Source organism: Pezoporus flaviventris, unplaced genomic scaffold (assembly GCF_033815535.1).
Source record: "Pezoporus flaviventris isolate CSIRO_AGI_PZ_B2104156 unplaced genomic scaffold, CSIRO_AGI_Pfla_v1 ptg000031l, whole genome shotgun sequence".
Lineage (NCBI taxonomy): Eukaryota > Metazoa > Chordata > Aves > Psittaciformes > Psittacidae > Pezoporus > Pezoporus flaviventris.
The window spans coordinates 10609472-10681560 of record NW_026892579.1 but is presented as its reverse complement, the minus strand read 5'-3'; positions in this window follow the sequence as shown (position 1 = coordinate 10681560).

The window sequence follows — 72089 nt, the reverse complement described above, 5'->3', positions numbered from 1 at the left end:
TTCAAGAGAGACCAATAGTTACATGAACACGTCCTGTAAAAATAAATCACAAAAAGTTAATTTTCCCAAGTGTCATATGTGGTTTGTGTTTTCCAGATTTCTTTTTGTAAGCTTTCTCTGTTTGAGTTTTGGGCTTATTTAAGTTGTTGCACTTGGTGAGCCATTAAATTAGTTTAGGAATGAAGATAACTGAATTTGAATGACTGCAGAGCTTTTATGAAACAAGAGCTCCCATGCATTTACCAAAAGGTATGAACAAATTACTGATGAGCAAAAGATGGGAGTTTTACCTCCTTTATCAGTGAAGGTCAGATTCAGAAATGAACTGGGGTTTTACTGTGCTCAGCTTTAGGCACCCCAACACCTGGGGAACTTCATAAGCTTGAACAGTGTACATGTTTTCTCTGTCCAAGCATGGGTAGAATTTTGGAACCCTGGAATGGAGTCCACCATAGTTAATTCATGGCCGTCAGGAGTGATGGAAAAATCCAAAGGAGAAATTTTTCTAACTTTTCTGGGTAGCGTACCTGATTGCACCTCTGAAATGGACACCATATGGACATCAGTTTTCCTGGCCTGAAAACTTCTTTTGGAGGTAGGATTGGGACCTACGTTAGACTACAGATTAAACAGCACAAGTGAATGTGTCCTTTTAAGTTAAAATGCCTGGAGTAATGACTATAAGATTCATAGGACCAGCAAGGGAATGAACATTTGGGAAGTCATGTCTGTGGCTCAGTGTGGTATGCCCCAGAAAAGGAGTTATCTAGTGTTTATTCACTGTTCCATAGATCAGGCTCTGCGTTAAAGCGTGTAAATATCATGCCAAAGTGTAATGAAAAACAAAGCAGTAATGTATAGAATTCAAAATTAAAGGATATGAAACAGAACTGTTTGACTACCAAACTGGAAGATACAGAATTGTAATCTATTTCTCCCCAACATCTATAAATTATCTGAAAAAGAAAAAAATTTAAATCAAGAGGTATTCAAAGCAATGTGGAGCCTAGCAGTTAGGATTAATAAATGTGAATATTTCAGGAAAAGAACTCTGATAGATAATAAAGACATATGAAATCTAGTAGAATTTGAATATAAAATTGAAGACATTGAAAAAAAAAAAAAAAGAAGCTGTGATTTTACCTATACAGTGATGGACTGCCGAGTGAAATGTTACCTTTTAAGAACAGGGAGAAAATAATATTGAGATTATAAAGATGTCTTCATTAAAATGTCAGTTCTCTGCTGAGTGGTAATCAGAAAAGCAAAAAGAACCTTATAAATTATTAGAAATGTAATAGGGGACAAAATTGCAAAGCAACAATATATTGCTTTACAATCTACAGTATTGACTACAGTGTGAATTACCACCATAGTACTGGAAAATATTCAGAAAATCATAGAAATCATGATCACATGGACAGAATAACTCCCATAAGACTGTTGACCTAAGGAGACTAGGGCTCATCAGTGTGGAAAAAAATGACCAAAATGGAATATGATAAAAGGTTATAAAATCATGAGTGTCAATGAGAAGATGAATAGTTATTGATTGTCACTGTCTTTTCTGGTGCAAAACCAAACAGACATTACCTGACACTGGAAAGTAACCTATTCAGGTGATTAAAACAAGATATTGTTTCACCCAGGTTATAACCAATGTGTTTTGTAGAAACTGCAAGATTATCCATGTCCAATGAAATGAAATACTAGAGGAGAAATTCTTTCAAACACTTAAGAGTAATTCTAGATTCCATGAAACCAGTACTTGGAAACTAGATGAATGTTTTGGGTAAACAGCACTGCATTGGTCATTGAGTTTTTCCTCATCACCCAGTATATATATCGCCCAGTATAAACATATCATTAGTCTGATTTGGTATAGTCATAACCATGTTAACATGAGTTAAAATCCAATTCTGCAGCAGAATGTTCCCATCAGTGAGCTCTAGAAATTTGTTTTCTCTGTTCTGTGCCATGAAGTCTTTCCCTTAGAAACGGAAGAGTGTAGTTTTGAATACTCATGGTATATCCTGGGAACTGAACCCAGTGTCTTGGAGCTGATGTGTAATCCTCAAGGACTGCTATTTTAAATGAAAGTACTCTGCTCCTGTTTTGTCAGGCACTGTCAGTATGTGAACTTTCAGAGCTCGTCTAGAAAATACAGCACTCACAGCTTCATGTGCAGGCACACTCCTTTGGATAATCCTGGGCATTTCTAGGTGTTTTCTACCAACTATTAACACCCCTGGTGAATATTTCAGGAAAATCATAGAATCAGCTATGTTGGAAAAGACCTTTAAGACCATCAACCCCAACCATTACCTCAGGATTGCAGACACCACCACTAAACCATGACAAAATACAAGGATCTGAATCACCAGACTGGTTGTCTTGTTGTAGACCCAGTAAAGGCAAAAAAAGAGTGTTCTGGATGAAGATGAGACTACAGTCCCAAATACATGGGCACATTCCCTGTGTTACAAGACTGCCTCAGACCATATTCTCATTTCTGGGCTCTGAAGAGCAACTATTAGTCACTGAGGTGCACATATTCTCAGGTTTCCAGCCAGAATTCAATGAGTTTGTAGTTCTTCATAGGTGTGACAAGACTATCCTTTAAGCAGAAGGAGTCTCCTCTTTCCTTGGTGTTTAGCCATTTGACGTATGTGATCTGAACAATCATAACCTCCCCTTGCCTTGAATTTTAATTATATTCAATCAAATCCCAGCTTCTGAGTGCTGGGTTGTATCATCCAACACAATAAGCTCTTCATGGGAATTCTGTAGACACATGGATTGCAAAGTTAGGGGTAATTATGTCATTATTAGGTTCTGTTCCTATGCACAGTATTGCATTAACAGCACTTCTGTAGAAATTTGAGAAGGGTGCATTTTTTTCTCTGTAGGCTGACTTTCAGGGGACAATTTCTATATCGTCTGTTTGTATTATTGCTGGGCTTTGTGTCATTTTGTGATTTTAGTCCTCCTAAGAGCCTAAAACAATAAATGCAAGAAAGAAATATTTGTGGATGTATGCAGTTCAAACTTTGTCCCTTGTCCTGTCATACGCATGTTTTATTTCTTTAGGGTCATGTAGTTATAGCTACTATTACCAGAGAAACAGATAAATATTGCAGTGTTGGCAATAGAGAAAGTTGAGGATATCTCATTTACTAAGTTGATATGCCTATTTAAAGGGTATTAATATTTTGATAGAAGATATCGCTAGTATTAATAAAAAAAAATTGCTCTTGTCTCTGCCTAGTGCACAGTGAAATGAAATAGCTATATAATAGACTCTCTATATCTCAATGGTAGGCTGCATGTTCATAGTTGTTTAAAGCCTCTTTTTTCCTGGGAGACTGTTGTTCAGGACAACCACATGTAATTGTTAAAAAAATACTGAAAGTTTATTGAGCATAAAAGAATAATAATAATAAAATCAATACTATAAAAATGTTCTGAGATGGTAAAGAGACATTAGTCCTAACAGCCACAGAAAATGTTGTTATAGAATCAGATAGAACACTCAAAGGTTATGGACTACTGTTCTATTTCCCTGCTTAATAAAGCTTTACTTCAGTGCCATATAAGTATGATTTAATTTTCAGATGCATCTTTATGCTGCGAGACAAAGTTCACTGTAGCACTGATCGATAAGCAGATGCAAAGTTCAAAAGACACCAGGGAACCAAGTTAACAATTTAAAATTAGAGGAATCAAGGGGCACAATTAATCACTTTTTCATGAGTTTTATGTCAGTGTCAGCCTCTGTGTACCAGAGTGAAGTGAGTCTAATGCATGCCTCTCATGACAAAAAAATAACCAAGGAGCCCCTTCATAAAATTAAACATTCATTCATGCATACAGCCTATATCTTTTAATCTGAAATAAGCATACTTTTTATGAATTCTCTTGATTTTTGTATATTATTTGGCAATCAGTTTCTTATGAAGATAGTGAACATAGCTCTCTCACATATTATGGGTAGCCACCAGCAATCCCTTTATTTTAGTTAGCATTCTCCTGTGAATTTCATATTTTTTAGCATAAATGCTCATTGGAGAAGAAAATGGTATCTCACTTCTTCTCTACAAAAAACCACCAGGTTGGTGACAGGTACATGCATCTTGTCAGCAAGAAAAGTAGAGTCAGGTTCTCAACACAGAGTCAAGAATTGAACCCAACTACTTTATGTGCCAAGTTACTGCTACTCATCTGGCACAGGGATAAAAACATCACATCCTTTTTTTTTTTAAAAAAAAGAAAAAAGGTATGCTTATATTTTCATGGCATTAGAAATCTACTAACTTATACTAGCAGATAATCCTTTGAAACATGAATCTTTCCATTGAAAAAAGCCTTCCACCAATGACAACCCACCAGTGTTACCTCTCCTCTTGACTCAAAATTAACTCAATCAGTACTGATCAGCCCCAGATTTGTTGCTGTTGTGTTAGTAGAGAGACCTCAACTAAAATGTCAAATCTGTTCCTGTTTAATTACTAGGGTCACTTGCAAGTTTTCTTGACTTCCATTACTTTCCGACTTCAAAATGTATTTTTGATAGATGTCAAACCAACAGACAAGCCAGTTGTAGAATGGGAAAGGTTATCCTCCACTGATGTCTCCTTTTACTGAAGCTATGTTGTAGATGGAGCAGATTCTTCAGATATGAATGTTGTATTAGTGGCTCACAGTACTAGTTAATTCAGTATGTACAGAGATGTTCATGGTCATTGAACTGTGATTATTTACAGAGAAGACCTGTAGCTACAATATGCAGGCCAAACATGTCCCACCTAAAACAATTCTGATATGTCGGTTTGTGGTTCAAAGACTCCAGGAATAGCCATATACTCATAATGTTATCAAAGCTATAGAAACTTGGAAAAATCAGACTACTTCCCTGTGCAAAGACTAGCTGTATACCAGAAAGTTGCATGGTCAATATTGAGACCTATGGCATCAATCAAAGCATCCATGATGGCTGAATAACTTGTCTTTATTCAATTGTCACTTTGTAGCGTTTGTTACCTGTAAGTTATTTGAGCAAAGAAAGGAGGAGGTAGTCAGGAGCACAAAAGAAATACTACCTTTCATTTTCTTGCCTGTTTTCAGCTTTCTACTCTTCTCATTTTACCTCCACTTCTTTCATGCTGGTAAATCAGTACAAGACCTTTCTTTCTGGATAAAGGGTTTGAGTATCAATAGCAAATGTTTAGTGTTTAGCGAGATAGCACCAAATGACCAACTTCTGCAAGTAGAAAGGAGGGGTACACAAGTGTGGAAGCAGCTGAACAGATGGTATCAAAGTTGTAAGGGAAAGAGCCATTTCACCTAAATTTAGATGTTTAAATTGTATATCTGAGATAGTCTTTCTAAGCTCTTTTTATATTCATTGAAAAAGATGGCTTAATCTGATAGTGACTGATAGTCACCCACTTTGTAATACCTCAGTTCAGAAGTGATAGTCCTCCGTGGACTAAGAAGGGAACTGTGGGGCCTATCTCAAACACAGATATCTCCCAACAGCTAGATGGATCCCAACATAATTGTGTTATCCTTGTGCTTTTTTCCAAACCCAAAACAAAAACTTATGACGCCTCTGAAATGCCATGGTGCTGCATGTACAGTGGCCAGAAAAAAATCCCCTGTAGCTCGGATAAGTCCATTTTCACAATGAGTACAGCTACTGTTACTATTCATGCATTAGAATAAAACTATCACTCTTCTTATTTTTCCAGGCCAGTACAACACCCCTTGAAGTTTTAGTTCATAAACTTTTTAAGAATCTGTCCCTTAAGAGAGTTTCATAGCTCCCTTAATTTTTTACCGGCAGTCCAAATCACAGCATCCATTTATGTTTAATTTTAAATTCTCTTGGTTTAAAATCTATTCCAAAGAAATAATCTTAGAGCAATAGTTCCTCTCCTAAAGGGTACACTGTGGTACTCTTCTGAATTTTGTTTTGCAATTAATTCTTTCTCTCCTTAGGTAAAATAAAAGAGTTAGTAATCATGCCAATCTGGCTGTTCACTCAAATTGACAGTGATGTTACTTCTAATTATCTTCTCTTTAATTTGCTAAGTGGGTATTTTTTTTTTTATTTCAGTGCACCATTCTCCCTCATCATTTCTGTACTGCCATTTGTTCAGCTACATTGGGGGGGGGGGGAACCTTTATTAAAACCTGACAAACAAATAAACACACTATGGGAGACATATCTATAAAGAATAATCCTTCCTTCACTGTGCAAGAGATTCCAAGATATGGTAGACTTCACCCTGTGTCACTTTATGTGTTTCTCTTTTCAGACTCACGTATAACTTTATTTAACAAAGATATTAGACTTGTGCATGTTTCTTGCAGTGCATGGGCAGAAAGAAATTTTGGCCTTTAACTTTACCAAGCCAATGTCAGAACTCCATTTGATCTGTATAAGGCTGTGATGATACTTTGGATATTTGCAATCTACATCTCATATTTGCTCATGCTGAGGGCAAACAATGAATTTAATTTTGCATACAACACTTTTTCCCTTTTAAAGAAGCTGCCCCTTCTGCTATTTCATGTAACCAAGGGAATTGCCCTAATCCTTGATAAAAGTGGTAGCTACTAGCTCCCATGTAGAACTGCTCTCACTGCAGCACAATTGCCACTGCTGTGACCAATGCAGTAACTTGGGTGGCAGGGAGCAGCATGTCCCAAGCAGCAGTACCTTCCTCAAGTATATATTGAAGGGATTCTTCCAAGAAATAGAAACAAGTACAAAGAAGGTATCCATATCATTCAGACACTAGTTTGGCACACCTTGTGCTCCTGGCTCTGTAGTTGTTAATGTGTTGCACAGTAATATAGAGGTGCAAACATGCTTTTCACACTTTTGTATTTGTCACCTGTACAATTTTTGACAAGCATGATCACATAAAATAATAGCTGATTTAAAATAACCCAGTACTTTTTGGAAACAAAGTGTTTGTGCCATTACAGTATTTGAGGTAGAAAGGTTGGCTTTTCTCCTTCATTTAGTTTTTCTCTTCTGTATTCTTAACACTGACTTCTTCATCAAGGTTTGCTGCTTCCATGTTAATGGGGTCTCTAAAATAAGTTGTTCTTCATCATCACAGGACAGTTTTAAATGTAAAGTTATGCAGGTAATCTTCAACTTCTGAGGCTCGTGCTGTGCTTACTTCCTTTTAATGCCTCTGCTCAAGCTCAGGATGTTTTTAATGTTTAAAACAAGTAATTTCAGGTCTGGAATTGAAGATGAAACTCTAATATTTTTCAAAATCTAAAATATAATTTCCTCTTGGACTGAAGACTAAATTAAGAAGAGTTTTAAATCTGTCTAATTTTGAGTAGAATATTTATAACAAACACATGGCCAGCAGACTAGAAATATAAGGGGAATACATAACCAGAATATCCAGAATGGACATCTTTTCATTTGGACTAGATTTCTTCATATAGCCACATTTTCATTTGCACAGGGCTCTGATCAAAATCTAAACATGCCATAGCAAAAAAAGAAAAAAAAAAAAAGGAAACTGCACATCGTATCTTGGATTGCAAGTGGCATCTCAAAACAGGCTCAATTAAACAGTAATTCTATGCAGACTCTGTCTTTAATTTTAAAGGAATCCAGTGCCTCCTTATACTGTGAAAATTTTCTACAGTAATACATATGATGTCTACTCTTTCATTTCCTTTTTCAAAGAGAACAGAGTTATAAACCAATGACAAGAAATTTTATTGAAGCATTCTGAACTTTTTCACTTCAACCCATGACTTCTTAACCACTAAGATTCATAAGAAAAAAAAACAAACAAACAGACAAACAAACCGAGAAGTGATTTTTACCTTATTTTAAGGTTTAAATTTAAGTGTGTAAAAAGTCCTGCTAAATTAAAAATTGTTGTGTGAAACTGTACATTTATCATGCCATATAACAGAAGTATTTAGGATACTGACATAAAATACTTAACAGCAATGGGCAAAAGTGCGTGGTTCCTTTTTTCTTTGGAAATGGTGCAAGCTGAACAGTACGACAAATGTGCTTAAACTTAGATACTATCCTGTTGAATAAATACTACAAATTTCCTGGGACCGTTACTACTCTTGAGATTTAGTTCAGTGTACACATTGGGTTTTCAAAATAATATCTGCGAACAGAAAGGCAGGTTGTGTTATTTAGTGCTTGTTCCCTCATTTCTAATAACTAGCCTGTTCAAAGAAAAGGACAAAGATGCTATGGCTGATACTCTGTGTAGGGGTAAACACTTTTAAAAATAAATAAAGTCTCCACTGATGTCAGATAGCACGTTTTCTGACTATGACAGATAGCCATTCAGTGAATTTTCTATACGTCCACTGCGCAAATTCTATTTTGTCAAACTGATACGGAAAAGTGATAGCAGACAGAATCTGTGCCAACACAAAGTAAATTAAAAATGAGGGTCTTTCATCTGATAGTATCTTTTTTTATAATTTTTTTTTTTAGCTAATGTTCCATCTTACTTCAAAAGGTTATAGAAAAATGGTGGCTGATGTATTATAAAGGAAATAAGTAAAGCTGCACAGGCGGACATAACACTAAGTGTAAAAAAAAGTAGTTGTTCTAGTATGCATTTTAAAACCCTATATGTTTCCCCTTTATAATAGCCATACATTCCCTACTGCTTTAGAAAAACCTAGATATTAAGGAGACAAAATACATTCAGACTTACTAGTATTGATCAGACTTACTAATATTGACATTGCTCATTTCCTGTCAAGAATGATGGCCAAATGACAATAATACTTGCATACTTCACACTCTTCAAACTTTCTTTTATGCTTATATTAGATGTAATTTAATTCAATCCATGTATTTTAATATTCAAGGAACTCAGGAAGCCAAAATAGAAAGTTTTAAACACTGAGTAGAAAATTCCGTGCAAAAGTCCTATCCTATAAACAGTAGTGGGATGTGTTTATCTAATTCTCCATGGTTTGTATTGAGAGTTCAGTCAAAAACTCTGCAATGTAATATTAGTAGAATTCTGATTTATTCCAAAAGATTTTCAGGGACACCTGATATTCACAAAAAAAAAGAACAAAACAAAAGTGACAATTGGTCTATTGCATATTTCAAAGGAAACTGAAACATATTGTCACAGATAGAAATGCCCATCAGTATTTATCACCAACTGCTTTAGAAAGACGTTTAAAGAGAGCAATATATTTAACATACATTCTATTTGTAAAATCAAGCGTTCTGTGGTAACACCATTGTCTTTAACCTTGAATTAACTCACAAAATACAATTAATATGAGGCAATATAAGTAAATAGAACACAAGAATACATTAAAATTCCTTTTAAAAATAGATTACATTATAATAATTTGATGATCAACAACTAGTTCAGCTGTCATATACATGCTATTATTTTTCACTGAACAAAAAACTGTTCACAAATAGCCAGTCTGCACACTTAACTTGCAAGGATAGCACCTATAATCTATAAAATAAGTATTAATGAAAGGAGGGGAATTGAACAATGCAGCTCACTCCATTGTGCTTTGATTTTTTTTCTTTTTTTTTTTTTCTTTTGCACAGCAGGATGTAACAAAGGCCATTAGTATGTCATCACTCTATTGTGCATTTAGTGGATTTGAAAAATAATAAGATTTATAATTCTGGAAAGGTCTTTCATTTACTTAGTATTAAGAATGATCCACAATACTTGGTTCATGTGATTTTCCAGTATTTCCTGATAGCTCTAACTGTGACATGATATTTCCTTTCGACTCTTGAGGCAGAAAATGTCCCTAAAACTTGAAAAATAAGGTAAGCTTTAAATTGCCAATTCAAGCAAGCACTCAAACACAGATAAGCATAATTATGTATTTGATTCCTACTGACTACTACAGTTAGCTGAATATGAGTAGTTTCCTGCACTACTAATGAATTTTTAGAAGCCAGATTTCTGACCCACAGTCAAAGGTTTTCAGAGAGAACCGCTGTGAAAAGCAGATTTGAACTGGTTCATGGGCAAATTTGTCAAAGTACCTTTGTAGAAATGTGCTATTGAATAAAAAAGGTACTGTAGATATTGGATCCACCAAAAGACTGACAAAAAATATAATAGAAGACCAGATCAATGCCAGTAAAGTTTCTACAAAAAAGTTATGATCCAGTATTAATTTATTTTGTGAGGTTTATAATGGTATTTTTTAGGAGACAAGCAAGATTTAGTCTTAAAAAGAAACAGGAAGATGTTACTAAAATATGAACAAGCATAATCTATTTGCAAAATGACAAAGACAAGGAATAAAACAAGTGAAAAACAGAGCAAAGGTTTATGAAAATAGGCAACAAAACAGAAGGGGTCGTTTTACTTTTTATTCAAAAAAAAAACAGAAACACAGGACAAAATCTAGCAATAAAGTTACATGCAGAGGAAGAAATAAGAATCTCCAGAGCCAAATTTTCAGCACTTTCAGACCTTCCTATTGTGTCTTAGAAATTCGAAATGTTTCTTTTATGTCATTTGTCGTGGTTTAAACCCAGTCAGGTAACTTGTTCACTCACTCCCAGTGAGTGGTGCCGAGCTGACAACAATCGAGGTCCCTGTCCGTCTCCCCCTCCCCCTGCACCGGGGCTCTCCCCTTCCCCGCTCCCGGAGGAACGGGGAGGAGGATCGAGAGAGTGCAACTCCTACGGGTTGAGACAAGAACAGTCCAGCAACAAATCACCACCGCTACTATCAGCTAAAACAATGATAAGGGAAAATAACAAGGGAAGAGAATACGATACCACCGGCCAAGAAAGCGAGTTCCACACCGGAAGCCCCTGTCCTTCCGGGTAACTCCCAGTTACCCCCCACCCCGGGCATGACGTGCTGTGGTATGGAATACCTCCCCGGCTAGCCCGGGTCAGGCGCCCCGTCTCTGCTTCCTCACAGCTTCTCCTCCTCCCTGGCAGAGCATGAGCCTCACAGAGTCCTTGGTCAGGGTAAACATCACTTAGCAACAACCGAAAACATCGGCTTCACCAACACTGTTCTCAAACTAGAAGTCAAAACACAGCACTGCACCAGTTAACACAAAGGAAAAAACATGACTGCTACTGCTGAACCCAGGACATTATCCACCCCTTATTCCATACCATTCACGTCGTGCTCAGATCCCACATTTTCAATACACCATCGCTCTCCCACATATATACATCCATATACAGACCAAGAGGAAAAAATCATTTTCTTAGTGCATGGACCAATCCCTATAATGCTGCCGAGTCCATTCGGTCCATGATGTTCCAAGTTCATTCTCTGTTGGGATGATGGCTGGAGGGAAGTCAGGGCCAGTCGCTGGTGACCTGGAGACATCTAGTTGATGGGCTATAAAAGCATTACACAGCAGGCAATGGCATACAATTGAGTTCACTGGCTGTTTTCCCCTAAAATCAAATCCCCTTGAGGTATACATCGGACTTCCCCATCTTCCCGCATTACCCACCAAGTATATCCAGGTCCCTGAGCAAAAGCAATCCCACGAGTGGGTTTGCCTTTACCTGAAGCAGGAATAACCCAGACTGTCTTCCCCAGCAAATTCTTCATATGAACCACGGGATCTTTGTCCCCCTCTACAATATGTAAAAGTTCTGACTGGGCTGGGCCGGCCCTGTTGGCAGATCCTCTGGTGTTGACCAACCAGGTGGCCTTTGGTAAATGTGTATCCCAATGCTTGAAAGTTCCCCCACCCATCGCTCTCAGTGTAGTTTTTAACAGCCCATTGTACCGTTCGATTTTCCCAGAGGCTGGTGCATGGTAGGGGATGTGATATACCCACTCAATGCCATGCTCTTTGGCCCAAATATCTATAAGGTTATTCCGGAAATGAGTCCCATTGTCTGACTCAGTTCTCTCTGGGGTGCCGTGTCACCACAAAATCTGTTTCTCAAGGCCCAGGATGGTGTTCCGGGCAGTGGCATGGGGCACAGCGTATGTTTCCAGCCAGCCGGTGGTTGCTTCCACCATGGTAAGCACATGGCGCTTGCCTTGGCGGGTTGGTGGCAGTGTGATATAGTCAATCTGCCAGGCCTCCCCATATTTATACTTCAACCATCGTCCTCCATACCAAAGAGGCTTTAACCGCTTGGCTTGTTTAATTGCAGCACATGTTTCACACTCATGAATAACCTGGGCAATAGTGTCCATTGTCAAGTCCACCCCTCAATCACGGGCCCACCTGTATGTTGCATCTCTGCCCTGATGGCCTGAAGTGTCATGGGCCCACTGGGCCAAAAATAATTCACCTTTATGTTGCCAATCTAAGTCCATCTGAGCCACTTCAATCTTAGCCGCTTTATTCACTTGTTGGTTGTTCTGGTGTTCCTCAGTGGCCCGACTTTTGGGTACATGGGCATCTACATGACGTACCTTCACCACCAGGTTCTGCACCCTGGCAGCAATATCTTTCCACAGTGCAGCAGCCCAGATGGGTTTACCTCTGCGTTGCCAGTTGCTCTGCTTCCATTGCTTCAACCACCCCCACAGGGCATTTGCCACCATCCATGAGTCAGTATAGAGATAAAGTACTGGCCACTTTTCTCGTTCAGCAATGTCCAGGGCCAGCTGGATGGCTTTCACCTCGGCAAACTGACTCGATTCACCCTCTCCTTCAGCAGTTTCTGCAACTTGTTGTCCAGGACTCTATACAGCTGCCTTCCATCTCCGATGCTTTCCTACAATACGGCAAGAGCCATCAGTAAACAAGGCATACTGCTTTTCACTTTCTGACAGTTTATTATATGGTGGGGCCTCTTCAGCACGCACCACCTCCTCCTCTGGTGACATTCCGAAATCTTTGCCCTCTGGCCAGTCCATGATGACTTCTAGAATGCCTGGACGACTGGGATTTCCTATTCGAGTTCGTTGTGTAATTAGTGCAGCCCATTTACTCCATGTAGCATCAGTTGCATGATGTGTAGAGGAGACCCTGCCTTTGAACATCCAGCCCCGCACGGGCAGCCGGGGTGCCAGGAGGAGCTGTGCTTCAGTGCCAATCACTTCCGAAGCAGCTCGAACCCCTTCATACGCTGCCAGTATCTCTTTCTCAGTTGGGGTATAGCTGGCCTCAGATCCTTTGTATCCCCGACTCCAAAAGCCGAGGGGTCGACCTCGAGTCTCCCCTGGAGCTTTCTGCCAGAGGCTCCAGGTAGGACCGTTCTCCCCAGCTGCAGTGTACAGTACAGTTTTTACATCTGGTCCGGTCCGGACTGGTCCAAGGCCTACTGCATGAACTATCTCGCGTTTAATTTGCTCAAAGGCTTGTTGCTGCTCAGGGCCCCATTTAAAATCATTCTTCTTCCGGGTCACATGATAGAGAGGGCTTACAATCGAACTGTAATTTGGGATGTGCATTCTCCAGAACCCCACTGCACCCAAGAAAGCTTGCGTTTCTTTCTTATTAGTTGGTGGAGACATTGCTGTTATCTTGTTGATCACATCTGTGGGGATCTGTCTACGTCCATCTTGCCATTTTATTCCCAAAAATTGAATCTCCTGTGCAGGTCCCTTGACCTTACTCCGTTTTATGGCAAAACCGGCTTTCAGCAGGATTTGGATTATTTTCCTCCCTTTCTCAAAGACTTCTTCCGCTGTATCGCCCCACACAATAATGTCATCAATGTATTGCAGGTGTTCTGGAGCTTGCCCCTGTTCCAGTGCAGTCTGGATCAGTCCATGGCAAATGGTAGGGCTGTGTTTCCACCCCTGGGGCAGTCGGTTCCAAGTGAACTGGACACCCCTCCAAGTAAAAGCAAACTGTGGCCTGCACTCTGCTGCCAAAGGAATGGAGAAAAATGCATTGGCAATATCAATCGTGGCATACCACTTGGCTGCCTTTGACTCTAGTTCATACTGAAGTTCTAGCATGTCCGGTACGGCAGCACTCAATGGTGGTGTGACTTCATTCAGGCCACGATAGTCTACTGTTAGTCTCCATTCTCCATTAGACTTTCGCACTGGCCATATGGGGCTATTGAAGGGTGAGCGGGTCCTGCTGATCACCCCCTGACTCTCCAGTCTACGGATCAGCCGATGGATGGGAATCAGGGAGTCTCGGTTGGTGCGATATTGCCGCCGGTGCACTGTTGTAGTCGCAATTGGCACTTGTTGTTCTTCAACTTTCAGCAACCCCACAGCAGAGGGATCTTCTGAGAGACCAGGCAAGGTGGACAGCTGCTCAATTTCCTCAGTCTCCAAAGCAGCAATACCAAAAGCCCACCGGTACCCTTTTGGGTCTTTGAAGTACCCTCTCTTGAGGTAGTCTATGCCGAGAATGCATGGAGCCTCTGGACCAGTCACAATAGGGTGCTTTTGCCATTCCCTCCCAGTCAAGCTGATTTCAGCCTCCAGCACAGTCAACTCTTGGAATCCTCCTGTTACTCCAGAAATATAGATGGGTTCCACCCCTTGACAGCTTGATGGCATCAGGGTACACTGTGCACCGGTATCTACTAGAGCCTTATACTTCTGTGGGACTGATGTGACAGGCCATCTGATCCACACAGTCCAGTAAATCCGATTGTCCCCTACCTCCACCTGGCTGGAGGCAGGGCCCCTCTAATGGTCGTCACAGCATTGGACATTTAAGTCGTGTTGAAAGGGATTATTCTTCATTATCACAGGAGCTGGAGTAAAATCAGCTCTTCCACTCCATCTGGGAAACTGCTCACCAGAGACTGAAGCCGTAGCTCTCATGGGACGATCAGTCTTGGCCCTTGCTCCCCTCTTCAGTTCACTCACCCGTTCCTCCAAAGGTGAAGTAGGTTTTCCATCCCACTTTGTCATGTCTTCTCCGTGATCCAGCAGGTAAAACCATAGGGTACCCCGTGGCGTATACCTTCTGTATCTCCTCTCTTGAACAATAGGACGTCTTTTGTTAATAGCTGAGACGTGTGTTGGTACACGTGAGGAGCTGGATAAATCAGATAGATCGTCCCTCAATTGTTTGAGGTCCTGGGACAGTTTTTTCACAGCTGAGATGATGGAAGGGGTGAGATTGTCTTCGAACTCTCGGAGTTTATGAACCATTTCATCCACTGTTAGTGGTACTATGTCATTCCAGGTCACTGTTGCCAATGAATGGGCATATGATGACGGTGCATTCCGTGTAAGTTTTCGCCACATGGGTCGTGTGCATTCAACTTCATCTGGATCTATAGATGTATCCCCGTTATTCGTCTTGATGTGATAGATCATCTCTACGATGGCCGATTCCCTCAGAGACTGGATGCCTTTGTCTATAGTAGTCCACTTGGCCGAACGACTCGTAACATCGTCCTTGTACGGAAACCTTTCTTTCACAGCTGCCAAGAGCCTCCTCCAAAGGCTGAGGGACTTTTTCTCTCTTGCAATTGCTTTGTCAATTCCCCCTTCTCTAGCAAGTGATCCCAGCTGCTTGGCTTCTGTACCTTCTAGTTCGTGACCATCGGCCCCATTGTCCCAGCATCGGAGTAACCAGGTGATGATGTGCTCCCCTGGTTGACGGGTAAAATCTTTTCGCATATTCCGCAGCTCGGTTGAGGTCCGAGGTCGAGAAGTTACCTCTTCTTCTTCTTCTTCGTCATGTGATGATGACTCCTGATCAGATTCTGGACCGGGTGGTGAATTCATTGGTTCTTCATCTCGCTTCACCCTTTTTGCCTCCTTTTTGCTTGTTCTCTTGCGTACAGGGGCAACCGATATTGGTACGAATTGGTCCTCTGGTTTGGCTGCAGTGATTATCACTGTGGTTTGAGTAGCAACTGTACTTGTTGCTGGGGGTGGTGTAGCTGCTGTACTTGGAGCTGGGGTAACCGCGCTGTCTGTTGCAGTTGAAGTTTGAGCAGCTGCTGTACTTGCCACTGGGGTAGCTGCGCAGTTCATTGCAGCCAAAGTTTGAGTAGTGACTGTTGCTTTGCCCTCAGGTCCGCCGACATTCTTTTCCTTTTGAAGGTGCTGGATAGTGTTGAACAAGGCCCTGTAAGCATCGGCCAAGCCCCAGCACGTTGCCGTGATTTGTCCATCTCTGGTATGGCCAGAATGACCACACACCTCATTTAAGTGTTTTACTAATTCTTCTGGATTTTGCAGTTGTTCGGTAGTGAAATTCCAAAGTACTGGAGGGGCCCACTGACCTAGATACTTGCCCATACTATCCCACACACCCTGCCACTCATGGCTGTCCAGCCTCAGGGAAAATCTCTCGGTCCTCCTACATTGTCGTTTGACCCCAGACCTGACTCTGCTTAACTCTTGAAATCAGTAGTGGGCAAAACACACTCTGTATGCGTGTTAGCATGGTGATTCCCATCACCATCAGCAAACAAGTCTCAACAGCATTAAAAGGCCATTCAAAAAATTCAAAACTCTCAAATGTAAATGGTCTGGGGGGACGACTAGGAGGGTAAAAGGATGTCTCCTTCACAGGTTGAGCACCTGAGGAGGAGAAAAAAGATGTGTAATTGCTAAGCACCTCCATCATATACCTCCCAAAGTATAAAGGTGGTGACCACACTGGGAACATAAGCCAGATCAGTTTCATGATCAATGATTCTATTGTATTACAAGTCATTACCATAAAGTACAATGGGATAAAAACCTTAGCCCAAGCCTCACACTTTAAAAACACTAATACAGCAAATACCGGATGGACGTAAGATATGATATACTGAAACTGTGAGATCAAGAGGAAAAACCTTGAGAGCCAATAAATCAGCATTGTGACGAGTGACTATCAATCCAGTCAGATCTGTCCTTATCTCAACCCCTCGTGCCCCACGTTGGGCGCCAAAAAGAACTGTCGTGGTTTAAACCCAGTCAGGTAACTTGTTCACTCACTCCCAGTGAGTGGTGCCGAGCTGACAACAATCGAGGTCCCTGTCCGTCTCCCCCCGCCCTGCACCGGGGCTCTCCCCTTCCCCGCTCCAGGAGGAACGGGGAGGAGGATCGAGAGAGTGCAACTCCTACGGGTTGAGACAAGAACAGTCCAGCAACAAATCACCACTGCTACTATCAGCTAAAACAATGATAAGGGAAAATAACAAGGGAAGAGAATACGATACCTCCGGCCAAGAAAGCGAGTTCCACACCGGAAGCCCCTGTCCTTCCGGGTAACTCCCAGTTACCCCCCACCCCGGGCATGACGTGCTGTGGTATGGAATACCTCCCCGGCTAGCCCGGGTCAGGCGCCCCGTCTCTGCTTCCTCACAGCTTCTCCTCCTCCCTGGCAGAGCATGAGCCTCACAGAGTCCTTGGTCAGGGTAAACATCACTTAGCAACAACCGAAAACATCGGCTTCACCAACACTGTTCTCAAACTAGAAGTCAAAACACAGCACTGCACCAGTTAACACAAAGGAAAAAACATGACTGCTACTGCTGAACCCAGGACACATTACATTAAAAATTACCTTTATAAAAATACTTTAGAATTATACAAAAAAATAAGTTTATACAAATTTTTATTTCAACTTGGATAGATGAAAACAATGCTGTTTACTGAACTTTGCATGGAATAATAGCCAATTACCATCAATAGCATGAAATAAGGTTATTATAAATGCTTAAAATAAGGACATTATAAATTTATTTGCCTACAACTCTGAAAGCTGTCTGATAGTGGAAGTGATATAAATGATGCAGAGAATCTGCCTGCACAGAATTTTCCTTACAGAAGGATTCAGTCTTGAGAAATTATCCTGTAATCACACAAAATACTTAGCTTGAATTGAAGCATAGGATATGAAAAAACAGATCTATTTTGGGGGCATAGTGACAATGTCATTTTTCCCTGGACTCCAAAATGGTTTCTTATTGGTACAATTTTAAAATATAAATTCCATTAAATTGATCATGGACTGAATAAACCACATAAAGTGATTGAGGTGTTTTAGAAACTGAAATATTCTTGTTTGTTTTCTTTAGAAATTGCTGAACATAGAAATTACTGTGGTTACTGCCCATTATTAGAAGAACATTATTATAATGAAGAACTATGGGTACTGCCCATTATAGAAGAACATTATTATAATGGTCCCTTTTCTACTGCAAAGTTTTGCATGCAGATGAAAATGATGTTTCACAGAAGTGTCATTTTTCCATTGTGTTGATCAGGTGTTCATTCCCTCTACAGTCTTAGTAACTGTGATTATATCACTCTATTCAGAAGTCAGAGATTTCACAGAAATGTAGATAGACTTACCTAGAATGAACCCCAAAATCCTTTTCACACTTTAAATAAATATTTAAGAATTCAGTATAGAAATCCAGGTATCTGTAGAGATTCTGAAACTTATTAGATAGTTTACAGGATATTTTGTTTTCTGTAATAGTTTACTCATATAAATTTATTTCCTACAATTACATTTTTCACATTTGTATTTTTCATAATGTCTTAACATTTACGGCTTTACAAAGATTCCGAGCTATGACATAAAGAAAATGTAAGAAGGCATATATTAATAAATCCATCCAGCTGAAAAACCCATAGCAATTGAGCAATCTTATTTGCTGTGTTATGATGTACCTGACTTTGCTTTGCAATCTAGCTAATTGTGCCCCACTATTTTACAAATTACACATAGCCCAGTGCAAGTACCGTATAAATCTGCAGCTTCAGTCCTTCTTTCAGATACTGTTAGTATTTCTTTAGAAGCTCACATGAATAGAGTATTATGGCACTTGTAGTCACTTCAGCTATTGGATGAATAGCTATTTCTGTATCATCTTAATATTAGTTGGTATATCACAAATATGGAAGGACTTGTAAAGCAGTCATTTGTGAACCTGCAGTTCTTTTTTCTAAATAAATACATAGAAAAAGGTTTGAAGCTTCTGTTACTAGTCCATTCCTACATGCATCCCCTAACACTCCCCATGTGGAAAGCTAAAACTCTGAAAATGTCAATATAGTCCACGTGCATCTGAGAAGAGAGACGTTTTCATCCATTCAGAACTTATACCCAGCAATTAAATCATTTTCCCTTTTGTTGTGTTTTATGTTGTTTTTTGGGGGGGAGGGGGGGTTCTGATTTTTTGGTGTTGTGCTGGGTGTTTATTTTTAGTAACCCCAAACCTGCTACAATATTTAAATTTCCTTAAAAAGAAAATAGTTGGGAGCTTACAAGTTAATTGCCAAATAATGCAGACTGGAAAAAGGGCTGACCTTTCTCAATCTTCCTACTGTTCTGTCTGGAAAGCTTTTCTGCTCTATTACTTTTCTTACTTGAGGATGTTTGGATGCATGAAGGCAGGTGTAACAGAGCTGAGAAAAGCACAAGAAAAATGGTAATTTGATGCTTTGCAGTCACTATTTGGGGCAAAATACCAAGTAGCTTTAATCAATACCTTTTACATTGTAGAAAATTTGCTGCTGTGTTTTTTTAGCTTTTTATTAGGGATGATACTGATTGCTACATGGGTACCAACAAAGGAATATTGATCAGGACATTCTGAAGACAAAGATAAAAATTGCTTTGTGGTTGCCATAAGTCTGGTTCTTAGCAGAAAAGAAGAAACAAAATGCACATGATACAGCAAAAAGCATTTCCAATGGGATTTTGTCATGTTAATTGGTGTTCATTTCTTGTCATTTTGGGGAAAATTTATGTCTTTTGGTTGGCTGAGGTTCAAGCTTACAATGTCATCACAGACAGATGAAGGATTAGACCCTGTCATTTCAGTACTGGAAAAACTCGGGATCTCCTCCTTCTTTTTATTCCTCAGGTGGCTGAATCATTAGGCAGTAATGCTAGCTGCCCAGGACTCTGTCTTTTGTGAGCCAAACTCTTAATAGTGTTAAAGCACCAGCGATTCCTGATTTTGTTTGCAAGCACTGCCAATGAAGGCAAGGAGAAGCAGTGTACAAGTCAGTATAGGTTAAGAAAAGCAAGAAAGACTGAGTACAGGGGGAATGAAATGGGATTAATACCAGTTATTAATTTCTGTCTCCTTGATGAAATCCCCTCTCCTTTTGATGATAATAAAACCCCAAGATAAGTAAACTTGGAGACTATATATTTTGAACATTTTATTCTTTCTTTATACTGAGGGTTTTCCTCACATGCACTGAAATCACTCCTTTTCTATATATTTGACAAGTCCAATATTTTGGGGAGTTTTAAGGAGATAAGTATATTTTCTCAGTAAAAACCAATCATCCACATAATAATCCCCTTCAAAGAGAGTAGGATCACATACACACAAAATTAAGAAAAAATTAGATTGGAATCAGTTGGAGAAATCTTTATGTCACACAACCTGCTTTCCCTTCTGTCTCACAACAGTATCTTTATAACTGCACACAGATTCCCAGGCACTGAAGAAAAGCTTTCACCCATCTTGCTCATCAAAGTATTTCATGGCTTGCTAGCTGGACAAAAAGAGTGAAAATGGATGTCCCCGCAAGATGGCTTTCTGTGGAAGAGAAAGCACACAAAGGAAGGGAAAGCACACAAGGGAAAACACACAAGGAAAGAGAAAGCACCCTTGACAGACTGGAGTTAGGAATGCAAATATGTGCTCACAGCTTGGGAAAATGCTTGAAATTACTTTTTTTAAATACTTTATTTGTTGTTTTTTTTTTAATTCATCATCTGGTGTTACCTTTTAAAAAATGCTAGTATGCTGCTATGGCACTTCGTGGCGCCTTTAATCCAGCTGGTGAGTGTACTAATACACATTTCACTGAATACTGACCTAAAACATTTCAGATAAATAAATCCTGTATTTTTGGCAAATCTTTCCTAAATTACATGAATATTACGTTACACATGGGGTTTGTGGGGACAAAGGGAGAAAAAAGGAGGAAGATGACCAAATGACCAGAAAATAAGATCTTGTCAGTCACTTTCTGTGCCCTTCATAACAGTTCTGTTATCCACTCACTGAAAAGGATATAAAAACAGAATTAATTTTATGCCACACTGAAAAAAAATCAAATAATTTTGTAATTCAGACTACAAATCTACCGCAAGTTTCAAGTTTTTATATCCTTTTAGTAAAAAAAAAAAAAAAAAAGAAAAAAGAAAAAGAAAGTATGATTGAATTATTTCCCCAGAAATGTTCTGCTCATTTGTTCTTCTTTACTATATACATTTTTTCTAGGAGTTTTTTTCAGCATAATGTGGAAGCATAGAAAAGCAAATGTCATAAAACTGAGGACATATTTGTGTTTCTGAGGTGACAGTGGCACTATTTTATTACTTCCACATTTGTTGAAAATTACAAATAGTTAAATTTCTCACAATTGGTACTTTAGAATTGAAATAATTTCACTTGTACACTGACGGGAGCCACCACAAAAGCAAACGGGTAAACATGCTGACAAAGAAGGATATATCCTTAGCTGAAGTCCCAAGATATCTCTGATAAGGTCACCCAAAGCTTCTGTGGTGGAGAGTCCTGGAAGGACAAAGAAACCTTGATGGGTGCCAAACAATGAAACTGATAATGAACTGACCTTCTAGAAAAAAGGAGTCAGGGACATTTATTCCAGGAACTCATGTTCTACGTCCACTTACCAACACGAAAATGGTACAAAAAGTAAATCACTACCTACTCAAAGAGAGCTTCTCTTTTTCAGTGCTTGGTGTGCACAAGATCTCACAGACCTATCATATCCTGATGTGGATGCCTGTCATTCCATGACAGATCATCTTTGAAGTGAGACTTTTTCCTTTGTCAATTAGAGTAGCTTGGCAAGTGTTGCAGTAATAACACCCTGAATAATATATTTATGGGCACACACACATAACTAAAAGTACATAAGTATATATTTGCTTCAATAGTTTGAATTCAGTAATTGCTTGACTGTTAATATACATATGCTTGCTCTCCTAGGGGTAATTTTGTAGTGACTTGTACATATACACTATATACTTGGTTTTACTAATAATAGCTTTGTAGTTACTTGCAATAAGGACATTCTCAGACACTCAGACCTCCACCTGTACTATGGAACCCTGAGAAGCCCATGGTCATGATCTTTGCACACCTGCTAGTCAAAGAACCTTTGCAGATCATAACCATGACCACTACAATACCACAGCAAAATGAGATGTTAAATGGCTGTAAATGCTAACGGAAAAGAGCCTCCTAGCATAATGGCAGAACATTTTTGATAAGGTTAATTTCCACAAATTTGATAAGGTCATTCTCTGCTGCCCACTTCTAGGGATTTTTTATTGTTATGTACCATTTCACGTTTCATCAGACTAATACCAAAGAAGGAGAAAACCCAGGATACTTCATTACATTTTTGATAAACAAAAGAAATCATAAAAATATTTTTTTTGGAATATCAACAGCCTTACATAATAAAGTTATATATTATCCTCTTAGAAATATTTTATGGATTATCAGTGAGACAGAAGCATTGCCTCAGCTAAACTTTTCCATATTGTTCAAAATCTTAATTTTAGTTAATACACAGTGTTTAATATTATTAAGTTGTCTCCAATGAAAGATAGGGGAAATAGTGTTCCTCAGCTTGCAAGGTTCAGCCTTGCAATGCTGAAGTCAGGAGTTACATCAATCACCTGAGTGAAATCAATGTTAGGGTTTACCATAGATGTTGGACTAGGGTCCCTAGAGGATCATTAACTCAGTTCTGAGTACTCAAAATATATCTCAGTGGCATCAAACCATTTCAAAAACATACCCCTCATTTTGCTACAGACTTGAATCTAACTTGTGATTGAATCAGTAGTTCTTCAGAATAAATTGGGAAAGTGATAAGGGAAGAATATCTTTCACAGATCTCTAGTAAGGAATAGATTCCAGTAAGAAATATATCATATTACAGTAAGCATATATTAAAACCCATAAATAAAGATTAGTACACAGATGAGAAATTGATATATTCATACCTTTTGATCTGGTTTCACTTTGTGTATGACCCCATTTAATCTCTGTGTGTTTTTAAGGTTGTCATAACAATCTCTTCAAATCATTTTTTATTATTAAATGATGTTTTATAAGACAGTTCTGTAATCTTGTCAATGGCCATTTCACCATGCACTTTAATAAATAAGACTTATTAGTGAACTGTAGCTATCTCCTGGTAAGATAAGTATTCTAAAAGTTGTATGAACATGGCAAATAAAAATCTCCATTAGAAATGTGCCTCCCTATTTCCAGTGATGAATGACCAGCTCTGCCATTTATACTGCATTCATACCACAGGACATATTTGTCACTTGCTCTGCTCCAGTCCACCATATATCTCTTCCTTGACTTCATACTTGTCTCTCTAAAAGCAGATAGCATATGTGAAGAGAAAAACACCCCTTATTCTTTCAAATCATTTCATCTACTGTCACATTTCAGCATCATATTGTGCTGCATCCTTGCAAGCAAAATAAATAGCCAACAACTTAGACTATCTGCAAACATAAAAATTTAAATAAAATACTTTTTAAATGGTAGCTACTATCCCACATTTATAGGAAGCCTCTGGAATTGGTTGTGATCTAGCATAGAATCATAGAATCATAGAATAGTTAGGGTTGGAAAGGACCTTAAGATCATCTAGTTCCAGCCCCCCTCCCATGGGCAGGGACACCTCACACTAAACCATATCACCCACGGCCTCGTCCAACCTGGTCTTGAACACTGCCAGGGATGGAGCATTCACAACCTCCCTGGGCATCCCATTCCAGTGCCTCACCACCCTTACAGTAAAGAATTTCTTCCTTATATCCAATCTAAACTTCCCCATTTTAAGTTTGAACCCGTTACCTTTTGTCCTATCACTACAGTCCCTAATGAAGCATGGACTTAAGCATTATGTGAAATTATGTTTCATGTTAATATACTGTGCAATTATGATTTATTTTAATAGTGGGGAAATTAACAGGTCAGAAGGTAATCACTTTTTCTGTTATTTAATTTACTTTCTGAATTTATCAAATTTATTCTAAAGTTTGTGCTGTTATGTGAATCATATACTAAACTGCCTGTTATCATACCACCTGCTTTTTTTGCTTTAATTCTTGTTCAGTGGCTGAGCAAACATAGAGATATGTCACACAGCAGTAGCCCAGCTCCACAACTGTGGCATGAAGCATGACTCCGAACAGCAGCAGAAATCCATCTCCTTTCCTGTCTCAAAACTACTAGTTTCCCCTCTCCAACTCCCATCTGCCATGTAAATAACTTCCTTGAAAGAAAGCTTCTGTAAGCACTTAGCACTATATTACCCTGCCTTATGTCATCTAACCGCTAGATGTATTGCTCCAAAAGTGGACTCCATGATGCTGGGATAGGTACTCAAGGTCAGTATACCACATATGGGGAAAGATGATCACCTCAACACTAGATGTGCAATAGTGAGAGTGCTGAATAAAAGAACTGTCTGAGCTGAGTAATAAAAAAATGTAGTGGAGAGAGTGTGTCTTAAACTCTGTCCTAATCCACAGCAGAAACACTTAAATGAAGGCTGAGCAGAAGTAGCTGGTACCGCCAACCAGTATTTTCAGTCAGAAACACTTCAGAACTTGGAGAATAAATTGTCAACAAGACAGCAGAAGAGGAACAGATTATTTTTAATGGTATGGCAAGAAGGAGGGCATGAGGTGGGGACATCCCAATTGTCCTTCCAATAGCAATTGCAATGCTAGCCCAGAAATTAGCACTACCATACATTCACTTCTGTCTGTCCTTGGAAGGAATTATAATTCCCTCCAGGTCTAACCCACGGCTACTGCCACCACAGAACAAACACTCTCCTAAGACACAGTTTATTGTGGACTATCTAATATTTTTCAATACTGAATTAATTTTCCAATTCCTCTCTATTTCGTCTACTGAAGCTTCCAATCCTCTGCTCCCTGAACTCTTTTTCTAATCCATTCTCCTCTGTTGCATATCATAAGAGGTTTGCACCTACTAGAAGAGGCTCCATTCAACAGTGTTGCCAATCTTCCTGAATGATATTTTACTTTCAACTAACAATGTGAGTTGAAGCATTAGCTCTGGATGAGGGTTTCCTTTCTTATTGCTCATAACAATTAGCAAAAGGAACAGATGACCAAATTACCTCTGATGTTGTGTTTTCTTCTGTGAGTGTGCAGTTTTAGGAAGACAGGATCACTCTTAGCAAGAACTGCAGTAATTCTAGAGTATCTTCACTAACACTTTTTTTTTCCCACATGAACAGTTTCTACTACTTTTAATATTGTCTAAAAGATGGCCATCTAGGCTTTTCCACTCTGTTAAAGCTTTTGGCAGCTAAGAAAAACAAAATTGAGAAAACAATACGAAGATCTGCTGCAATCCCTTCATTTTGAGCATACTGTATTTCTTGGTGCAGATGAGCCATCCACTAGTAAGTTTTTCAAATTATCCAAACAAATTCTGAACTTCCTGCTGGTTCATTTCTCTGCATCTTTCTCTTTTCTCTTGTTGTCAGCGGCATGGTTCCTTCCATGCTGTTAGACCACCTGTTCAAAAGAATAATAATAACAATACCCCTTGCTGTTAAAAATATAGCATTTCTCCCAAGTTAACAAATTTCCCATTACACCACTTTAAAATTATCTTGGTGCAATTAACATATTCTGATTGATCCCGTTGGAAGTATCCAGGCACTATAATGCAACTAGCTAGTCTCCACAGGAAGAATCAGCCAAATACCTGTTCACACACATAATGGGGCCTCAATTCAATTCCAAGCTCTAGCAGAAGGCACCATTTATTTAATAACTGCCAGGAGTAAGCTGTGCTATTATGGAAGTATCTGCCACATTCCCTGTACCAGTCAGTGCAAACAAAAAAGTTTAGTCTAGTGGGTCTGCAGCAATCCAGTATCAAACCTCTTTCCTGCAGCTGGGCTTCCTACAGCAGCAGTTATCTCCAGCAAACAGAGAGATGGTTCCAAAATTAAATTGCTTTTTCTCAAATACTAAATCTAATAGTTTATATTTCTCTAATTACTCTCATTCCCAAAGCATCTCTTCTCAGCTTTGGTAAGGAGTTGAGTGTGGAAGTGTCTTGCCCATCCTCAGACCTGGCTATTGACATTCCCCCTCAATACCTGTATTGTTTAGCAATGCCCTAAGGCTTATTCAATTGGGGAATTATGATTTTCTATTTTACTACAATTTTCCCCACAGGACTGCTTTGGGTCTATATCAGCCTCTCTACAGCAGAAAAAAGTACAATCTCCGGTTGTGGGTTGGAATCAGGTGGAGATTTTTGTACAGTTATGAAACCTACAAATAGATAGGGTACTCCCACAGATTGCTGAGTGAGGATTTGGCCAACAATACATGTGTAAGTGTTGAATACAACACAGTTGATCCCAGGATTTATCTTATACTGTGAGAACGATGTCTTGGTTTTGTATTAAAAAATAAAACAAACCAAAGCAAAGAAACAACAATGAAACATAAACCAAACCAAAATAAACAAAAAAACCCACCCAAACCAAACGAACTAAAAACCAATCACACATAGATCCCATCATGTTAGTTTCTAAATAACAAGGGAAGAAAGAAGCAATTAGTGCTGCAAAGAATTGCAATCTAACTACATGAAATAATGTTAGTTCTTTTAAGAAGAGAGGACTGAGCAATAGATTGTATATTCAAGTTTTTTGAAGAAAGTTATGAGAGAAATACCAGACGTGATGGAGGAAATGAAGACAAAATGTCTCAAATTCAATCTGCAATCTTAATCAAGCTCATCCTTTCCTTCCTCTGAGGGTCCTGATTAGCTGCACAAAATGATTGATCCCAAGCTACAGCTTATTTTGAAGACAGTAATGACGTAGGATAAGGCACTCCTGTAAATTCTGATGAACAAAAATGACATTCAAGGTCATAAAACCAACCAGATAGGCAAACAAACAAAGAAAAATAAAAATAATCATGAGATTGCTTGGATATGCCCACATCCCAGTCCTGTGAAACACCTGTATCCCAAAGATTCCTAGCGGAATCAAATGGATTCCTGAATAATTCATTTACATTGCTGAAAGAAGTTCCTCCAGAGTTTTTTGGCCATGCTGATGGTGTAGCTCCAAAAAAGAGAGAAGTATTCCTTTCCCATCTAGATTTCTGAAGTCATGCTATAGCCACCATTAAATATGGTGACAAATTAGTAACGGTAATCTTATTAAAAATATACCTTTTGGCATAATTTAAACTTATCTGTCATGTTCACAAAATCACCTCCCTGCACTTTTAAAGGAATTTGAAGTATCTGTTCCTTTAGCAAAACATCCAAAGAATGCTATAACAAAAGAAAATGACAGCATGGCCAGCTCTGTTCTTTAAAGGTTATCCATGTAAAACAAATCTTGATATTTTTTCCTCTCTGTTGGTTTTATAGAAATGTTAATTTTCACATTAGGCTTTGCTAATATTATTCTGCTTTGTTTTGGAGGTTTTGTGGCTTTTTATGGGTTTATGTTTGGGTTTTGGTTTTTTTTTTTTTTAATAAGTAAGAAGCAAGGCAAGATTGTTTTTTGCTGTTATTCTGTTTTGCTTTTAAGTCAAAAGCATGTTTTTGAGTTTAGTTAGAAACAAATTCCCATGTGTCATGGGTCTGAGAGGAGCATGGAACAAAAGGTCACATTGCACTTGCTGCTGCACGTTGCTGTGTGGAAGCCATACTCACAATGAGGAAAGGATGTAGCCTGATAATGACTTGTGTGGGCACAGAAAATCAGAAAAATACAATTTAAGCACAGATGCAAAAAAGAAAATACCTAGGAGTGTTATATTCTTCCTTTTTGATGTTGCTATTGTAGGTTTGAGATTATTCGGGGGGGGGGGGGGTATGGGGGTTTTTGTTTGTTTTTTTTTAGATTTGAATGTTAATGATTGCCTACATAGCAAAAACACATCCAAGGTAGTATGTTTTCCCTAAACACTCCTTGTTCTATCTTCCTGGCAGATATTCAGCTTCTATTATTATTCACTGCTGTCTTAAATATGTTTACTATCTTCTGTATGAACCAGTTCTCCCAGAACCATCTATTTACTTAAATTTCTTATCTCCTAGATTACATCCTCTAGTTTTGTAGGAAATTTGGCTTCACAGAAGTAAGAAAACTGACCTATTAATGTTATCAACCTGAGTGATGGTTCTGAAGTTTTTAATTAAATATCTTCTCCAATCAAATGGAGATAATTGGAAGGTCCTTATTTTTCATTGAAACTTAAGACACTTAAGACTCAACAATATTTTGTTGCATCTTCTGAAAGACACAAATATCCTTTCTGTAGATCAGTGAGTAATTGTTCACAAGATTTTCTACCAGAAGACTCCCAAGTGCATCATATGATAACAGTCTAACCTCCTGCTTAGAATTTTCTCTTTCCGCTGGTACTGACTCAGATTTTATTTTTTTCTAAAGGATGCTGTCTATGGAGTAATATCAGTTTCAGTGATATTTTTCCCCCCTACAGAATAATCTCTTTTCCTAATCACTGTGTTGAAAGCTTCCTGTATTTCAGATTAGTTTTGAAAACATAAGCAATACTTTCTGCGAGTTACTTTTTTTTTCTGTTGGAAGGTTCTCAGAAAATTTGCTCTTACAGACAAGGAGTGTGTTTGTTTAGATTACCAAATCATTAATCAATGAAATAAACATCAGAATAAACACTTCATAAATAGACACCCTTCTACTCAGTGATGTGAAAGCAAAGCTGGCAGGACTTGAATTTCAGGCTTATTAATGAAAATTCTAATCCTTTAGAAAGGGAATTGAAGAGACAATAGGAAATGAGAGCTTGACTTATATAGAGGAGGGAAGAAAGAGGAAGGATTAAGATCTCTTTTGTACAGCAGAAGATCCATGTGACAAGGAATACCTGACAGCATGGTACACATGGATTTCCATGTGTGTGTGTATATACATATACATATACACATGAATACATATCTCTTCTACATTAACGTGAAATAAAGGGTTTTATCATAAACAAAATTCTATTAATCTGTCAACGTTTTTTCCAATTTTCTTCTGAATTTAAAAACTGATAGAGAAATGTTCTTTTGTTTCCTTGCCTAGATACAATTTCCTGTCATCTCACATATGCTTCTGTCAAAACCAACTATCTATCCTTACTTCAGCCACCTAAGAATGGGAAGCTGAATACTCCTATTTTTTTAATTTATTTCTTGCTCTAATTTTTCTTTTAGCTGCTATGCAAGTGCCCCAAAACCAAGAGTGAAGTCCTTGGCTGGTTTTGCTATATTAAATTGCATAACAGTAGCTTAAAATTCATTTGAATTATGACCCTCAGAGTAAATGTGTTTCTGAGCCTTCTCTGAATATTGCTTTTTACAGATGAGAAATGCTGTGTGTTTCCTCTGTTTCAGATGCCTTGACATCAGGTGTGGAACACAGAGGAAGATCCATGTGATGCAATGTAGATGTTAGGACTAGTCAGTCCCTTTTTCATTTGTGGAAAGAACGGGCATTTCCAGGGCACAATTCTCATCTTCAAGGTGTCATTGAGCTGACAAAATAGCTCAAATGATCCATGCTTTCACATTGTTTATTTCTCTGTACTAAGAATAAGACATGTAGGAAAATAACTCAGATGTAGATATCTTTGGTATAGATATCTAGATTTTGGTGAAATAAATCAACCTTCACAGCCAGGTCTGACATTTAAAATTGTCTTAATTTGTTCATACCGCAAAGTAAACCACAAAAAAAGTATAGTCACAATGTTGTATACCATAGCAATGCTTTTTCTTTAATACTTGCAATACAAAAAAAAAAAAAAAAAGCGTTGGATACACTACAGAAGACAAGCAAAAGAAAGGATGGAACTTGCTATTCAATAATGCATTTACTGCTAACAAGAAGGGATGCAACTTGATCTTACTTTGATGGAGAGGCACAACCTAGAACCTAGTAAATGGCACATCTATATTCATGGTTCTTCTCTGCTCAAGTTTTTGTTTTCCAGAGATCTCAAAGCATATTCTAAACAAAAGAAATCTCATTATTTTAATTATATTGAGACATAAATTAAGTGCAGAGAAAAGAAGATATTTAACAAATGTTTCTTATTAAGCCAATGATAGAGCTGGAGTGAAATTTTCTCTAATTCCATTTCAAGTCACATTGGACTTTTACTGTGTTTCAGTACTGTAAAGTCTTCCACATACTGAAAGGAAGGAAAAGAAGACATTGGAAATCAGCAACGTCTGTATAGCCATCTTTAAGAAAAGACAGTAACACATACAGCTGTTCACGATGCTGATAAACTAGTTTCTATATTATTAGAAACAGATTTTATCCAAAATGCATTCCTCCTTTACAGATAGAACAGACTCACAGGATTACTAAATGATAATATCTTTGCGGGGGGGAGGTGCCTTCAGAAAGAGAAACCATTTCTGGAATCCCTATTCAATCTGTAGCATCTTCATTGCTAAATGTAATTTAAAACTACACTGATCTGAGCATGTGTACTGGAATGTTTGTATGAAGGTCTTCCACATTTACAAGAAATGACTGTACTAGCAGAGCTATGTATACAGACTCTTGTGTAATTGTCAAACAGATTTTAAAGCAGGCCTTTTCTTTCTTTTTGTACTAACATCACTTTTAAAGCTCCCTTCTGAGGACCAGAAATCAAAATTGAGTGAGGAAGAGTCAGTATAATACAACTAAGTCAGTATTTCAGAGTTGAAACAGCATCTTTGATGTGGAAAAGAACCCCATCATATCTGTAAATAAGCCTTTTAAAAATAAATCATTACAATATAAAACTATTTCTTCAAGATATTGAAACTTTGACTTTTTTTTGCAAACTGTCATATGATAGTGGACAAAAACTATAAAAGTTATGTATTTATAAAAATTAAGAATGCATGTGGTATATAAGTTAATTGTTAATTGATAAGGTAAATGAATTCTTCAAAATGTATTATGTGAAGACTTTCAGAACAGACTTGCCCCTTGAAAAACAACATTAGCAGGGGACTGATGAATTGAGCTATGCTCAGATGGTCCTAGGAGGCAAGCCATGTCTCATGTGGCAAAGATGGCAAAATGTCTGCAGGTGCCTGCCATGTTAACATGGCAGGAAATACTTTCCTGAACCCACATATAATAATTCTTTTGTACTAAGCACACCACCCTGCACCAAAAATAGAGGATATCATGCAGCAATAACAACAACAACAGAAAGAAAATAAAAAAGCAAATGATGCATCAAAATATAAGGGAAAATGTCTTCCCTCATCCTCAAAAGTAAATAACTGAAGGCCTTTGTAATTTTAATCATTGTCTTCCTCCAGTTGCAACTGTTCTGAGCCTGCTGAAGTCATCCCAGGCAATCTTGTCAACCCCTTGTCCTGGGTTCAGCAGTAGCAGACATTTTTCTCCTTCTTAGTAGCTGGTGCAGTGCTGTGGTTTTGACTTTCAGCCTGATAGCACCGATTTTTTCAGTTGCTGCTCAGTAATGTTTACTCTGACCAAGGACTTTCTGAGTCTCATGCTCTGCCAGGGAGGAGGGGAAGCTGGGAGGAAGTAGAGACAGAACACCTGTCTCTACAGGTATACAGTATACAAACTGGGGGCAGTTACCCGAAAGGGCAAGATCACTGCTCGGGTTGGGCGAGGTATCAGTAGTCAGATGGTGGGCAGTTGTATTCTCTTTCCTTGTTATTTCCCTTATTATTATTATTGGTGGTAGCAGCAGTGGTTTATGTTATACCTTAGTTACTGGACTGTTCTTATCTCAATCTGTGGGAGTTACATTCTTTCAATTCTGCTCCCTATCCCTCCAGGAGGGAGGGGAGGAAGGGGGGGGGGGGGGAATGAGAGAGTGGCTATGTGGTTCTGAGTTACAGGCTGGCCTTAAACCATGATACCCTTCTATAGATTAAAGAAGCAGAGAGGCAGACAGCTTATGGATTCATAAATTCCAGCATTCTAAGGTAACACCAGGGCTATTCTGCTAACAAACACACAGGGAGACTGCAGGAAGTAAGATGCGGAAAGTGGTCGTGTTTAGTGATTTTTTTCACAGCAAAATTAGATCTAAATTTTATGAGTCACGGAAAATACATAACTTTGAAGAAAGAACAGGGACATTCTTTCTGCTAAAGGACATATGAGAGATTTTTATAACAATATTTTTAAAAATTCCTTCAACAAACCCCAGCTATGCTGTCCTACGCAAATTTCTCCTGGCAAAATATTTCTTATCTGTACATCCATAGCCCCCATATTGTCTGTTTAAAAATAACAACTGAAAAAACAAAAAAAAAGAAAAAGCTGTGACTCAGCAACACTGTAAGTTTTACGAGTCAACAGATACATACAGGGAAATTTATTCTTTCAGTTTTTTTATAAAATGTTCAGCTTAATTTCCATACCTCTAGCTTCTGCCTCAAATCTCTTCTAACTTGCACTTTCCTGTCTCTGATACTGTTTAAAGGCCTAGATTTTATGAGCATGAAAGTTATCTATGGGCTTACTTTCAAGGCTGGATGTTTTTAAAGAGATGCAATTAATATGAGATTCAAATTATTTAGCAATATGACTTTTTATTGATTTAATAGCATTATAATTAAGACTCTATTGAGTATTTTCACTTATTATGCAGTGCATTTTATTTTTACTGTCAATACATCATGCATTCTTCACAGTAAACTAAAATTCACAAAATTATTGGAACAACAGAAGAAGAATAGCGCTGTCTATTTTCAGAGTTTAATATTCTAAAACATTCCTAATTATTACATACAGGGCTGCGTGGCTAACTTATGGCCTGGGCTTAAACCACGACAACTGCATATACTATCATTAATGGAGATGCAAGTGAAAATTTACATCCTATTGTACCCCTGTTCATCAAAGATTATTAATTAGCACATACAGCTGAATAAGAAGTTCTTTTGATTAACAGCGCCCACTCTCTTAACAATCAGGTTTTTTTGAAAATTAATGAAAAAACACAGCAGCCTGTTAATTAAATCTAGCCAAAAAAAAAAAAAAGTTAATATTTTCAGGGCACTTCTTTAACACAGGGACAACCCCTAACTCACCAAACAAGCAGATAACAAAGCCTATTTAAAGGTCCCATTCCAAGACTTAGAACCTCTATCATGAGAGGAGTTTGTCATGACAGCAAATAGGGAAGACCCTACAGTTTTGCAAAAGTGCTGATCCTCTAGATTAACAGTATGATGTAGTGAGAATTTGACCAGCATTGGATGAGGTCAAACACAGCTTTGTCTAACTGATAATCTCCAGGCAGGGCCTTTCAGTGTAACTTCACAGGGTTTCTGTTGACTAGACTGCAAGTTTCTCACCATCCCTGTGTTTGAAGCCACTATCTCTAATCATCTGCATATTTGCTAATCATGCCCTCTGGGTCACCATCCAGGCTGCTGATGAAGATGTTGAAAAATAGGGATTCTGGTATCTAGCCTTCAAGCCTGCAGTCCAGGCAATCTACTTTTTAAATATAAGTCCATTCTTCCATGCCGTATTTCCTTAGCCTCCAAGGTGAAGTTGTAGGAAACAACATCAAAAGGCTTACTAAAGTCATGGTATGTTATATCCACCAAACACTCCTCATCCACTTAGTAATTTCACCACAGAAAGCAATCATGTTGGTCAGGTTAACGATCTGATTTTCATTTTACCCTTCAAGTAACCAAAATCAGCTTTGAGGAGGGCATGATGCACAAGCTCTTCAGAGATTGAGTAGGAAACAAATGGCTCTAGTTCTGGGTCCTGCCACTTACTCAAAGAGATATTTGCTCACTAGCAGATCTCCACAGTTGAAAAATCCACATGAAAAGGCACCCTTCTTGAGTACATCCCTTCAATGCTCTCTGTGGCTGCCTTTGTCCTTGTGAGAGGGCGTGCTCTAACAGTATCAATTTGATATCAGGTGCAGCCCTTGCAAGAAGTATCAAGCAAGCTTCTCTGTATCAGGGAAAATGATCAAAAGAGAAACAGGTTCTCTGCAGAGATCCTGCAGCAGCAAGACTTTTAAACTGCTTGAAGATGAGAGGGGTTACAAGAACTAGATGGGATAACATGAAGAACTGAATCATGGTCACAGACTGCTATAGGCTCTGTAAGACTTCCTGTGGGAAGGAAGGGTAGGAAGAGTCCTATGGTAAGTTGCTTTCTGACTGCCCAGAACGTCCAAGAAATGCTTGTTGAGAGTATCTGATCAAGGGCAAACATCAGAGGGGAACATAATGCCAGGGATATTGTGGGAGACCTATTACAAACCAGTCAGCCAAGAGGTAGTATATGACGCTTATCCCAGGTAACTAATGAAGTCTTTCACTCACAAGCCTTTCTGAAAGCTGCAACCTCTGCTGGAAGATCAACATGGCATATATAACCACTGCAGGAGGTCCTAGGCTGTAGTGATTTCCTGAAACAAATTATAAAGACAACCACCAGGAGTGGTAGAAGGAAACTTTTGATGAGCTATAGCTGTAGAAAACTGTATGAGTCTCACTCTCAGTGAATAATGTGACAAGTGCCAAGACATTAAGCTGCAGGCTGCAGCAGCACAGTCAGGTTAGTACAGATATACACTAGCAAAAAAAAAAAAAAAAAAAAAAAAGGTGGATGTCAGATTCTAAGCAGAGTATAGTACACAACCGTTCCATCATTTACATTGAAATAGAGGTTGAGATATTAATCTAATGCTATAAACTAATTTCAGCACAGTGATAAAATCAAGCTCTGAATTTAGAATCATAGAATAGTTTAAGGCTGGAAAGGACCTTAAAATCATCTAGTTCCAACCCCCTGCCATGGGCAGGGACACCTCACACTAAACCATGCCACCCAAGGCTTCGTCCAACCTGGCCCTGAACGCTGCCAGGGATGGAGCATTCACAGCCTCCCTGGGCAACCCATTCCAGTGCCTCACCACCCTCACAGGAAAGAATTTCTTCCTTATATCCAATCTAAACTTCCCCTGACTAAGTTTGATCCCGTTACCCCTTGTCCTATCACTACAGTCTCTAATGAAGAGTCCCTCCTCAGCATTCCTATAGTCCCCCTTCAGATACTGGAAGGCTGCTATGAGGTCTCCACGTGGCCTTCTCTTCTCCAGGCTGAACAGCCACGACTTTCTCCACCTATCTTCATACGGGAGGTGCTCCAGTCCCCTGATCATCCTCGTGGCCCTCCTCTGGATTTGTTCTAACAGTTCCATGTCCTTTTTATGTTGAGGACACCAGAACTGCGCACAATACTCCAGGTGAGGTCTCACGAGAGCAGAGTAGAGGGGCAGGATCACCTCCTTCAACCTGCTGGTCACGCTGAACAACACCCAACAACATGCACCAACAACCCCAAGTCCTTCTCCGCACCTCTGCTCTGAATCTCATCTTTGAACAACCTGTAGCTGTGCCTGGGATTGCTCTGACCCAGGTGTAGGACCTTGCACTTGTCATGGTTAAACTTCATCAGGCTGTCATCAGCCCACCTTGCAAGCGTGTCAAGGTCCCTCTGGATGTCATTCCTTTCCTCCAGCATATCAACCAAACCACACAGTTTGGTGTCCTCGGCAAACTTGCTGAGGGTGCACTCAATCTCACTGTCCATGTTGTCGATAAAGATGATGAACAAGACAGGTCCCAACACCGATCCCTAAGGGACACCACTTGTTACTGGTCTCCAGCCAGACATTGAGCCATTGACCACAACTCTTTGCGTGAGGCCATCCAGCCAGTTCTTTATCCACTGAGTGGACCACCTACCAAATTGATGTCTCTCCAATTTAGAGACAAGGATGTCGTGTGGTACAGTGTCGAACACTTTGCGTAAGTCCAGGTAGATGACATCAACTGTTCTGCCCCTTTCCATCAGTTGTGTAGCCCCGTCATAGAAGGGCACCAAATTGGTCAGGCAGGATTTCCCCTTAGTGAAGCCATACTGGCTGTCACCAAGCACCTTGTTGTTTTTCATGTGCCTTAGCATGCCATCCAGGAGAATCTGCTCCAAGATTTTGCCAGGCACAGAGGTGAGACTGACTGGTCTGTAATTCCCCAGGTCATTTATGGATGTCTGACCAGCAAATTCTTCCAAAGTTCATTGGATTTTAATTCACACCACTGTATCAGCTGACATACTTTATAAAGGCATCATGGAGAAAGAATAAGTTACACAAAAGAATATAAAGGCTATTCACAACACAAGCTGACTAATGGCAATATAAACATATGAACAAGCACTTACATGGTCCCCAGTGACAGAACAAGGGCAATGGGCACAGACTTAAACACCAGGAAACACTTTTTTACTGAAGGCGACGAGCACTGCACAGGTTGACTAGTGAGGCTGTGGAGTCTTCATCCTAGATATGGTCCTGGACAACCACCTTTATGTGGACTTGCATGAGCAAGAGGGCTGGAAATGGTGACTTGCAGAGGTCCCTTAAACCTTGACCTTTCAGTGGTTCAGCGATTCTTCAGCAGATGTTGCATTTTGTACTTCAGAAAATGAGGGAAGGAAGGAAAAAGGAAAGAAATGAAGAAAGAGAATGTTAGCTGATTTTTTTTAAAAAAAAAAGAGAAAAAAGACATTTAAACCTGAATGTTCATATTATGGTTACACTAAAGATACTTTATGTTATTTGTAAATACCTGTTAGCAATGTAAGATCCAACATTTTAATGTAATTATTAAAATTACATCACAATGAAATGTTTAATTGAAATAATAGTTTCCAATAATTTTTATATTAGGGAAATATAGAAATGTTGTCCCCTATTCTGAAAAAGTGAATTATCACAACAAAACATGCAAAACTGACACATTATAGAATTCCAGCACATCATTTATACATGACAAAGTGTAATATCATGGGATGCATCACCAGAAATAATTTATCTATTATTTAAAACACTGGAAAGCTCACCTCCAGACTTAGGACAATGCTAGCATATTGATTTTATTAAGAGAGTGATCAAACTATTCATTCCTCTTTATTTTTGTCAAGGATGACTTCCTTACTGTATAAGGGAGAGATTCTGACCTACATGAGTTTATCAAATACAATGTTGATTGTAGTGCTTCTAGATAAGGAGTGGCAGGTTGTTATAAATTACATGAGAAGGTGCCTAGAGAATTCCAAAGTCTGGAGGAACTGCTTTATCAAGTGCACGAAAGTATCAGTTCATGCAAGACCAGCGTACAAACAATCAAATCAAAGAATGTAGAAGGTGCTGGGAATAAATAATATATTTCTGCATGCATTGTGAAAGAATTTATTTTATATTCACAACACCAGTTATTCAGACCAGCATTATTTTCAATGACCATGGAATATTAAATTGATAAAGTGGTTTAAGAGGATAATATCTCTGGATGATCTGCAAGGTTTCTTATTGCTGTTATGTGCTATTAAAAAAAAAAAAATAAAGTACTCATCTAGTGTCAGATGAATTAGTACTAGATGAGTTACTACCCGTCTAGTTTCAGATTAACACTTTTCGCTCCCTCTAGAATATTCATACTGTTAGAAAAGGGTGAAGTTTTTACAATAAAATAATCATACAAAATAGTAAAATGATTATATTTGAGAAATTTATAAATCAATAGTGAGACTTTGTATATTAGAAGACGTTGTAACTTTGCATTTTTGTATCATAGTTACTCTATAACTAAATGTTACAATGGTAGTCTTGGTAGCAAGAGCTAACGTAACTGTATATGGTGAGGGGAGTATGGGTGTTATGTATTGTAAAACTCTACCCAAGCAGAACCTAAGGGCATACCAGAAGCATCCTGGTGAAGATAAGAGAATGCTAACGTCCACAAGGCGACTGGGACCTAGCCAAGTAGAGAAAAGGTGAAGAGGACAACCTGAGGAAGACTTCTTACTTCATCTGAGGAAGACTTCTTACTTCATCAGGGTGACCACCAGAGGGGGCTGCACAAGCGCAAAGGAGGCTGATGTCGTAATAGACTGATGTAGCAATCCTTGATGCATATGTAGTAGTCAATGATGTAATCTGTGTTGAATATGTATTAGTTACGAAATTTTTAGTGTATAAATTGCGAACGCGATGTGACAGGAGTCGGAACCAGATTTGGGTGCGTACCTGGTTCCCGGCACCTCAATAAAAGCACCTCATATAACCATCCCAGTGGTTATGTGTTTGTCTCGATGTTAACAATACCAGCCTAAATTTGCAGCTATATGGAATACAGCAAAACTGACATAACGCATTTTTGTTTAAGTGAGAGTATAAAAACTGCAAAAAACTTTTTCCAGCCTTCAGTGGGAACCTGAGGTTCACCAAAAAGGAATTGTATCTCTAAGCAAGACTCTCAGCTGTTATTCACTGTCACAGAATACTGGGCAAAAAGTTGCCCTCCAGGTTCAGAAAAGGCTTGCTCTAAAAGAAACAAACAGAATGTACTTTCTCAAGAACAGCTCATTCTGTTTTTGATTTCGACTTTTGCACCGCACATTGGGTTTTTTTTTTGTTTGGTTTGGGTGGCTTTTTTGTTGTGTTTTTGTTTGTTTGTTTATTTAGTTTTAGTGGGGGTTTGTTTGTTTGGTGGGTTTTTGTGTGGGGGTTTTTTGGTTTGTTTTGTTTTTTTTGTTGTGAAAGTGCAATAAAACCACTGCTCTCTTTTCTGGAACACCTCGCATTTGAATTTTATCTTGATATTACATGTTGGAGACATAGCTGACAATTATCTAAGCCTCAACTGGTGATCTATTTGATCAATGTATAGGTGATACAATCTTAAAACACTTGTATAAGTGTATATTTCACTTGTAATGAAATCAAAGCATTTGTAACTTGCTCTTCTTTTTCACTGGTTCAAAAATAAGTCTAAAAAAATAGCTTAGATTTAGATATCTGAGTGTCTAAACATGTTGAAAGGTGAATTTTGCTTTCTATCTTCAATCTAGATTCTGTCCTTCACACTTGATGCAAAATAATTTTTTTTGATAGCTTATTTGAACCAAATGTTGGAACCAACACACTGCTTTCTATCTTCTTGTACTGTTTGGTTTTGGTTTTGAACCAAGTGTTTTCTTCAATCTAGTCTTCCTTGGACTTCTGTAATTCCATTTTATCCTAGCTGTCCTCTAGCTCTAAAAGATTTATCAGCTTCTTCTCTAGGTGATTCCCACCCTCTTTGCAGTGTTTCTATAGATTTGTTGCAAGGTTCTGGGATCTTTTTCTTCTCTAGGCTATCTTTGGTAACCTCACCCATAAATACAAATGCATCTATCATCTTTATAATAAAGTTACTCTGATGATTCTGTGAACCTTCTTTCTATTTCCTTCAGGTGTGTCTCTTTCTGCCTTACTGCCTGACGTCTCATGTAGGATATTCTGACTTAAAGCTTTCCATTTTCCTCTCCAAAACCACCCAACTTGATCACTATGAATATCACCTCATTACTGCCATGTCACAACTCACCTTGAGAGTATTTTCCTTTTCTCAGATTCTGGCCTAGGATCCTGTGCCTGCATGTCATTCATAAGATTTTTGCTTCAGTTATTCCAAAAGAACTGTTTTCACACAAGTGGCTTATCTCCTGTTCTAATGAATATTACATCCCATTGCCCAGCCTGAACCTGTGTGATCAATGTACATCCATTGAGATAATTGCTGCAATGCTTCAAATAATTGCTTCATGCTTCAAATCAATCATCAGCTCTGAAGAATGGGGTTGATTGAAGAATGGGGTTGATTGAAGAATGGGGTTGTAAATAAGTAACTTCAAGGATGTTAGGCTTTGTTAGCAGCTATAGAGGTAAGGAAATGGCTAAGATAAGCATTGCCTGGTGTTTACGGACATAACAAGGATCCTAAAAGGAAGTGATGAAGAGGAAGTTGATGAAGAAACAACCTCCAGGCGTCTCAAAGCCCACTGCCACATTTTAGTGTGCATGTGGGAGGAATTCTAGAAGTATGAGGTAATGTATAAGTAAGTCCATGAATGTGTATGTAATCTAATGAATATGTATGTTTAAGGACAATATAATCATAGACGGGTTGATGCTCAGACGAGACACGCTAGGAGCTATACCCTGTGTCTCCTGGTGCCGCAATAAGGAATACCTGCTTGTCAACTTAAACTTTGTTGGCAAGTTCCTGGAGATTTCTCCTAATCAGCTCCTGCTATTCTGATAAATGTTGTGTCATGTTCTTCTCACACTTGCTTGTTTCCAACCACATTATTTTGGTGCCTAAATATACATCTGCTGTCATGTGGGATTCTTTAGAGTACAAGTGAGAGGCTCATACTCTTTCTCATCAGCACCTGGAGACAGACAGGATCTAAATTAGCATCAAAATTATGCTTTTATTATGGCAACTGAGTTCCACCCTTCCCATTTTATATTAAGTTCTAGATGGGCCATCAGTATTGCTCTTTCTTCACAGTACCTAATACCCACTTCCATTCAAGGTCACATCTGGGGCTGTCAGATGCACTCATGCAAATAAAATTACAGTCAGTGAGGTGGTTTCAACTTCTGTTCCTTCTCCATTTTTGCTGTTCAAGGACAATTGTAGTAGGGAAACACAGCTGATCACTGGCTCTACTTTTGTAACTGGAATGATTTAGAGGAGTCTCCTCCTCTAAAGTTCTGCACTTTTCAGACTGCAGCAATTTGAGTATAAAAACTGGTTTGTGCTTCTGTAAGTTGATCGAAGTACTGTTCACACCTCTCTTTGAAAGTATCGGGTTCAAACTTGGAAAAGCTTGAATCAAGCCCTGTGCTTCATAAAACAGCAAAACAAGACAGGAAAACATCATGTCGGAGGAATTTTCTTTATATAATAAGCATTCTTGTTATGCATGGAAAATGAATCAGGGGAACAACTTCACTGATGTAGTCAGTAAAAAAAAGATATTTCTGTCTTAATAACAATATATTTTGCTCATCATCAACTTGAGTTGTACAGGCATCTATTATTTTAATCAGAAAAAAAGCTCCATAAATCTGTTATAAACACTGAATATAAGTCAGATCCTTCCCCAGTTTTAACAGTATAAAGTATGAAAGTTACAGATCTTTTATTATATTTTCATCAGAACACAGTAGTGTAAATTTTCTTGACAGAAGAATATGAGGCTCAAATGGCTTTGGCAAGTAATTAAAATACAAAGGAAAGTGATGATCATTATGATGAACGTTACTTGTACTTGGTAGGTGACAATGCTATGCATTTACAATGAAATAAAGGTCAAGAAACAATAGCAAAAACAATATTTGTTGGTGGGAAGGTTAAAAATGGAAAATCTTGAGGGTTGGTAGTCTTTGAACACACACTGATGTTCTTCAAGCAGCTCCCTGCATCAGACTTTTTTTTTTTTAGCAACTAGAGAGTCCACTGTGACTGTCACCATATAGTCCTTTCTATATATTTTACTCTTTCATGAATTCATTCTTCAGACACTGATAAACCAACAGAGAACAGAGCCTGTCAAGTCCAACTTTCCCCTTTTGGTTTCTCTTCTGTACTGTGGTTGGCTTGGGATTTACTCCAGGAAAACTAACTTGCAGGATTTGGCACCTTCACAGCCTTTTAAATTTTTATTCACAGCTCCACCATAGGAGCTACTTTTCCACCAAAAAAGGATCTCTCCAGACACACACCACCCCACCCCCCCACCCCCCTCCCCCAATCACCCCCAGCCCAGCCCCCGTGCCTATATTTATACCCTGTCCCTTGCCCATCACCTCTTCTCAGATCAGATTCTTAGAATTCTTTTGCCCTAGCTGAATGCCCTTTATACACAGATATGCTGCCAAATGACTAGGTAGCAGAGAAAGGGAAAACTAGCAGGGATGGATGGGGACATCTGCCTCTATTTTTCAGCAGGTATACAGTGAAGATGAATTTTGTAGACAAAGGACCAACAGGAAGAGGAAGCCGGATTTTAACCAAATTTGAAACAGCTTCAGGAAAGCTAGAGTTTGAAAGACTGAAATTAGCAAAGCTGTACTAAGACTCCTCTGATTAATAGAGTGTTTAATTATAGAGAAGGGCTGAAAGGAACTTCCCTGTCATTTTGCACAGCCCAGCTTCAGCAGATGTGACTTTGGAGAGAGAAAGTCTTACAGTGACAGTGGGAAGCTGTTTCAGGTGCTAACTGCTACCTCAATCAGATGCTTTTAACAGAAAAGCTCCCATGAGGAAAAGATTGTTTCAATGTAAGGAAAGCTTCTGGCAGCAAGATTTTTCCAAGGAAATCAAAGCAGGCAGACTGGGCAACTGTCTGCTGCCCAGCATCTGCATGCCCCAGCTGTCTCTCTGGGCAGTAGGATGGCTGATGGGATCTTGTCCAGTTTGCCATGAACTGGTGAGTGGAGCCAGGAATAGCTCCAGCTTTCAGATTTCATGAGGTGTGAGGAAAGGTACCTTAATAAAGAATACAGAATGCAGTGAATCAGTAGCAAATAGAAAATATTAGTGAAATGCAGATCACAGTTTCTGAAATAGATTCTTTATTTGACCCTATCTGATAAAAATGTTGTGGTTTTTTTTTCATTTGTTTATTTTATATCCTGTTAGTTTATCAAACTTCATCTACCAAATGGTAATCTCTAGATATATGAAGAGCCACCATAAAATATTCTGCTTTAGAAAATATCTTAGATTTTTTTTTTTTTGTCTTGCCGTATTTGCTTATGATTTTCTCTGGCAAAGAGCAACCTGATTCCCATTACATATTTTAAACAGCAGTGGTTTTATATATTTATTGCACACACTGATTTTAAGGTAGCTGATGGTTAGTGAACTGTTGTGTTTTGTTGTTTTTTTTTTTTCTGGTGCTTAATAATTTTCTGCAGAAAGTGGCATTGAAAACTTTTTTCAAGTTAATTATCAAATTGATGTAAAAGAAAGAAGTGAGAAAGAAAACAGACTACGGATCTAAGAGTGGAGAACTATACTTTCAAGTTCAGACAAATTTAGGTTTGTGTGAAAAAAATTAAGCACATTTCAAAGGTTAGAATATAATTAGGTATTATTAATGATGTAATTTAAAAAGACATTTACTTTTGATTTAGTGACTCTGAGGCATGGAATATTCATTGTACCCCAAAGAGAGTAATTAAAATTGCCTTTAGAAAGAACTCTATTTGCATTCTAGAACTGATTGTTTCACATTCTAGTTAAGATTCTGTTTAGGATTACAAATATTTTTACACAAGAAAATGCAGGCAGTTATTCACATTATGAGAGGCTTCTGTCCATATGGTGAGAAGTAGTTGTTGGAGTGGTCTTTCAGCTAGAATAATTTGCAATATTTTCCATAACACCACATTGGAAAGGCATTAATTATTGCTACTGCTGCCTGCAATTCCTTGCTAACTGAATGCTAAAACTAAGTCTTTGCACAGTCTTCAAAATCAGAAGACAGTTGCCCGGTGCATCCCGTATAGGTTCCTAAAATACAAGTATAAAGTTTGTTTTTTTTTTTTTATAATTCACACTATTAAAAATGTTGTTGATTATTTATACCAGTGACTCAGAAAACCTGACAATATTTTTAAAACTCTTGAACAGAACTGAAGTATTCAAGTAGTTCAAAAATTGTTTAACTGGAGAGAATATTTATTACACTTCCAGATAATTAATGCTGGCAAAGCAAATATACACTGTCATCTAGCTCAGAGAAGATCTATTTACTAAATGTTCCTTCCTTTCCATCAATGAAATGAAGACAGTAACAGAAGACCTTCCATCTGTGACGTTTCCATTGACTTAATTAACAAGGCATCCAGTCTGGTCCCGTTTTGGTAGTCTGGCCCATGCATGAACATGTAAAGGTAGCCTTCATGGGCTTCCACAAATAATAGATCAGACTCTGAGAAAAAAAAAAAGTGGGAATTAGGGAAGCTAGGGGGGAAATAGCAAGCATTTAATCTTACTGTTTTGATGTAACTTTGTGGTTTATCTGGACAAGATATGCATAAAAAGAAATGCATCTCTTCTAAACCAAAAGTGGCTGCTGTTTTTTGATGGGTGTCTGTTGCAGGGGATTACTTTTTAAAGATAACTTTTTATGTAGAAAGCTACTAGTTGGGAAATGAAAACTGAGGACATCTCAATATATCTCAAGATCAGGTACAGTGGATGCGATGTAGCCTAGAGCCCAAAGGAATAAAAGGACTGGTGGGAGTTCATGAATTCTTAGAGGGAATAGTTTTACTAATGAATTTTCAAGTGAATTGCAAAAACAGATGTTATCTGTAGGACCTGAGGACATTGGAAATTGGTTGTGCTCATAGGGCATAGAGAGCAAGTACCTACTCTGAATGAGTTTCTTCTTTACCTACCTCTGTGTTAGAGTTTACAGTTGATGAGATGATCTGAAAGGGAAATTATATGCAATTTCCATTGTCAGCTCTTAAACAATAATTGCATTGTTTAAATTATTAGGGACTTCAGGACTCCAGAAGCTTGATTGTATGTCATTATTTCATACGCTCTATGTTTTGCTTTGTAATTCTCTTTTTCCTATGAAAAAAAATCCCAACCCAAAGAAGTGGAGACAGTCTAGCACCCAAAAGTTCAGAGAACCACAAACCTTCACTAAGCACTATTTCCCTCAGCTGGAAAACATTTAAACATAACTTTTATTTCAGTTCATATAAAATCTGACTCAAGAGTGTACATATCATGAAAACTCGCACTATTGATATGCAGTCTGTCATTCAGCAGCTGTATATCTGGTTCTGGTTTGTCGTAACCAAACATAACTCGTCATGCATTTCTCACTCCTTATTTGCACTATAAGTACTACTTGTAAAGGCTTGCAAAAGACACTTTACCCCATGCCTTTAGAATAGAATCCAGTGTGTCTTTGTTTTACCCTTGTTGACACTGTTTTGGAAATTGGGAATTAAGAAAGAACAGCCTAAATGAAAAGGGAATTGTACGTAGGTTGAAGGAACAGAATGAAAAACAGAATATCAGATTATCAAAACATGGAAAAGCTATTTATACCATACTTAAGCATGGCAAACACTAGTCAACATCATCAGTACTGATTCATAAGTATCACAATAACAGTCACAGCCAAGGATCCTGCTGTGTTAGAGACTGCAGAGAAACAGGACAGCCTTTTCTCATTTGTGTTTTTGCATTAAAGTAAATAGATTGCAGTTCAGGCTGGTTTTGTTTTGGCCTTTTTCTCTGATTATTTTGGTAGAAACAATGATAGGGGCCCAAAATTTAATTACATGGTACTGTGTGTTTCCCAATTATTTTTATTTTTCTTTTTATGGTTGTTGTTTTGTTTGTTTGTTTGTTTGTTTATCCTAACATCTATGGAGAGATTTGCAATGACAGATGATTGAGGTCCTTCAGAAATTCCTGCTGTTTATTGTCCCAGATCCATTGCACCTGTGGTACTTATTTGGCTTTCACTTTCATGGCTCTGGAATGTCCCATTCTATTACTCATTATTATCTTGTCTCCCATCCTGTTCCATTCCAATGTATTCTGTTCCATTCCCTAAGTTCCGTGGTTATGTATAAATAAATAATAACTTAAGGAGTCTGTACACAATGCCTATTTCCAAGCCCACCCTGAACTCTTCTTGTAAAATTACCATTTCCTGCTACAAAGATCTTTTGTTCTTGTTGATCTCCTTAGCAGCTGTATTTCAACATGTTAATTCTAAGTGTTAACTTGAATCCAGTTCACCATCTATCATCCACTCAAGTTTGAAGTAAGTGGGTTTAAATTTCTTACAGTGTTCTCTACAGTAATTCTAGCCTATATCAGTTAGGAATAGACACTTTAATTCTAATCTGTTATAGTGAAGAAGGTAAAATAAATTACATGGTTGGAGAAAAGTTTGACTTTCTTTTTTTCTTTTTTTTTTTAGCATAACTCCCCCAACAATCCTGAAAACCACAGCTAAACAGAATATGGATCAAAATTTCAGATCAAAATTATGGATCAAAATTATCAGATACACTCACCTTATAGTAACTTATTGTCGTGGTTTAAACCCAGTCAGGCAACTCATTCACTCACACCCCCCCCTTTCTATCCCTGCCCCTACTCCCGGAGGGACGGAGAGGAGAATCAAAAAGAATGCAACTCCCATGGGTTAAGAACAGTTTAGTAACTAAGGTATAACACAAATCACTACTGCTACCACCAATGATAATAATGATAAAGGAAATAACAAGGGAAGAGAATACAACACCTCAGCACCAGCTGACCAATAACTCGCCCCCCAAGCCCGACCAAGCTCCGACCGATACCTCCTCCAACCCTGCAGTCTCCCAGCCCTTCTGGCTAACTCCCAATTACATCCTGGGCATGACGTGCTGTGGTATGGAATACCTCTTTGGTCAGTTTGGGTCAGGTGTCCTGTCTCTGCTTCCTCCTGGCTTCTCCTCCTCCCTGGCAGAGCATGAGGCTCACAAAGTCCTTGGCCAAACCAAAACATCGCTATCAGTTCTGTTCCCAGGCCGAAAGTCAAAACACAGCACTGCACCAGCTACCAAGAAGGAGAAACATGACTGCTACTGCTGAACGCAGGACACTTATTAATGTGACTTAAAAGGTGTAGTAACCATACGAAGAATTATTTTCTCCAGTACGGTTTAAAAAGCCAAAAACATATTTAAGGTACCTTCAAGACATAAGTCATTACTAAAAAGCCAAAAAGCTCAAAATGGTGAGGTGAGTCATTAAAGATACATCATAGCAACTCACTAATATAAAATGTGCAAAGCAGGAGCATGAGGTACTTCAGAAATCAAAAGGATGTCACCATAAATATGACAGGACATCTCCATAGAATGTAAAAACCATGAAAGTCAGAATCAAGGTGATTCATAGTAACCCACTTAAATTTTCTGAATTTTTTTACAGGTTTTGCATTAATTTTACATTTAATAGCTTCATTCCTACAAGCTTCCCATTTTAAAAAAAGCAGATTTCAGACTTACAAAAATTATACTTATATTCTTTCTCATGTCATATAATTACCAATTTATCTATTTCTATTTTCATGATTTGCATTCTTTCCTTTTTATATACCCATTTTCAAATAAAAAGATTTCATCAGCCAGAAGAAACAAACTGCATGTCACACTGATGATTCTAAAAGTGAAAATTAAATGTCTTCAAAACTTCAAAATCAGTCTCTTAAGTTTCTCAGTTTGAGATACAGTACTACATAACTTATTTGGACAATAATAAATAATTGCTTTTCTACATGTAAGTCTAGTTTAATTTCCTACTAGAATGTTGAGAAATATCTGTTCAGTTTTTATAAATATAAGTGTGTTTGGTCTGTCTGTTACATTGTATCAGAAACAAAAAGTTATTAAAGAAAAAATCAGATTTTCATTAAAGTTTTCTGCTCATTTTTCAATATTTAATATCAGATTTTCAGGATTTAGGGATATTTGCATATACAGCAGATTCTGTTCTGTATAGAAATTATTCTGATCAAATCCTCTAAAAAAAAAAAAGATGTTCTAGTCATTTTAATCTAAGTCATGTAATTTGTAGACAGATTTCTGAACTAGACTGTGAGTCAAATGAAAATAGAAGATAAACTGCATAATGAAGGAAATATCTTTGAAAGAAAAAGGAAGAGCTATTGTAAGCCACAAAGGTCTCTGTGTAAAATGTAGCAATGCACTGAAGAAAGTAAAAACACCCCATTCGAATTAGCAGTAGAAATGTCAAAACAAACATTTTGTCCTACTGATTAATAGAATTAAATTAAGCAATTTCCCATGCTAAGATCACAAGTTTATGTTTCTACTTGATTCTTCCTAGACAACGACCAATTACAGCCACTACAACAGAGTACTTGGAAACTGTAATAATCTGATTTTGCATCCAGACTTTCAAGTGCTGCAGGTAAGTCCTACCTGTTCAGCTCATTAAAGTATATTAGCTTGTTCAAACACACTGTCTGAATTGTCATTAACGCAATTTGAATACTCAACAGAAAACTTCAGATTAAATCTGCCATTTTTAAAGATTTCTTTTTTTATTAAAAAAAAAATCAAATATTAAAGTGTTGGGGTTTTTTTCTCTTCCAACATTAAATGTCAAGAAAATCCTAAATAGTGCTGCTTGTTCTAGCATTGCTTAGGAGCACTACCCCACTGAGATCTGCAGCACACAGCTGATCTAATTTTCCTTGTAGTTCAGGTGGAAAAATGCCAGAAAGTGTCTTTGCCAAACACCATATGCCAAATGGGGTGTCTCCCACTAGGATTTTTCAGAACACATTAAGATATTCATCTGGTACTCTGTAGGAGAACAGCTTTCATCCAAAAGAGGAGAGTAAGGAAAAAGAATTGGAACAAATCAGCCTGGCAAGTTGTCCAATACAGTTACATATGCATCAGTTCAGAAGTGTTAGAAGAGTGAAGCAAACTATTTAGAAGTGCCCAAGGAAGTTTTCAGATCCTCCTAGTTTTCCATGAGATTTTGGTTTCTTTGTTCATTTGCTTCTTATAAAATTTGGGATCAAGCATTGCAAATAAGAAATGCACAAAGTACAGCTGGCATTAAGCTACAGTCTTCTCGATATTTTTATTTTCATCAAACAAGGAGGCAAGATGCACAGTTTCATGTATTTAATCAAAAGTTCTAATCAGACATTTGCACAACTTCAGCAGCTGTACCTTTTGCCATAAACTGAGAGTTTTTAGTCTTTAATTTTACTCTGACTACAGTACTATAAAAGGAAGAATAGAGTGGGAAACAGTTTCAGAGAGATGTTACCTTAGGCAGACATTAAGAAAACTAAGAAGCCTTAGTAGTCTGAAGAGCTAGGAGAGCAGATTTTTCAAGGACAGCTGCCTCAAAGCAGCACTTTTTGCAGCCACCTTGATTTTTTTTTTTTTTTTTTGCTTGCTCCACCAAGATTCTTATTCTCTCCCGTTGCACAGTGGAGTCCAAACAGCCTTTTAACTCACTACTGAGTTAAAAGTTAAGTACTTCTGAACTACAAAAATTCCAGTCCTCTCTTTTTAAAGAAATAATGGTTTGTAGAAGGGGGAAAGGGAAGGGGAAGGGAAGGGAGAGGGAAAGGGAAGGGAAGGGAAAGGAAAGGGAAGGGAAAGGAAAGGGAAGGAAAAAGGAAGCAAAAGGGAAAGGGAAAGGGAAGGGGAAGGGGAAGGGAAAGGAAAGAGAATAAACTATTTGTAGGTTAATGGTTTTCAACTTGTCAGGGAAAAAGTGATCCACGGGTTGGTTTTAAGTCTGAAGAACAGAATCTAAATAAGCCAGTTGTCAGCAAGTACATGTTCACTGCACAGAGGTTCACTGTATATGCTGAGGAGCTTGCAGTCAGAAAAGTTCTTGTTCCCTTAGCTTTGGTGTTGCTGAACAGATGACCATGAATGTGAAAACCATTTTAAATTGGACACAATAGTGTCCAGTAATGGCTTGTAGTTAAGATATAAGCATAGTACCAAAAATTCATTTAGACCTCCTAACTGCTACTTTTTACTATTTCTGATCTGACTGGTGGGATGGAAAATAATGTCAGTAAAGTGGTACTGTTGCACAACAGAAAAAAAAAAGCCTGGTGACAAGATGTTGGGAGAGCTTGGCGGCACTCATTCAACAATTACTATTGTCAGTTGTTTTAGTCTATAGAGTGTAAAACGGTATTCTGTTGCACAATGTTGACAGTGTTTTGTTAATTGGAACCATCATCTGGCTGTGAGAAGACAAAAGCAACATGCATCTTTGAAATTTGGCATGAGTAGCTGGTTGCATTAGGCAGAACCCCGTAGTACCTATAGTTAAAATGCTAATATTAGATGAGACAGACAACTTCAGAATTCTGCAACTACAGAACACACTCTAGACCCTTATAGCAGAAGACAGGCTATCAGGTTCCTCTTTATCATTGCAGCTACTACTTATGCATTTGGGATTGTCAAACCTAGTGCAGTGATTACACAACCTTAAAAAAAATCTTCTTGTCCTTGATAACAAGCCATAATGTTTTACCATTCCAATGTATCACTCCAGTAGCTAACATCTCATAGATTCAATATTCTGCTCCTGTCTGCTGTGACTGACAAGAGTCCTACTCTCTCCTACACATGCATCTTTACTGCAGAAGGACTCACCACTAGGTAACTGCATAGGACTCAGGAGGCTTTAATCTTCTTTCTGACCAGTGTGGTGAAATGTTTCAGCATATCTCAGAATCACTAACATTCAGTACACTATTCCAAAGATATTACTTCCTCACGAGACTCTTTTTTTGTTTCAAAGGCATGTAGCGTTTACAGTTCCTGTTCACTAAATCTCACCAAATAGAACAGAACCAAATATGATAGAATAGAATGGGATAGAATAGAATGGGATAAGAGTAGAATAGAATAGATGAAAACTAAAAGACTTATCCTCTGATTGACTTGTCAGCAGCAGACGCCTTAAATTGCCTGATAGAACATGCACTCACAGGTAGCCAGGGCAGATTGTATTCTTTTATTTTAGATATAAAACATCAGTACAAAGTGTATCTTGGATTACTCTAACAACCGGGTGCCAGGTGCTGAGGTTTTTTCTATTTCATTTGGACATGGTGCATCTTCAAAAGGTGTGGATAAATATTAGAAGTTTTATTCTTTTGCAATCAACAAATTCATGCTTGTTAGAACACGGACTGGAGCCAAGTATATACAATGGTTCACACTAGGTTTTATGCAGTCTTGTTTGAATAGGACTGGAAGGTGGGAAATTCAGACTGGATGCAAGGAAAAAGAGTTGATCATGAGGTTCATCTAATGCCAGAACAAGTTTTCCACCACTGTTGTGGAAGGTGCTCCAGGGAGGAGGTCTAGACTCAACTGGCTGTGGCCCTCAGCAACGTGATTTGATTAGACCTATTTTCAGCAGAGGCTTGCACCTCCAAAGTTCTCTAGGTAGTCCACTGCAAATCAGCATGAAAGATCCCCAGTAGCTGTCTGGTTAAATGTATCTGTACATAACTCCTGGAGGTATATGCAACATAGGTGATGGTCTGTGATAACTTACTTATGTTCCTGGGTTATTTAATACCAGAGTTCATGAACACTGCAATTCCCATTTTCTTATACTTATTTGAACAAGAATGGTTTCCACTCTCAACAGGTATTTATTTGATGCTGCTAGTAGAACCTATATCTATAGTTAGACCTCTGATGTAAAAGCATAGGAACCATACTAAAATACTTGGAGAAATTACTCTGTATGATAAAAATTTTTGTTCATCTTCATATTAATAGTGATCAATCTCTGATAAGCAGCTCTGTAAAAGTGAGACTTTGGCAAGTACTTAAATATATAAAGGATAATGGTCTTGCATGGCTTGGAAGGTGAATGTAGCATTGGAGTAGGAACTGTGAAAAGGTGTAGAAGCAGTGAGGGTCTGAGCCTAAGCCATGGGCTCCCAGCTTGAAAGAGCTGTGATCTACCATGAACAGACTGAACAGTGCAACTGTATATAAACAGCAAGATTTGCACCAGATTTCCTAAGCATGTACAGAAGACACTGACTAACGTCCTGTCTCTCCATTCAGATGGTTTAAGACTTACCCTCACCTACCCAATGCCTGAAATCGAAGACCCCTTGAGAAGAGTTCACTAGTTGTCTGCTTCATTAATAGACAAAGTTTCTGTAGCCAAAGTACATTAGAAATCTTACTGGTTCTTGGTGATGAAAGCCAATAGCTAATTGGTATCTGAAAAATGCCTCTGTCAGGCATTTTAAAAAAATCTGAAGTTTCCATGGATATTTCAAGGTCTGTGGTTCCTTTGCATGGTCAAATGGGAACTGCCTCTTTTATTGATTGCATTTCATTTGTCAAATTCTCAACACTTTGTTTCTCTGACCTTCCTGAGTGTTTCAATCAATACTGATTTATTGTTTTTTCTTAGGTAGCTTCTGATGCAGCAAATGTAAGAAATTTCAGGTATTGCTTGGATTTCCCTCATATTAGAAGGAGCTGTTTTTTTCTAAAGTACAGAATTCATACGTCCTCTAAAATATCACCCAATGTGGCTGCAATACAGCATTGGGCACTCATCAGAAGCCATTTTTAGCAGTAGAACACTGTAGCTATTTCTGATGAGCACAGTAAAGGTGGCTGATGATTCTACTATTCTTAAAAGAGAGCTCCTGTTCTAGGGTATCAACATTTGCCAAGGATACATTCAAAAAGCTTCAAAGCTTTTGACAGGAATTTCAAAGCTTCATTCCTATCCTGGCTGCATATAAACTTAACTGGTACTACATTCAAACATTTTTCTTTTACTTTGTAGCTGTCCTCTGCCCATTTCCTTTCTCTTGCCTTCAAAAAAAAATTTAAAAAAAATCAAAATTCTTTTCCCAGCAATCTAACTTCTTAAGAGGAATGGTATACCTGCCTTTACCTTCCAAACAAAAAAGCAGCAGTATAGGAAGATGTTTACCCTGAACCTGATACAATCCACCAATTCCTGTGTTTTTTGTACAAAGGAAGAAATAGAATCTGGATTAGGCACAAAAATATATATATGGGACTATATAATATGGGACTATGCCCATATTTAGTACAGTAAGTAAAATGGTAAGGAAGAGAATGCTAAGGAATGCATTATTGGGTAATTCTGAGAAAAGAAAGAACCTATCGCAGTGCTTTTTAGTTACAATGGAATGCAATGAGCAACATCAAACTTTCTTGAATCCCACTTAGGCTTATGAAAGAAATGTGAATGAGGATGATATGAACTTTTAACATTTCAAATTAGGAACTCAAAAAATTATCTGCATAATAGATACATTTTCAGTATAGTGAAAAATAAGCCCTTCCTTGGGATGTAAGAGACAGGATGGTGTCTGCCCCAAAGTCCTTCTAATCTAATTTTAAAACACCATAAAAGAGAGCAGCAGGACAGAGGAATGCTGGCAAGAATTCTAAGAAGAGGATTACAAGGTCACTTATATGTCAGGCACAAACTTGTGGTTCTGCTATTCATAATCAACTCTGTATTATTGAATTCATTTTGCCTTGGCACCTCAGTTATGGAATGTGCCACTGACAGACACTGCAGTGGACATTAACGTATCCCCTCAGAGCTACAAAGCTTCAATATATACATTACAAGCAAGCCAAGAATTCCAATTTTATGCTTAAGAATAAAGATAGTTTAATGTGCTGAATCTCAAAGTTCTGTATATTGAACTAAAAAAAAAATAAAATGAATTCCCCTAAGAATACAGACACTAGTGTTTCTTACAGCTATACTCTCTGGATATTATTGCTTTCCTAAAGATTACTTTAACTCCTATAACTTCACAGAACTCCTGACTAATATCTGATGTTCTCTTTTAGTTCATGAATTCAGTCAGTTTTGCTGCCCTTTTGCTTATGTCATCTGAAGAGCATTACACTTTCATTATGTGAAATGCATAAAATGTAGCTAAAGGTACTCAGGAGTCAACAGCAAGGTCATAATTTACTATCAGGATTCTGCTGACATTTACAGACCATTTAAACTTTGTTCTTTTGCTTTATAACATCAGCATCAGCACAAACCTCGAAGTGCATCGCTGCCTGCAGTGTGGCTGCAAATGGAACTCATATGAATAACTAGCAAAGTATTTGAATTCCTGTTTATGATATATCTATGTACCAACTGTAAACATGCTAGTAAGAAACACTTCATTATGGAACAGGTAAATGAAAATGAACATTGAGCTGAACTTTGAAAAAAGAAAACTTTTTCTGGAGCAATAAAATTATTTGGCTTCTTCACAAATTAATCAAGAATTAAAGAAGTACATTTTCTCCAGTGAGGACAGTGAATTTATTTTTTTTTTCTCCTGACACTGGATAACTAAAAACATGCTTTTTAACCATTACTAGAGGAAGGAATAATATTTTGTAATGTTGTAAACCTATTTAAATATGCAAATTGGTATTATTGTGTCAAATAAAAACATTAATGAAACCAGAGAATTCTTTTCATGTTTGTATTACTCGTGTAGTTCTTAAAAAGTACCCTTATCAACAATACTGAGAATATTTATTGCCATAAAAAAAAAACACCTAAAAGGTATCAATACTTATATAAATATAAATACATACATTTTCCTATAACCATATAAAATCAAATATAAGTATATAAAACTTATACAAGATTTATACTGCATGTATTTGTACTGAATCATAGAATCATAAAAGAGTTAGGGTTGGAAAGGACCTTAAGATCATACAGTTCTAACCCCCCTGCCATGGGCAGGGACACCTCCCACTAAACCATTCACAACTTCCTTAGGCAGTGCCTCACCACCCTCACAGTAAAGAGCTTTCTCCTTACATACAACCTAAACTTCCTCTGTTTGGTTTTGAACGCATTGCACCTTGTCTATCACTACAGTCTCTAATGCAGAGTCTCTCCCCAGCATTCTTGTAGGCCCCCTTCAGATACTGGAAGGCTGCTATGAAGTCTCCATGCAGCCTTCTCTTCTCCAGGCTGAACAGACCCAGCTTTCTCAGCCTGTCTTCATACGGGAGGTGCTCCAGCCCCCTGATCGTTCTCGTGGCCTTCCTCTGGACTTGCCCCAACAGCTCCATGTCCTTCTTAGGCTGAGGACACCAGAACTGCACACAATACTCCAGTGAGGTCTCACGAGAGCAGAGTAAAGGGGCAGAATCACCTCCTTTGACCTTGCTGCATGCTCTTCTCACTGTCCTGAGGATCCCAAATTTGACCATCTCATGATTGCTGCATCCAAGGCTGCCCTGGAGCACCACATTCCCAACCAGCCCCTCCCTGTTGGTGAGCATGAGATCAAATATGGCAGCTCTCCTTGTCAGCTCCTCTATGACTTGCAAGAGGAAGTTGTCTTCCACACAATCGAGGAACCTCCTGGGTTGCTTGTGCCAGGCCATACTGTCCCTCCAACAGGTAACAAGATGTTTGAATGGACAAGGATTTCCACGGTTACTCAGATTAGACCACTTTTTTTCCTCTTGGTGCTGGACTGATGGATGTTCATCTAGTGTATTCTCTGAAAACAATCTGAGCTAGACGTTATATTCTAAAATGAGGAAAGGAACTGACAAGCCCAGAGGCAACAGAATAGGAGAGGAACAGAAGTGGGAGCTGTTGGAGCAGAAGAGAGCACGAATGATAACAAAACAGAAGAGTTAGAGAGACTCATGGGTTTAAAACCTAGTTAGAAGAGGTAAACTCTAAAGAGAAAAGTCTGGTTTTCAAAGGAATTCTGAATTGTTTTAGGAGACCATCAGAGTAATTCTCACAGTCAGAATACCCTCTTGTTTAATTGTCTTGTACTGATGAGCTGTTATAAAATAGATTGAGGTACACCTCTCATCAAAGTGGCACAATAAGCTGATGTATAGTACATTGTTCATGAGCCAAATGCTACTCCTAGTAATCTGATCTGAACTTATCACTTGTCACAAAACAGCTGTAATATAAAGTTTGGGTTGAAGTTGATTTGAAACCAGTTGGCCTGGAGTACAGCTAGAGTATGTTCACATCTGCTTGCAAAATATTGTGTAGAAATACTCCTATGCTGCTGCACCTGAATATCTATGAGACTGTATTTTTTTTTTTTTTTTTTGCATTCATTTTCTATTGCCATCTGATATCTGTATCCGTGTTTCTAAACACCTGGTTGAAATTAAAATCAATGATTTCTGGAAGGAAGGCAGGAAAGTTCACCAAGAGGAGCTTCCAAAACCAAACAACCTCAAAGCCTAGTTGCAAAGTCAAAATCAGGTCATGCCAGCATCAGGTTTCCATTTGTTTTATTTAGCTGATAGTTTTGGTTCTCTGGTGACAGCAGACATCTGCTTCTATAAGAAGAGTCCCACACAAAGAAATACCTTTCTCTGTTAGGTCACATACTCATTTTTGTCCTGTTGTATCTTGATGTGGAACTTTTCTTTCTTTCTTTTTTTCTTTTTTCTTTTTTTTTTTTTTTTGCTTGTTTGTTTGTTTTTACAGTTTGTTATTGTTGAACTGGAAGGAAAACAGGTCTTTTTAGCTGAGAACTTTGATTCTGTTATCCTTGAAGTGTGGCTTCCTCAGCTTCCATGAGTATGACAATGAGAAATTTCAGTTCACTCCAAGTAATGAAAAGAGCATTTCACACCACCATTTTTCTCTCACTGTTAGATTCCTGTCTAATGCTTCTTGCAGTCCCTTATTAGGACAAATTGTCCTTCTCTGTGTTACTTGCCTTTTCACGTAGACTTTTGGCAACTGACCTCATTTATTGAACATTTGACCCAAAGTCCCACTTCAAATTCTCCCTCATTCCAACTCTCAGTTTTAAGCAGAAAATCTATTATTTTATGGTCATGCTTCAGCTTGCTCCTAGCCTCCAATTACATACTGTAGTATGCAGTAGGCTTGTCCATTTAAAGCTTTGCTGTAACGCGTAGTTGAAGCTTCTCACATGAAAAGCGCACTCTCCAGCATTTCTTAAGAGCATAAAATCTGGTCATCTACACAAGTCATGAAATAACCTTTTGTGTTCTCTGATTACTAGTGACTCCAGATCCTGTAATGCAGTATCAATGTGCTAGCTTTTTCACTTTTCTTATTAGCCAAATTTAAAAAAAAAAAATCCATAATAATGAAACATATTCTTTTTAGAAAGTTCATTTAAATAAGAACCTACAATGCAAGAAGTGTATCTTGGAAATTGAAAGCTGAAGAAAACTTCCAGAAAGGTAAAAAAACTCTTTTTGGGTATCAGCTGTCAAGTCCTCTACTACTATCCCTCTATGTATTCCTGCATGCTATATTTTTGTTCTAGGGTCATAGATTGCTCATGTCATACAGAAAAAATGGCTTATTGATAATATAAGTTAATCACAGAATCATAGAATGAATGAGGTTGGAAGGCATCACTGGAGGGCATCTGAGCCAGTCTCCACATTTAGTCACCTACAGTATGTTACCACACACTTACAGCAGATTAATCACACTCAAAAGATGTATATAAAACCATTTTAACAATAAGCCACAAAACTGCACAAAGCTAAAGCTGAAACCATCATGCCCCTATTGCTTTGCTAGCCATGCAGATTTGAGGGTTGGGTTTCCTCAAGGCAAACTGTGTGAGCCTGGTACAGCCATGGTGTAGGCCTTTGTCCTGTTTCATGTGAGTTTTGTGCATAACAAACTTTCATAGAAGAGTGCAAACCCAGTTTTCTCTAATAGAATTATAGAAACAAAGAAATTTAATTTAAGGAAGGTAACATTCAGTTCTCTGAACCAGTAACTGTCTTGGGTCTTCATCAATAGCACATGACTTTCTCATTCCTCTTCTCGAAGCATTGCTTCTGGAGCCATACCATCCTTCCTGCAACTTAACTGTCATGTACACAGTATTGGACATTCAAAATAGTAATGTGAGAAGTGATTGATTAATCACTAATTGCATACTCTGCCTGCAAGTAGAAGGGATCAGAAGCATTGGCAGAAAGCCTACATACACGTTGTCTGAACAGATCTCTGTGGAGCTGAAAGGCTGTTCATGTCTCTATAAAACATCTTTCCCAAGAGTCTGTGACTATGTGCACAGAAGACACTGCTACAGTGCTATACTGCAGGCTCCTAGGAATTGCAGACCACTATCTGAAGGCTGAGACTGACTGCAACTAGAATTACTTTTCAGTCTTGGGCCAGACCAGTCCTGAAGTATCTGTGACAAGTACACACCTATCTGCAGTGTAATCTATGCCATAAATGGGTGTCTTATATTCCTGACCAGATAATATAGACCATCATTGGCCCCTCATTTGGGCAATAAGCTCTTGGAATGTCTCCTTATAAAAATAGTTTAAAGACTTAACCTCAAGATGGCAAACTCCCATGGCTCATTAAGGTATCTGCATACAGAACTGTGTGTTTTATTGTGGTTTTCAGACTATAAACAAGATCAGAGACCACCTTCTTCTATACTGGATCTAGGTGCTGGCTCATCTTCTCCCTATGTAATTAAAATTAACACAGGCAGTAAGCCCACTTCTCATAAGAAAGGACAATCTATGAGGCAGCATATGTGCATGCTTTATGACAGCACACTACAGCAAGTACATAGGCAAGCACGTGGGCCTGCAATACTCACAAATACTGCTAATTTATAATCTCCTCAAGCATCTTCTCTATTTCTTGTGATAAACGTTCTCACTCTTTTTCTTCTCCTACCCATTAACCTGTTTCTTCGTTACCAATATACAAATTACTCTGCAAAAAGACTTCACTCTCCCTCCCCTAGAGTGAACTGCTCTTGCAGGTATACTTAAACAAGCCAATATCACACACAGAAAGTACTTACTAATTTTTAACACTACAGCTTGCATAGAAAGTTATCTTACGGCTGACTTTTCAGAAAAGTGTGTTTTTACTCACATTAAAAACAAAAACAAAAACCAAACAAAAAAAAAACAACAAAACTCAGTTTTAAAAAGTATTTAGTTTCATTAAAAAAAACAAAATGGTTATTAAAGAAGTAACAAAAACACGTCACTATTCACAGGTGTGTGGGGGGAGTCCTACTAGCTTTCAGATATAGAAGAAAGTGTACTCAGAGGTGTCAAATATTCTTGAAAATCAAGTATAATTTGTAGTGCAGTAGTGATCACTGCCCAGCAGATTTAGGGTGTCTCACTACAGAATTAAAGGAATTTCTTCATAGCTGGGAAATTTTATAGGTGTTTTAAGTCTGATACATTACTGATTTATCTTCCTATATTCTTTTACTTCTTTTACAATAGGGTTGTACCATACCTACTAAATATTCATAAGCAAATTCATGGCAGGGTATCAGGGTAGCAGTAAAACTTACATGTATTTATAATGGCAGGTAGTACCTCAGGGATCACTTGTGACCTTTCACTACAAGAATGACATCTAGTTGTAATCTGTTTTCATAACCAGCTGATTCAAATGTCATTACCAAAAGGATTTCAGCAGTTGTTAAAAATTTGTTAACATAGCAGTGAAATATAATGAATGAAATACTGTTCCATACAAACAACAAAAAGTTTACCCTATTCCCACACAATGCTTTAATCCTTTTAATGTTGTTTAAAATATAGTTGCCTGTTTGCGCGTGATAGAAACCAATTCAACAGGTAAGGGACTACAATGTTTTTCTACTAAACCCCAAATTTATTTTCCAAATTTCCATTTCTCTCATGTGCCCTGAGATCAGGTACTAACAGTGAAGGATTTTTGGTGTTGTACGGTTTTTCAACAGTCTTTCACAAAGACATGTGGCTAAAGGGGTTCTCTTCATGGCAAGTTGCACAGAATACAACCTCACCAAAAATCTCTCAGATCCCAAATATAACCATATGAATACGCTAACAATTATTACAGTCAACCATCACTCACATATCTAATTCTTTGGTCATACAGATCAATCTCAGTGCTTAATGTGTGGTTTATGGCAACTTTATATTTTCTTAACAAGACGGAAACAAAAGGAAATGACTACTTCTTTTCAGTTATATAACATTTGTATTTCATAGAATCATAGAATAGTTAGGGTTGGCAAGGACCTTAAGATCATAGAATCATAGAATCATAGAATAGTTAGGTTTGGAAAGGGCCTTAAGATCATCTAATTCCAACCCCCCCGCCATGGGCAGGGACACCTCACACTAAATCATATCACCCAAGGCCTCTTTCAACCTGGTCTTGAACACTGCCGGGGATGGAGCATTCACAACCTCCCCAGGCAACCTATTCCAGTGCCTCACCACCCTAACAGGAAAGAATTTCCTCCTTATATGTCCGGTATGTAAACATTTAAACACATTTCTTTTTGTAGGAACTATGCTGTAGCCAAATTGCCTTGCAATTGGAAATTTCTACAAACAAATATAATAAGTTACAAAGCCATGAACAATAAAGCATTAATGAATATTAAATGGAGGTGACCTATTAACATGCTGTTTCTTTTAAGCCTATTTCAGAAATGCTCAGCTTCTGTATCTGATCCCAGAATGGGAATAGGAATGCAGAATGCAAAATGGAAAGGATAGTAAAAAACTACCCTTACTGCTGTCTGAGTAATAGGCTCTTTGTGTCTAGCACTTAAAATATGACACAGTATTTATAGTTTCTAAAATAAGGAAAAATATTAAAAACAAGTTGCATGAAAATATTCAGTTTGTTTTAAAATAAAAACACACTGAGATGAGAAAAGGACAAGCTGGCTCTTCAATTATGTAGTTATGTTAATAACATGAGTGATTTTTCAGGAGTTTTTGTCTTCAGAATTGACAGATAAATGAATGGGGCTGTACAAAGATTCTGCAGTGGAGTGAAAAAAAGTCTATCCACAGAAGCAACTAAAGCAATTTTATAACTGAAGTCTTGTGAGATTAATATCTTCTTTGGAATGATTATGATATATGTGAGAAGAGAAGATAGCTGGTTGGTAGATGCATCTATTCCTGTTTGCTAAATCCAGTTTTCGTAGAGAACGCTTGTTGCATTTGAAAATAAATGATCAGCAAAGTAATCAAAATAGGTGGGAGAAGGAGGAAGAGGTACAGTTTAAATATTCATCTAGAGCATGAGACAAATGGACCTGGATGATTTATAACATATGAAAAAGTGCTTCACTAGGTTACAAGATTTCTTCTGGCAGAGACAGATTGTGATATTGCAAAGTAGTGACAGCCAACCTGAGGATCCTAGAGCAGGAGACAGAACAGTAAGTAGTAGATGCCCAACATGCAAACTGAAACAAGTATGAGAGCTGACATTATGATGTTACATGTTGCCTTGAGAAAACAGTGTCTTCTCCCTATCTAGCTGGTAGAAAGCCACTATGAAGCCAAGAATACAAGAATTACAAGACTGAAGAAGAACTGGAAAGAGACAATACTTACCTGGGGGAAAGAAAGTTGCTGGATAGGAAAGCACACACAAAGAGAAGCACCATGGGACAGATTCCAGCATTTCTTTTCCGTCATTCACTCAGAATGTAACACCAGGATCCCCAAGGTGTCTGTCACACCTGTCTCAAGACTTATGTATTCTTTTGCCTTTATGGTGGTCTGACAAGGAGAGGACAGGGAATGAAATGTTTCCCCCTACTGAGATTCCCATCCTGAGACATCAAAACCAGTCTGTAGTCTAGAGGTTAAGAAGTTGATGGGGTGAGAGGTGGAGGGGGCAGATATGAATTTTTGCAGGGTACACAGAAGATAAAATTAGGACTTTCTATGTCACTGGTGAACTAATATTGGCTGTTGTATAGCATATGGATATTTCCATCTCAACACAAAAAGTGTCAGCTAACAGCTCCCAAGTTCACATCTGTCCTGGGTTCAGCAGTAGCAGTCATGTTTGTTTTTTTTTTTTCCTTTGTGCTAGCTGGTGCAGTGCTGTGTTTTGACTTCCAGCCTGAGAACAGTGTTGGTGAAGTCAATGTTTTCAGTTGTTGCTAAGTGATGTTTACCAAGGACTTTGTGAGGCTCATGCTCTGCCAGGGAGGAGGGGAAGCCGGGAGGAAGCAGAGATGGGGCGCCTGACTCGGGCTAGCCAGGGAGGTATTCCATACCACAGCACGTCATGGCCGGGGTAGGGGTTGACTGGGAGTTACCCGGAAGGACACGGGGCTTCCGGGTGGAACTCGTCTTCTTGGCCGGTGGTATCGTATTCTCTTCCCTTGTTATTTTCCCTTATCATTGTTGTAGTTGATAGTTGCGGTGGTGATTTGTGTACATTGGTTGCTGGACTGTTCTTGTCTCAACCCGTGGGAGTTGCACTCTTTCGATCCTCCTCCCCGTTCCTCCGGGAGTGGGGGAGAACCCCGGTGGGGGGGCGGACGCGGACCTCGATTGTTGTCGGCTCGGCACCACTCACTGGGAGTGAGTGAACAAGTTACCTGAATGGGTTTAAACCACGACAGTTCTTTTTGGCGCCCAACGTGGGGCACGAGGGGTTGAGATAAGAACAGATCTGATTGGATTGGTAGTCCATCGTCACAATGCTGATTTATTGGCTCTCAAGGTTGTTCCTCTTGATCTCACAGTTTCAGTATATCGTACCTTACGTCCATCCGGTATTTGCTGTATTAGTGTTTTTCAAGTGTGGGGCTTGGGCTAAGGTTTTTGTCCCATTGTACTTTATGGTAATGACTTGTAATACAATAGAATCATTGGTCATGAAACTGATCTGGTTTATGTTCCCAGTGTGGTCACCACCTTTATACTTTGGGAGGTATATGATGGAGGTGCTTAGCAATTACACATCTTTTTTCTCCTTCTCAGGTGCTCAACCTGTGAAGGAGACATTCTTTTACCCTCCCAGTCGTCCCCCCAGACCATTTACATTTGAGAGTTTTGAATTTTTTGAATGGCCTTTTAATGCTGTTGAGACTTGTTTGCTGATGGTGATGGGAATCACCATGCTAACACGCGTACAGAGTGTGTTTTGCCCACTACTGATTTCAAGAGTTAAGCAGATTCAGGTTTGGGTCTTGTCTGGGGTCAAACGACAATGTAGGAGGACCGAGAGATTTTCCCAGAGGCTGGACAGCCATGAGTGGCAGGGTGTGTGGGATAGTATGGGCAAGTATCTAGGTCAGTGGGCCCCTCCAGTACTTTGGAATTTCACTACCGAACAACTGCAAAATCCAGAAGAATTAGTAAAACACTTAAATGAGGTGTGTGGTCATTCTGGCCATACCAGAGATGGACAAATCACGGCAACGTGCTGGGGCTTGGCCGATGCTTACAGGGCCTTGTTCAACACTATCCAGCACCTTCAAAAGGAAAAGAATGTCGGCGGACCTGAGGGCAAAGCAACAGTCACTACTCAAACTTTGGCTGCAATGAACTGCGCAGCTACCCCAGTGGCAAGTACAGCAGCTGCTCAAACTTCAACTGCAACAGACAGCGCGGTTACCCCAGCTCCAAGCACAGCAGCTGCACCACCCCCAGCAACAAGTACAGTCGCTACTCAAACTTTGGCCTCAATGAACAGAGCAGCTACCCCAGTGGCAAGTACAGCAGCTGCTCAAACTTCAACTGCAACAGACAGCGCGGTTACCCCAGCTCCAAGTACAGCAGCTACACCACCCCCAGCAACAAGTACAGTTGCTACTCAAACCACAGTGATAATCACTGCAGCCAAACCAGAGGACCAATTCGTACCAATATCGGTTGCCCCTGTACGCAAGAGAACAAGCAAAAAGGAGGCAAAAAGGGTGAAGCGAGATGAAGAACCAATGAATTCACCACCCGGTCCAGAATCTGATCAGGAGTCATCATCACATGACGAAGAAAAAGAAGAAGAGGTAACTTCTCGACCTCGGACCTCAACCGAGCTGCGGAATATGCGAAAAGATTTTACCCGTCAACCAGGGGAGCACATCATCACCTGGTTACTCCGATGCTGGGACAATGGGGCCGATGGTCACGAACTAGAAGGTACAGAAGCCAAGCAGCTGGGATCACTTGCTAGAGAAGGGGGAATTGACAAAGCAATCGCAAGAGAGAAAACGTCCCTCAGCCTTTGGAGGCGGCTCTTGGCAGCTGTGAAAGAAAGGTTTCCGTACAAGGACGATGTTACGAGTCGTTCGGCCAAGTGGACTACTATAGACAAAGGCATCCAGTCTCTGAGGGAATCAGCCATCGTAGAGATGCTCTGTCACATCAAGCCGAATAATGGGGATACACCTATAGATCCAGATGAAGTTGAATGTACACGACCCATGTGGCGAAAACTTACACGGAATGCACCGTCATCATATGCCCATTCATTGGCAACAGTGACCTGGAATGACATAGTACCACTAACAGTGGATGAAATGGTTCATAAACTCCGAGAGTTCGAAGACAACCTCACCCCTTCCATCATCTCAGCTGTGGAAAAACTGTCCCAGGACCTCAAACAATTGAGGGACGATGTATCTGATTTATCCAGCTCCTCACGTGTACCAACACACGTCTCAGCTATTAACAAAAGGCGTCCTATTGTTCAAGAGAGGAGATACAGAAGGTATACGCCACGGGGTACCCTATGGTTTTACCTGCTGGATCACGGAGAAGACATGACAAAGTGGGATGGAAAACCTACTTCAGCTTTGGAGGAACGGGTGAGTGAACTGAACAGGGGAGCAAGGGCCAAGACTGATCGTCCCATGAGAGCTACGGCTTCAGTCTCTGGTGAGCAGTTTCCCAGATGGAATGGAAGAGCTGATTTTACTCCAGCTCCTGTGATAACGAAGAATAATCCCTTTCACCACGACTTAAGTGTCCAAAGCTGTGATGACCATTAGAGGGGCCCTGCCTCCAGCCAGGTGGAGGTAGGGGACAATCGGATTTACTGGACTGTGTGGATCAGATGGCCTGGCACATCAGTCCCACAGAAGTAGAAGGCTCTAGTAGATACCGGTGCACAGTGTACCCTGATGCCATCAAGCTGTCAAGGGGTGGAACCCATCTATATTTCTGGAGTAACAGGAGGATCCCAAGAGTTGACTGTGCTGGAGGCTGAAATCAGCCTGACTGGGAGGGAGTGGCAAAAGCACCCTATTGTGACTGGTCCAGAGGCTCCATGCATCCTCGGCATAGACTACCTCAAGAGAGGGTACTTCAAAGACCCAAAAGGGTACCGGTGGGCTTTTGGTATTGCTGCTTTGGAGACTGAGGAAATTGAGCAGCTGTCCACCTTGCCTGGTCTCTCAGAAGATCCCTCTGCTGTGGGGTTGCTGAAAGTTGAAGAACAACAAGTGCCAATTGCGACCACAACAGTGCACCGGCGGCAATATCGCACCAACCGAGACTCCCTGATTCCCATCCATCAGCTGATCCGTAGACTGGAGAGTCAGGGGGTGATCAGCAGGACCCGCTCACCCTTCAATAGCCCCATATGGCCAGTGCGAAAGTCTAATGGAGAATGGAGACTAACAGTAGACTATCGTGGCCTGAATGAAGTCACACCACCATTGAGTGCTGCCGTACCGGACATGCTAGAACTTCAGTATGAACTAGAGTCAAAGGCAGCCAAGTGGTATGCCACGATTGATATTGCCAATGCATTTTTCTCCATTCCTTTGGCAGCAGAGTGCAGGCCACAGTTTGCTTTTACTTGGAGGGGTGTCCAGTTCACTTGGAACCGACTGCCCCAGGGGTGGAAACACAGCCCTACCATTTGCCATGGACTGATCCAGACTGCACTGGAACAGGGGCAAGCTCCAGAACACCTGCAATACATTGATGACATTATTGTGTGGGGCGATACAGCGGAAGAAGTCTTTGAGAAAGGGAGGAAAATAATCCAAATCCTGCTGAAAGCCGGTTTTGCCATAAAACGGAGTAAGGTCAAGGGACCTGCACAGGAGATTCAATTTTTGGGAATAAAATGGCAAGATGGACGTAGACAGATCCCCACAGATGTGATCAACAAGATAACAGCAATGTCTCCACCAACTAATAAGAAAGAAACGCAAGCTTTCTTGGGTGCAGTGGGGTTCTGGAGAATGCACATCCCAAATTACAGTTCGATTGTAAGCCCTCTCTATCATGTGACCCGGAAGAAGAATGATTTTAAATGGGGCCCTGAGCAGCAACAAGCCTTTGAGCAAATTAAACGCGAGATAGTTCATGCAGTAGCCCTTGGACCGGTCCGGACCGGGCCAGATGTAAAAAATGTGCTGTACACTGCAGCTGGGGAGAACGGTCCTACCTGGAGCCTCTGGCAGAAAGCTCCAGGGGAGACTCGAGGTCGACCCCTCGGCTTTTGGAGTCGGGGATACAAAGGATCTGAGGCCAGCTATACCCCAACTGAGAAAGAGATACTGGCAGCCTATGAAGGGGTTCGAGCTGCTTCGGAAGTGATTGGCACTGAAGCACAGCTCCTTCTGGCACCCCGGTTGCCCGTGCTGGGCTGGATGTTCAAAGGCAGGGTCTCCTCTACACATCATGCAACTGATGCTACATGGAGTAAATGGGCTGCACTAATTACACAATGAACTCGAATAGGAAATCTCAGTCGTCCAGGCATTCTAGAAGTCATCATGGACTGGCCAGAGGGCAAAGATTTCGGAATGTCACCAGAGGAGGAGGTGGTGCGTGCTGAAGAGGCCCCACCATATAATAAACTGTCAGAAAGTGAAAAGCAGTATGCCTTGTTTACTGATGGCTCTTGCCGTATTGTGGGAAAGCATCGGAGATGGAAGGCAGCTGTATAGAGTCCTGGACAACAAGTTGCAGAAACTGCTGAAGGAGAGGGTGAATCGAGTCAGTTTGCCGAGGTGAAAGCCATCCAGCTGGCCCTGGACATTGCTGAATGAGAAAAGTGGCCAGTACTTTATCTCTATACTGACTCATGGATGGTGGCAAATGCCCTGTGGGGGTGGTTGAAGCAATGGAAGCAGAGCAACTGGCAACGCAGAGGTAAACCCATCTGGGCTGCTGCACTGTGGAAAGATATTGCTGCCAGGGTGCAGAACCTGGTGGTGAAGGTACGTCATGTAGATGCCCATGTACCCAAGAGTCGGGCCACTGAGGAACACCAGAACAACCAACAAGTGAATAAAGCGGCTAAGATTGAAGTGGCTCAGATGGACTTAGATTGGCAACATAAAGGTGAATTATTTTTGGCCCGGTGGGCCCATGACACTTCAGGCCATCAGGGCAGAGATGCAACATATAGATGGGCCCGTGACCGAGGGGTGGACTTAACAATGGACACTATTGCCCAGGTTATTCATGAGTGTGAAACATGTGCTGCAATTAAACAAGCCAAGCGGTTAAAGCCTCTTTGGTATGGAGGACGATGGTTGAAGTATAAATATGGGGAGGCCTGGCAGATTGACTATATCACACTGCCACCAACCCGCCAAGGCAAGCGCCATGTGCTTACCATGGTGGAAGCAATCACCGGCTGGCTGGAAACATACGCTGTGCCCCATGCCACTGCCCGGAACACTATCCTGGGCCTTGAGAAACAGATTTTGTGGCGACACGGCACCCCAGAGAGAATTGAGTCAGACAATGGGACTCATTTCCGGAATAACCTTATAGATATTTGGGCCAAAGAGCATGGCATTGAGTGGGTATATCACATCCCCTACCATGCACCAGCCTCTGGGAAAATCGAACGGTACAATGGGCTGTTAAAAACTACATTGAGAGCAATGGGTGGGGGAACTTTCAAGCCTTGGGATACACATTTACCAAAGGCCACCTGGTTGGTCAACACCAGAGTATCTGCCAACAGGGCTGGCCCAGCCCAGTCAGAACTTTTACATATTGTAGAGGGGGACAAAGTTCCTGTGGTGCATATGAAGAATTTGCTGGGGAAGACAGTCTGGGTAATTCCTGCTTCAGGTAAAGGCAAACCCACTCGTGGGATTGCTTTTGCTCAGGGACCTGGATATACTTGGTGGGTAATGCAGGAAGACGGGGAAGTCCGATGTATACCTCAAGGGGATTTGATTTTAGGGGAAAACAGCCAGTGAACTCAATTGTATGCCATTGCCTGCTGTGTAATGCTTTTATAGCCCATCAACTAGATGTCTCCAGGTCACCAGCGACTGGCCCTGACTTCCCTCCAGCCATCATCCCAACAGAGAATGAACTTTGAACATCATGGACCGAATGGACTCGGCAGCATTATAGGGATTGGTCCATGCACTAAGAAAATGATCTTTTCCTCTTGGTCTGTATGTATATGGATGTATATATGTGGGAGAGCGATAGTGTACTGAAAATGTGGGATCTGAGCACGACGTGAATGGTATGGAATAAGGGGTGGATAATGTCCTGGGTTCAGCAGTAGCAGTCATGTTTGTTTTTTTTTTTTCCTTTGTGCTAGCTGGTGCAGTGCTGTGTTTTGACTTCCAGCCTGAGAACAGTGTTGGTGAAGTCAATGTTTTCAGTTGTTGCTAAGTGATGTTTACCCTGACCAAGGACTTTGTGAGGCTCATGCTCTGCCAGGGAGGAGGGGAAGCCGGGAGGAAGCAGAGATGGGGCGCCTGACTCGGGCTAGCCAGGGAGGTATTCCATACCACAGCACGTCATGGCCGGGGTGGGGGGTAACTGGGAGCTACCCGGAAGGACACGGGGCTTCCGGGTGGAACTCGTCTTCTTGGCCGGTGGTATCGTATTCTCTTCCCTTGTTATTTTCCCTTATCGTTGTTGTAGTTGATAGTTGCGGTGGTGATTTGTGTACATTGGTTGCTGGACTGTTCTTGTCTCAACCCGTGGGAGTTGCACTCTTTCGATCCTCCTCCCCGTTCCTCCGGGAGTGGGGGAGAACCCCGGTGGGGGGGGGCGGACGCGGACCTCGATTGCTGCCGGCTCGGCACCACTCACTGGGAGTGAGTGAACAGGTTGCCTGACTGGGTTTAAACCACGACAACATCTCAAGCAGCTAAAGGTTCCATTATTCCTAGATAGATATTTTCATCCTGTGAGGACCGTGCTGCATACCACATACATCAGATGTGTCCTAATGAATAAACTGCTATGTAAAGATAGCAATTCGCTACTCTGTAAGCCTGAATATTAGCTGTGATCTTTCCAGAATTTCTGGAAACGTCATGTTATTTCTCAGTTCCTTCCTTTTTTTTTTTTTTTTTAATTTAATATTCATGTCTCAGAACCAGGGAAGAGATTTTGGTTCTAGAAAAAAATAATTACCCAGATAGGGCGGAATTGGATTTTCTTCCTTAGATTCTTTCACATCTTAACATGAGATTTAGGGCAGAAAAATGTCATAACAGCTGAAATAGGACATTGAGGTAAGGATATGTGAATTCTTTCAAAGCTTCTCAGGCCTCCAATTATAACTGCATTGTTGACTTGGGTAACTCGCTTAATATGTGTGCCTCCACTTTCTCTTACTGTAGATATAAGTTTCAAACTAATCTGTATTGTGAAACCGCTATGTGGGAAGACTTCCAATACCTGATTATAAATTGCTTTCTGAGAGCCTCATAAGAAGGGTGAAACTTACAGCCAGTGGCAGGAATGATTATTATCATTAATAACAATGAGATGTGCTATGCTGTTAAAGCAGCCATCCTTTTTCCCCTTGTTGGATTAAGAAACCCTTCTGCAGTCTTTGTGTAATCAGAGATATGGAAAACATTTTGGGATCCTTCAGGATGAAAGGGACAAATAAAAAACGTGACATGAATCACCACAGTGTTAATCATAGCATTAAATATTCAATAACTGACCATTTATAACTGGATGGGGTTGGGGGGGGAGGGGAGAAGGGGAGAGGGAATTACTTTGCACTACACTCCAAGCTCAAATTTGTGCAATGCTGTGAACAGGGCAGAACAAGCTGAGCAGGCAAAGCCAGCAAAGATATTCGAAGAGCTCTGGCTTTCTCTTCATTGATTTCTGTCCCTGACTTAATGTCATCAGAAGCTTGGTGATTTACAACATACTGGTAGTAAAACAGAGGTGTGTGAGCAGAGATAGTAAGCTGCCTTTTTTTTTCCTGTTCATCCCTACAGTTTATTCCTCAGTTAAAGCAACACCATGGTGACAATCAGCATGAAGCAGAATGTAATGAAAAGGAAGAACTGCAGGCAGATTATGCTGACAGAAAGATGCCTTCTTTCATTGCACTGTGATAGTCTGTCAAACAAACATGAGCCAATGTTTTTGAGCTCCACCTAACAATATAAACAAGTCAGTCCAAAAGCCTGAAAAGCTCTGGTGTTCAGCTGAGGAAAACTTGCAATGGAATTGTAATGAGAGACAATGTATTTCTACAGCTCTGCTGAAGATGAGAGACATATCTATTCTATAAAGTTATTGAATAAGCTGACAATCCCAATGGCCAGTATGCAACATTATTGAACTAAAAGTTCACAGTTGTGCTTGTTTGCTCATTTGCTTGTTTGCCGTAAAGGCTGGAGATGTAATAGTTTTTCGAAAACTCTTCCACAGTAGTAAAAACATTCACAGTACATTTTCTATTAGTTTTCTTCACCAAATTGGAACATTTATTAAAGATTATAACAACAACATATGTGTGCAAAAGTAGCATACTTATAATTAAAACCTAAAAAGGACATGGAGGCAGAAAATTTATTTTTAATTACAGGAGAGTAACCTTTAGAAAGTGTATAAAAGAGAGCAGAGAATGGTGGTGTGTGTTCAGCACAGATAGAACTTTGTAAAAGTAAAATGCACATTTTAAACTATGCCATGTAGTCAACAAAACCTAAGAGATAAAATTAAAACCACAGCAGTGGTACATGCAGTATCAGATATTAGTGATGTGAAAATGTGAAACTAGAGGAACAGACAGCATAGCATCTAGACTTACTGAACTGTTTAGGTAATCTTAAACCTGAGATCCTATTTTAAGATAGATTATAAAAGAAACTTCTATGATGTCTCCATTAGTGATTATGCTCTAATCTATGCAGTTACCATACCAGTATTTTAAGCACTTGCTAAATGTTCCCAAAACTATTCTTGTATTTTAATCAGGAATGTTAGAACAGAAATAGTAGAAAAGAGGGATTCTTCAAGTCAGAAGAAGTTTTGCAATTGACTGTTTTGATTGTTTTCCATGCTTTCATGTTTACGTTTTTAAAATTTATTTGGTTTTATCTATAACAAATGCATTTATTTCTAGCAGTTTAAAACAAAAAGAAAAGAAAACAAAAGTTTTTATAATACTGATTTATTTCCCAACCCTACTTGAAAGTCAAGGCAAAACAAGGAAAGGCAAGGCAAGGAAAATGGACTTATTTTTAAAGGTTTTTCACATACAGGCATAATCTTACCATCATCATGTTTTGAGCTTGGTCCGACTAAGATTCCCGAGATTTGCTACTTAGTCTAGAAATGACAACATTTTTGCATTTAGCAGGAGGATTCATTGTTACAGGCTCAAGCCAAAAGCAAATCTTTTTGTTTACATCCCCAAAAATTTTATTAAGGAAAAAGAAAAAATCAACAGATTCAGAAACTCGACTGTTAAAAAGTTAAAAAAGTTCATTAAAAAGAAAAAAATTCTTCACTCATTAAAAACACATTTCATTTATAATATTATGATGATGCTTGTACTTCTTTTTATTTGGTAAAAGTAACGTTTTTATTTGTAGACATCATGAAATGGATGATCTCTTTAACTATTCAAAGTTTTTCTTTCAACTGTTATTATTAATGCTGTTATATGGATAGCAGGGTAGATTTTGCAAGCAGATGCAAGAAAGAACTGCATGCATATCAGAACAGCTGAATCAGAGCCAGATTAAAGCTGAAAACTGCATAACTGCATAGGTATGGCTAGTGTTAGACTGATTCTGCACTGTTAAAGCCCTTCTGATAAACCATGTGTACTAACTTGATGTGGATACAAAAGTATGGGCCTTTATGATGGCTTGCATTCAGGTTTCTCAGTGAAAATGTCAGGAAAGGACAGGGTAAGCTTATGTCTTCTGGCAAAATCCATTGTAGATAAACATGAAGAAACCTTCTTACTTCACAAATTTTTGAATACTTAATAATTGAAAATAATTAAGTGATAAAACTGTATGACTATTATGCTTATGAATACCAAGGGAAAATAAGCCAAATTAATTTATATTGCCTTTCCCAAACCTTGAGGTTCTCAAACTGTTCTGAAACCATCCTGAGTTTTAAAAGACATGACTACTTATAGGTTTCACTGCTAAGTCATTGTCTAGGCTTTCTTCCCAAGAGTAGCTGCAGCTTTGCCTGTGCATTCCATATTCCATAGGATTTGATAAGGAACGTATGCAAAACAAAATATATCAACAGGAACCCTTATAAAGGAAAGCCTAAAGCATAACATACTGCAGCATATTTTCTAATAAAATATCAATACCTTTAATAATTTTTTCTCAGAAGCATCATGAGCAACAAGCTACTATCACTATTATATTCCTTACAGAAAATTAATAGTTGCAAATCCATCTTAATCCAAAAGAAGATAACAATTATGTTAACACATTCTTTGCCTCACACATACTGACATCAAAGAAATGCAAAAAAAAAAAGTGTGGCTTTAAACAAACAATAAAACATATAAGATACAAAAGCAGTAAGAAAAATAGGTGGAGAGG